Consider the following 72,089-nt stretch of genomic DNA (forward strand, 5'->3'; position numbering starts at 1 on the left):
TTGTAATTTTTAGATAATAATCCTTAAGGTTGCCAGTAATAATTGTAATTTTTAGACTACTAATTTATTTCTCTTAATAAATAAATTAAATTTAAATAAAATATAATTGGTTGATTTTTTAAATAAGTATAAAAACAAATATGTGAATTATTTATTAATAATAACTGTTTATTATAGCAGTTATAATTAAAGTATGCATTTAAAATTTATAATCTGTTTTACAAATCCGAGAAAAAAATTCATATACATATATTAATACATTATTGAAGAGGATATCATACAGCAATTATACAAGTATAATACTAATACAAATCAATAAATTAAAGAGCTGACTTAAAAATATTCTTATTATCAAATCAATAAAGTTTAATTTTTTATGAGCGTCTTATGAATATTCTTTAAAAATATATCAAATATTTCACACAGGCCATACTTATATAATATTATATGTTCATAATACATTCGAAAAAATGACAGCTTGTTATTATGTGTTGCAATTATTCAAGTAAAAATTATTATTTTAATTTTTTATTTGTATAATATATAAAAATTTATTTTTATTTTTGAAATTTGCATATAGCTAATTTGTATGTAATTTGTACGTATATAATTATAATTTAAGAAAATAATTGAGACAACTTGGTAATATTTAAGTTACATTGTATTTACAATTTACTGAATTAATATCGCATAACTGATTGAATGTTTCTGAAATCCAAATATTCATAGAACGTATTTATTTATAGAATTTTCACTTTTGTCATATACGTACATTGTGTCATATACATAATTCACTAGGTGGGAAAGACTCAGATAAAAGCAATAATATATGTTGCCTTGCATGTCACGAGTTAGTGACATTAACGCAAAATAACGCGTCGATACGTTCGTTTGTCAGCAAGTTGCCAAGTATATACGTACAATGGCATTCGAAAGTGTTGTGTTAATGACTTTTGCGTGGATTGCCATAATATATCTTATCTTTCATTTTCGCCGGTTAGTTTTTGTCAAAATGGTGAAAAACATACCCGGTCCAAAGGCATTGCCACTCGTCGGGAGCGTCTTCCATTTGTTAAATAGAAATGCTGACGGTAATGAGAGACAATGATACGTTAGATTTATTTTCAAAAAAACGACAAAGAAATTAATTAATGTTAATATTTAATTGTTATATTAATATTTATATTAATATAATATATATATATATTTATATATTATTACATATTTTATATATATATATTATTATATTATATGTATATTCCCAGCAAACACAGTATATAAATGTTATATACTCAAGCATGTTACATGTAACGTATATGTTAGTTGTAATTTCCCACTCATAGATGTAACATTTTTAATATTACATATATTACATTGTAGTTATATTGTCATTATATTTCAAGATAGCACTGACTTATCAATACATCAATGTGCTATTTGGTATATAATTACAATATAACTACAATGTAATATATGTTATATTAAAATGTTACATCTATAAGTGGGAAATTACAACTAACATGGATGTTACATATAACGTACACGTTATATTACTTGTTACATTCCGTTTTATTATAGCAATGTAACAATTATATATCGGTGTTTGCTGGGTTATTTTATAATATTATATTAATTGATTATACAATTATAATAAGGCATGCGCATGACTATATTTTTCTTAATCTTAAAAATAATTTTTTTTTAGAAATTTTTGGTTTTCTACTTAGTTTTGCGAGAGATTATTCGTCCCCGTTTCAAGTTTGGATGGGTAACAAATTATTTATTGGAATATATGAGCCAGATCAAATAAAGGTAGAAGAAAACTCTTTATATACAGGGTTTGTCCGGAAAGTAATGCGTCGCATTTTTTTGTGACGCGACTATACATCGCAGAGCGATGGGACCGGTTGGGGAGGAAGGGGGGTACCCTTAGCTTTCCAACGGTAGGTCGCTCAATTGTTTCCATGCGCTTGGAGGGTTAGGACGGCTTATTCTGTGAACCTCTGCTTAGTGGTCGCGTCGAACTTGTGATGGAGAGAACGATAGAGCAACGCTATGCGATAAAGTTTTGCGTGAAGCTGGACAAGACGCCGCTGGAAACTTTTGAAATGCTCAAGAAAGTTTTCGGGGACGATTGCCTTTCCAAATCGCAGTCAAACAGATGGCACAAGATGTTTAGAGAAGGTCGGAAGGAGGTCGCCGACGAGGCCCGCGCAGGACGCCCGTCAACATCGCGAACGGACGACAATGTGACTCGTGTGCGCCAATTATTGAATTCAGACCGTCGAATGAATGTTCGCTTAATGTCGGAATTATTGAACTTGCCGAAAACGATTGTTCACGAGATTGTATCGGAAGACTTGGCCATGCGGAAGATTTGCGCAAAACTTGTGCCCAGAGTGTTGACCGATGCGCAAAAGCAACACCGAGTGGAAGTTTGTGAAGAACTCAAGCAACTCTGTGCAGATAATCCCAATTTCCGGCGGACTTTTTTTTATTTCCTCGGCTGAAAAGGGAGCTCAAAGGACAACAGCTCGAGTCGGTTGACAACGTACAAGCTACTTCGACGGCCTCCCTGAACAGCATCCCAGTCAAGGAGTTCCAGAAATCTTATGACGCATGGAAATCGCGTTGGCAAAAATGTATTGACGCAGAAGGGTCATACTTCGAACAATTTTAAGTTGTTTTACCTATGCGATCAATAAATTCTTTTTTAAAAAAATGCGACGCATTACTTTCCGGACAAACCCTGTACGTGTTCAATGATTTATATGTATATAAAATATTTCTTTTATATATTATAATTTTTTTTAATAATTTTACAATTATATCGCGATTTTATATCTCCATTTTAACTAAAATAATTTTTCGAAATTTCTACATATATGTTAAAATAATATCCAAATAAATACGCAATAGAGATATTAATAAATTTGTATGCGACGTTATAGATCATATTACAAAGTGGCAATTGCTTAAATAAGGGTAAGCTGTATAAATTTATTGAACCAGCACTTGGTAAGGCATCATTGCTAACGTGTCCTGGTAAGATTATTATATATTCTTATAGTATATATATTATATTTTTATTATATTTTTAAAAATCAAACTTAAGTCGAATTATTTGTAATAATATAATTTACATAACAAAAGTAGTTATAAACAACTTATATATTTTTTTTTCTTTGACTCCAATATTTATTACAATCTGTCCATTCTGCATTGGACATTCAGTAAATTGTATGTTATTAGAGGCCTGAAGAATTTTGTCCACTGACAAAATTCAGTTTGTTCACGACGCTAGTCGCCGGTCAAAAGATCATGTGGTAATCTCTTCTTTAGTCTTTGTGAAGTGGAGTTGTTGAACATAAGTTGGTTTACTAGTTGATTTGGATGATTCATAATCCTGTTTCTGTATTGTTTAATCTTTGTTACTATTTCCTCTTTCACCAAGGGTATGTTTAAATCTCTATGCAGTACCTCATTAGGAACAAACCAAGGTGCATTTGTTATGATTCTTAATATTTTTGATTGAAACCTTTGCAGAATTTCAATATTAGAGTAAGATGCGGTGCCCCATAGTTAAATACCATAAGTTCATATAGGCTTTAAAATGACTTTGTATAATAGTAATTTGTTTTCAAGTCTTAACTGCAATCTATGTCCTATCATCCAATACATTTTTCGTAATTGGAGGCCAAGTTGCTTTCTTTTAGTGAAGATGTGATGTCTCTAAACTAGCCTTCTGTCTAGATGGATTCCAAGGTACCTGACATGTTCAGCTTGAAGAATTTCAGTATTATTGATTCTAATTGGAGGGCAGGTATTGTGTCTTGTAGTAAAGGTGACATGAATTGACTTGTTTTCGTTAACCTTGATCCTCCAATTCTTCATCCATGTGGATATTTTATTCAAGCTATTTTGCAGTATTGTAGAAGCTGTTTCTGGGTTTGAGTGGGAAGCTAATAATGCAGTATCATCTGCAAATGTTCCTGTCATAGTAGTTTTATCGGTAGGAAGATCAGCCGTGTAAAGTAAGTACAGTGGGCCTAAAACGCTGCCTTGTAGAACTCTAGCAAAAATTAGGTAGAGGCCAGTTACTGATTCTCCGTAATCAACTTGGAAATACCTGTTATTTAGGTATGACTTCAAAATTTGATGGAAGTTTGGAAGGTTGGTTTTGATTTTGTATAGGAGTCCATCATGCCATACCTTGTCAAAAGCCTGGGAGGCGTCCAGGAAAGCAGCAGAGCAGAAATCCTTGTTCTCTATTGATTTATGTATTTTGGAAACAAGTCTGTGCACTTGCTCAGTTGTACTGTGGGACTGTCTAAACCCGAATTAATGTTTTGGAATCACATTCTTTTCTTTTATAACAGGTAGAAGTCTCGTACTCAGAAGTGTTTCCAGTATTTTGGCAGGTATAAGTAACAGACTGATTGATCTGAACGACTTAGGGTCCTCAGGTGCTTTATCCGGTTTAAGTATCATTTTAACCTGGGTAAACTTCTATTGAGAGGGAAAAACATTGAGTCTTAGAACGGCGTTAAAAATTTGTGTTAGGTAAATAATACCAGATTCAGGTAGTTCTTTTAGAATTTTACCAGTAATAAGATCATATCCGGAAGCTTTTTTACAATCCAGTTTCTTGACAATGTTCCTAACCTCCGTTTTCGTGAAATTTTTTATTATTTCTTGGAAGTCATCTGGGGATTGCAGACAACGAGTAACATTTATTATGTGCCTTGAAGAACCTTAATAAGGGTGGGACGTAAATACCTTACTTAAATGTTCAGCAAATGTAGCAGCTTTTTCAGAATCATTTCGGGCCCATCTCCCATCCTCGCAACGCAGAGGAAAAGATATCTTTGTAGGCTGTTTTAGCTTTTTTGTGGCTTTCCATAGTAAGTAGTCACTGGCTTTCGTAGCGTCAAGTTGCTATAAATAGTTTTGCAGATCTATATTTCTTTTAGTTTCCAGACATTTTTTAATTTCTTTTATTAAGCGGTTTAGTTTATTTTTTCTATGAGAACATCGAGATAGTTGCCATTGTTTTCTTAAATGTCTCTTTGTCGCTACTTTCTCTAATATTGTTTTAGAATAGTTCAATCTACTATTGAAGGTTTTGCAGGACGGAGATGAGTCCCAAGCAGCTTTCTGCAGCGTTGAGTTGAAGTATTCCACTGCTTTCTCTATATTCTCTTCAGATTTAAGTAATATTTTTGTATAAGAGTTTTAACAAGGCTCTGTAATATAAATATAAATTTAACGTATAAGACGGGCAACAAGAGCCAAATCGCGGATGACAATGCGTTATCCTAACGAAACTAAATAATTTTTCGTTAGAATTAAATACCGGTTGAAATTAAATCTCAAAATATGAGATTATTTCATATTTAAAATCTTGGCCGTGTCCAAGTAAAAATTTGGTGCCTTGTGCACCGGTATTTAATTCTAACGAAAAATTATTTAGTTTCGTTAGGATAACGCATTGTCATCCGCGATTTGGCTCTTGTTGCCCGTCTTATACGTTAAATTTAATATTTTTGTGTTTAGAGAATTGGTAAGAAGATCACGGAAATAATTCCAATCAGTCTTTTTGTTGTGTAGAGTACATTTCCTAGATTTGATCAAAATTTTGCTGGTCAATGTTAATAGTACTGGTAAGTGGTCCGAGGATAACTCTAGACAATTGGAACTTTCAAAATAGTTTTTTGAGAGTCCTTTTACTACGAAAAAGCCAATCAAGTCACGACTTTTTTCCTATCCGTAGGCCAGTAAGTTGGATTGCCCATTGATATAACTCTCAGACCAGAAGTTTCTACTGCTTTAAGTAGCACACGTCCTCTAGAAAAAGTGAAGCGGGATCCCCAGTTAACATGCTTAGCGTTAAAGTCACCTCCAGTTATGAATTTATTTTCTAAGGTTTTTAAAAAATCGCTAAAATGTTCTGCTTTAGTCGTGTGTTTCGATGGATAGTAGATAGCCGCAATGGTGATAGGACTAGTCCAGTCCTCTACGACAATACTAGTAGCTTGAATCTTTTCCTTGCGGTAGGAAGAAGACTGAAAGTGTTTTATTTTATTTTTAATAACAATAGCCGTACCACCATGAGCTGTGCCGTCAGGGAAAGTCGTGTGGTAGAAACTGTAGTTTGGAAATTTGATGAAACATCTATGTATGAAGTGTCTCAGACAGCAGCATTACATCAATGTTGTGAGAATTGAGGAAGACTTTAAGTTCCTCAGCATGTTGTGACAACCCATTTGCATCCTGTGTGTGACCATACCTTTGACAAGTAGCACATTGAGGAATTTGTCTCTTTGGTCTGGGAGCTTTGAATACAACTCTGCAGTTTAAAAGGTACTTAATTTGATATATTTGTTTATTCTCTGGAACAGGTTTTAGGTCTATGAAAAAGATGGGCAAGGAATTTTTTGTTATCCTGCTCTTGATATCCCATATATTAGATATCTGATGCCCTTTTTCTTCAATAGCTAGTTTGAGGTCTTCTGGGCTTGTTGACGGGTGGACGTTTTTCAATATAACTCAAAAACTTCTGTCCTGTTTAAGTTTATAAGTATGAAACTCCGTTTCTTTTTTTTGCAGTTCCTTAATTATAATGGAATAATCTTGGGTGGTTTTAGGCTGGATCTTAATTTCCTCATCACGTAAGACTCTTATCATATAATTATTCTTGGCAATATCATTTAGCAAGTTTGTGAGGGAAGTAATATTTTTAACTTGACCTACGTAGATCGGTGGCGGCTTAGGCAAAATCTTTGCAGTTTCAGTGTTCGATAGATCATCATTTTCAAGAACATTAAATCTGTTTGATGTAAATGCAGAAGTCTTTAGCCAGTAGTTGTTTGACTTTGTCTGCTTTAGGATTCTTATCTGGCTTTCTGGGCTACTTCAAGTCCTATTTTTACCTGATACTTTTTTCCATTTTCTGGCATCTGATGTAAACGGTTGGTCTTTGGGCTTATAGTTTGAATCTCTATTGAACAAATTTTTTAGAGAGTCCTCGTTTCCACTTGTTAGGGACACATTGCCGACTGAGGAGGATCTCTGCCTATTTATGGGATGATCCAAATTTGTCCCTTCTAGTTTAGGATGGACTAGGATGTTGGTTGGTTGATTTGGCAACAATAAGTCTTTTCCAGTAATCTTTTCGTAAAGCAATGCTTGCCCCCCCTCCCCCCCAGAATCCATGGAACCTACCTCCCTGGAAGGTGGATTTTCCAGAACTGGGTCTGGGCTGCCACCTGGGGTAATAGTATTCTTACACGTTTTATTCATTGCTTATTTGCTAGTTTTGGTCCACCCCGGGTATTTTATTTCCTCGGTATCCTCCGAAATTCGGTGAACATTCCCCAATCCGCCACCGTAGGGAGGCGCCCGATGGGGGACTAGCAACCCCGCACGAGAACTTATATATAAGATTTAAAAATAATACACTATTAAAAAAAGGGGTAAATACTTGTCATACCCTAAAAACCATTTTCAAAAACATCTTTTTATCTTTCTTGTCCTGAAAAATTTAAGTTTAGTTTCAAAATTGTAACTCGGTCAAAAAATTGTTAGGGTATGAAAAGCGGTACTTATTTTCGGTCAAAAAATTGTTAGGGAATGAAAAGCGGTACTTATTTTTTTAAGTACCTATAATTAATTTACGTTAATCTTAATTATAACTATATATATTTTCGAAGAAAAGATCGAAAAATACAATCAAATAAAAATATATATAATTATAGATATAATGTATCTATTTATTTATTTTTTTCTTATACAATCTCTGTCCATATATATATATATATATAGGAAGATATATAAGAAGAGAAAATAATACAAATTTTTGCATCGTTTTTTAGAATAAATAAAATTTGAAGAATTAAGAAAAATTATATAATAATATATTTTCATAATAAAACACTTTTCTCGACCAAACTGGCAATATTCTTTTATTAAATAAGAATCACTACGTTTCGACCTTAGGTTTAGGTCAAGTGATTTGCGAGATGTTATAATTAGTCAGTAAAACAAGAAATCATTGTGTCAAATGACAACGCGTCGTGTACATTAAACGATGTAAGAAGGAATAATATATTTTGCATATAATTATAGGCAAGTTTTTCTTTTATTTCTTTAAATTGTGCTTCTCTATTAAAAAATGCAAAAATTATTCTTCTCTTCTCATTTTTCTAGTATTCATTTTATTTTTTTGTATACATATATACAAAAATTGTACAAAAAGAAGAAAACATATAAACATATTTAATATATATAATTATATATTGTTATATTTGATTAGCTATAAAATTTTTTCATGATTTATTTACATTCTGACAGCAGTACTGCAATTTTTTAAAAACAGAGAAAAAAAAAACACACTTACTAAGATGTTCTTTTTTTAATATAGTATGTTTTTTATTCTTTCTTTATATAATCCTTTTCAATATTTATTTTAGCATCTGTATGGATTAAGAATCGAAAAATATTAGTGTCAGGCTTTAATTCAAATATGTTACAAAGCTTTTTTGATATATTTGTCGAACAATCTGTAATATTTACGGATCAATTGGAAAAAATTGAATTAAATGGAAATGAGATTGTATTAGCTGAACCTATATTGCAGTGCACTGCAACTATTGCATGTGGTAAGGCCAAATATAATTAATGTGTATTGTGTGTTGTGTAATTTATGTTTTAATTATTACCACATATAATAAAAGACAAGATCTTAAAAAAATATTTATTATATAAATAAAAGAATCAAAAGTAAAAAAGAATCAAAAGTTTTACAAAAAATAAAGAAAGATGTAATATACATGTAAAAAATTAAATAAATACTAACTTAAAAAAGTAATTAAAATTTAATATTTTGAAGAAATATTATATAGAAATATGTAATAATTTATTAAAGTCATATTTATTAATTAAGAGTTTAACTAGGCTCTGTAATATATAAATATAAATTTAACATATATAAGATAGGCAATAAGAGCCAAATCGCGGATGACAGTGCGTTATTCTAAACGAAACTAAATTTTTTCGTTAGAATTAAATACCTGTGCACAAGGCACCAAATTTTTACTTGGACACGGCCAAGATATAAAATTGGAATAATCTCTACAAGAGATTTTTAATTCCATGTATCCCCTATTCCCCCTAAAGAAATAAAGTGCGAGAGAAAAATATAGATCCGAAAGTCGCAGAATCGGGAATCGAACCCGAGACCTTTCGCTTGCCGGGCGACTGCTCTTCCAACTGAGCTATTCAGATCCTTTCGATTCTATACTTTTCTCTGTTTATATATATTAATGTTGGTAAATAAACGCCTTTAAGCCAGCGTGTATAAATTAAGAGTTTAACTAGGCTCTGTAATATATAAATATAAATTTAACATATATAAGATAGGCAATAAGAGCCAAATCGCGGATGACAGTGCGTTATTCTAAACGAAACTAAATTTTTTCGTTAGAATTAAATACCTGTGCACAAGGCACCAAATTTTTACTTGGACACGGCCAAGATATAAAATTGGAATAATCTCTACAAGAGATTTTTAATTCCATGTATCCCCTATTCCCCCTAAAGAAATAAAGTGCGAGAGAAAAATATAAATCCGAAAGTCGCAGAATCGGGAATCGAACCCGAGACCTTTCGCTTGCCGGGCGACTGCTCTTCCAACTGAGAAAAGTATAGAATCGAAAGGATCTGAATAGCTCAGTTGGAAGAGCAGTCGCCCGGCAAGCGAAAGGTCTCGGGTTCGATTCCCGATTCTGCGACTTTCGGATATATATTTTTCTCTCGCACTTTATTTCTTTAGGGGGAATAGGGGATACATGGAATTAAAAATCTCTTGTAGAGATTATTCCAATTTTATATCTTGGCCGTGTCCAAGTAAAAATTTGGTGCCTTGTGCACAGGTATTTAATTCTAACGAAAAAATTTAATTTCGTTTAGAATAACGCACTGTCATCCGCGATTTGGCTCTTATTGCCTATCTTATATATGTTAAATTTATATTTATATATTACAGAGCCTAGTTAAACTCTTAATTTATACACGCTGGCTTAAAAGCGTTTATTTACCAATATTAATATATATAAACAGAGAAAAGTATAGAATCGAAAGGATCTGAATAGCTCAGTTGGAAGAGCAGTCGCCCGGCAAGCGAAAGGTCTCGGGTTCGATTCCCGATTCTGCGACTTTCGGATCTATATTTTTCTCTCGCACTTTATTTCTTTAGGGGGAATAGGGGATACATGGAATTAAAAATCTCTTGTAGAGATTATTCCAATTTTATATCTTGGCCGTGTCCAAGTAAAAATTTGGTGCCTTGTGCACAGGTATTTAATTCTAACGAAAAAATTTAGTTTCGTTTAGAATAACGCACTGTCATCCGCGATTTGGCTCTTATTGCCTATCTTATATATGTTAAATTTATATTTATATATTACAGAGCCTAGTTAAACTCTTAATTTATACACGCTGGCTTAAAGGCGTTTATTTACCAACATTAATATATATAAACAGAGAAAAGTATAGAATCGAAAGGATCTGAATAGCTCAGTTGGAAGAGCAGTCGCCCGGCAAGCGAAAGGTCTCGGGTTCGATTCCCGATTCTGCGACTTTCGGATCTATATTTTTCTCTCGCACTTTATTTCTTTAGGGGGAATAGGGGATACATGGAATTAAAAATCTCTTGTAGAGATTATTCCAATTTTATATCTTGGCCGTGTCCAAGTAAAAATTTGGTGCCTTGTGCACAGGTATTTAATTCTAACGAAAAAATTTAGTTTCGTTTAGAATAACGCACTGTCATCCGCGATTTGGCTCTTATTGCCTATCTTATATATGTTAAATTTATATTTACATATTTATTAATTTTATTCATTGTAATTGAAAATTTATACAAAGCTCAAATCTAATTTTAATATAGAAAACATTTGAAGTACTAGGAAAGTTCCATAATATATACAAAATATATATTAGATTACATATATACATTAAGATATGATGTTATACATAAAATTATAATGAGAATTTTATCATAAGTCGTGAATTTTATAGATATATAGATCATGGTTTTTTACAACATAAAAGTATATTTTTTATCGTCTTGGAAAATATTGTTTTTTGAAGTCCACTTTATACGGTCTATAATTCGCGATAAAACTCGAAGTAGAATTTTAGGTCACATATCTTAATACATATATGTATATTCAAATGTAAAGTAATATACTAGTTTAAATGTTTGTTATTTTATACGATAAAATCATAAATACAATAAAATTCTGTATCCAATTTTAAGTCGCAAACAGATCATCTAAATCTAATATTCAAAGTGTTTCAAGAATGTTAACTTAAAATTTAGAATCTTATATGTATTGAATAAATTTAAAAAATATTTCTACGTGATATAATATTAGTAAACGGTCTGATTTGTAATTTTAACAGGTACAATTACAGATATAATATAACTCTGAATTAATTAATTATAATCAAAAATTTAATTAAGTTTCTTCATTTTCTTTTATATTATTTATATTATTTTATTTTATATTATTTATATCATTTTTAGCTATAATTTTAGATGTTAATGCTTGAGAAAAAAGTTTATATTATAAATATTTACAGGGTGTTCGAGATCTACCGTATTACACGTTAATGGGAGATTCCTGAGGCGATTTGGAGACAATTTTTCCTCAGCGAAAAATGTCGAGAAAGGTCATCATTTTTTTAATTTTTAGAATCATGTATATCTTTGTAACTAAACTTTAAATTAATATTCTATTAAAGTAAACTTTACCTAAAATTAACTAAAAAATGTAGTTTTGTTAATAATTTATTTTTATAAGGCTTAGTTAACAAAAAAACTTTTATTTTTAATCCTTTATAAGTCGAAAATTATTGGTGCCTGGACATTTTCGCTGAGGAAAAATTGTTTCCAAATCGCCTCAGGAATTTCCCATTAATGTGTGATACGGTAAGTCTGGGACTCCCTGTATAAGAGATACCTATAAATGTATAATAGGTACCTATAAATTAACCATATACAGGTACACATAGTATGCACACAAGTATACAAAAATTATTACTCACAAGGGAACAGTTAGAAGTGTCTCTCACCGATTTTAATGAGTCTTGAATATGTTGTATAGCATTGAAAAATATTAGACCCGTATTTTTTGTAGCTGCATATCTCGTTTAGGGGGTAAACACTCTCTTGAGAAAAAAACGGTTTTTTAATTTTTGAGCTAATACCGTCGAAACCGTAAAAGATATTAAAAAATGTTTCAAGTAAAAGTTTTATGGTTTTCAATATGGTTCTTTAAAACAGTGTAAAAGAATTTTCCAAATATTTCAAATTTTCCGAAATTCCCCCCTCCCTCTATAATTTTTGAAAATTAAAAATTTTTTTTATAAAAATTCTGAAAGTTTATTTAATTCCAAATCCAACCATATATAAAAAAGTGTTATTCCGACAACGCATTTTTGAGAAATAAACTAGAAATACCACTATACACGCTCCATCTGCCTCGTATCTGTCAGACGCTCGCTACTCATGATAACCGTCTTTCCTTCGTAATTTCATAGAAAGAATGAAATATCGATACAAAATTTGTATATGGTATTGTATTTAATAATTAAATTTATAAAGATCTATATATTTAAAAATATAAAAATTTATAAAAAATAATTTAAATTTATATATATTAAAATTTTTTATATATTAATAAATCTATATAAAAAAAACTGTTAATCTCGGCTCGAATTATTGTGTTACAATAAAAATAAAATCTCGACGGCAATCGGAGCCTGTGCGGATGACATGCACAAAATTAATAAATTAAAATGAGATCTCAAATCAAACTCATTTATTAAATTCTAAACGTTTCGACCCACTTCGGGTCTTCTTCAGTAGCTGCAAAATACAAAGAAACAAAAATAAAAGATAATCGGTACAATCAGAAAATTATAAAACTCGTATACATACAATCCGCAAATAAATTAAATATCATTCTCCTCCCTATTCAAACCGTCCGGCCGTCGGAGTGTCTCCCTAACGGTGACCATCGTCAGGAAGGAAGCAGAGCAGTGACTCCCTTACCAACACTAATCAACATAGTATAAATTAAACGTAGAACAATCCACAAGAATTAAAAATTAAAAACCGGGAAGAACACTCACCCCGACAGTAAAAACAGAGAGAAGACGATGCTACACATGACACATCACTCTAACGACTGTGCGGTATTCTACCTCGACACAGTCGATACATATATACGCAAAAAACAAATATAAAAATAAAATATGAAAATAAAAATAAAAACAACTAAAACCTATCAGCACTCATGTCAGAGGTCTAACAAAAAAAAAATCCGGTTATGTATAATCAACAAAGCTAGATTTTGGTAAATTTTTCTATTAACAGATCAAAATTCTCGTTTAATTTATCGGTGTCGCTATGTAAATTTAAACTATTCCTCTGACGTTTTATGTGGATCATTTCGGATATCAAACGTTTACCTAAAAAAGGCTCCTCGTCCAAGACTTTTACATCCTCCCAATTAAATTCATGGTTCAATAATCTATGCTCCGATATGACTGAAAATTGTGACGCGTTTCTCTTTATGTTGCTGCGATGTTCTTTCATCCTAGTTTTCAACAATCTACCCGTCTGCCCTACATACGACGCATCACAATCCATACAATCAATTTTATAAACTACATTGTTATGGAGTTCCTTTGGTAACTCATCCTTGTGTACTTTGATGAATTTACGGAGACTGTTAATTGCTGTATAGGATGGAATGACATCCAAATCACGTGTAATGTCCTCGATTCTCTTCGATACATCATTAACATACGGAACATTAAAGTACGAAACTTTTTTCTGCGTTAGAATCTTGTCATTGCATATATTTGCACTATTGTTATGCAACTTATTATTGTAGCGGAAGAACAACTTTTTTAACCGCGTTTGTAATGTTTGAAATATCAAATTGAGAGGATAATTATTAGACAAAAGAACTCCAATCATAGACTCAAAGTTATCCTTATGGAATTTCGGATGAGTGACTCTATCTATGAGGCTGATAATGGTGCCCTTTTTATGGCAGAGAGGATGCTGCGACTCAAAATTTAAATATCTACCTGAATACGTCGGCTTATGAAACAAATCAAACTCAATGCTCCCATTATTTATAATAATAGTGACGTCTAAAAAATTCAATCGGTTGTCAACCCCCTCCTCCATGGTGAACTGCAATCTAGGATGGAAAGAATTGAAAGTGTTTAAAGCAATATTATTAAGCATGGAGGGTGGGGCCGCCAACGCGATATCGTCAACATATCTAAAATAAAATGGAAATGACATTGGAATCGCAGCAATCGCTCTACTCTCCAAATCTTGCAACGTGATATCCGCAATGATCGGTGAGAGGGGGGAACCCATAGGCGTGCCAAAAGTCTGTTGATAACATACATTATTAAACATAAAATAAGTCGAATTCATAATAAAACGAATTGCCAATAAAAATTCATCTCGTGGAATAATACACTCTTTTTCAATATACCCCCATCTGTTAATTAAACTATCAATAGCCATATCCAATGGTACGTTGGTGAACAATGATGTAACATCTAGTGAAACTAGCTTCACATCACTATCCACACATAAACCATTTAATTTGTTCATTAATTGGAAACTATCAGAAATAGCCGAATCAGGTTTCGGAATTGCCTTATATATTATCTTATGTAAAAATTTTGCCAAGTAATAAAGAGGTGTATTCCTAGAAGACACGATGACACGTAAAGGGCAATTCGGTTTATGCACCTTCGGCAGACCATACGCTCTCGGTAAAACCCCGTCCGTGCAGTTCAGGGATTTATATGTTGTTGAAGAAATGTAATTCTTCATTTTCCATCTCATTAAAATACCGTGTAATTGATTAATTAGGTTCCTAGTCGGATCTTTTTTAACAACAGTATAAGTATCCCGGTCAGCCAGCAAATCACACATTTTGTCCATGTATAATACATATCTCTGTTCATCGCAACCGTGATATTACCCTTATCCGCCTTCATAAATCTAAATCGTAAGAAGGCGTGAAGACTTAAACGCGGATGTTGCTATGGAAACAAATCGTGCAGAAGGCACATATTACTTTTGGTGTACTAACCAAGACTTTGAAAATTGAAATAATCTCTTACTTGAGATTTTATTTCAAAAACCCCTTGACCCCCCTATCGAAATAAATAATTAAATGCGAGCGAAAAATATAAATCCGAAAGTTATTGAATCGGGAATCGAACCCGAGACCTTTCGCTTGCCGAGCGACTGCTCTTCCAACAGCAAAAATACGAAGAATTTTAGTGGGATTTATGATCGTGTTCTTGGCGCTATTTAAATTATTTTTATTTTTACTTATTTATTTATTTATTTGACTTTGTTATGAGGTTTTAGATTGCGAAAGACACATTAGCTTTGTCTCGATTTTCTTAACGCGTAGTGACTAAGATTCTTGCTAACTGTTAACATCTATTTATTTATTGCTTACTTCTGTCAATTCTACATTGTTCATTAAAACAATGGTGAATATTGTCGGTGGTATGCAGTAAATTTGATTTACTGTATTAATTTATTATGCATTTACGTTCGGTATGTAACATATTTTTGTATATAAATTTATAATTATTTGTTGCGATAAAATGTATTAAAATTATAATTATTTTTATGTAACTTTTTATAGATTTACTTGAAAAGGGCTGCAATGACAGCCGAAACGTTCTATTTTAACTAATTATTTATAATAAATGATTGCCAGTTTGGTCGACTTTTACCATTGAAGAAAAATTTTTATTAATTATTACTTATATATATAGCGAACCTTAAGAATTATTATCTGATAAATTTATATATTTTTAAATATATGGATCTTTATAAATTTAATTATTAAATACAATACCATATACAAATTTTGTATATGGTATTGTATTTAATAATTAAATTTATAAAGATCCATATATTTAAAAATATATACACGCTACTCGTGATGACCGTCTTTCCTTCGTAATTTCATAGAAAGAATGAATATCGATTATATTTTTAAATATATGGATCTTTATAAATTTAATTATTAAATACAATACCATATACAAAGATCCATATATTTAAAAATATAATTGATATTCATTCTTTCTATGAAATTACGAAGGAAAGACGGTCATCACGAGTAGCGAGCGTCTAGCGAATACGAGGCAGATGGAGCGTGGTATTTCTAGTTTATTTCTCAAAAATGCGTTGTCGAAATAAAACTTTCTTATATATGGTTGGATTTGGAATTAAATAAGCTTTCAGAATTTTTATTAAAAAAATTTTTAATTTTCAAAAATTATGGAGGGAGGAAGAAATTCAGAAAATTTGAAATTTTTGGAAAATTCTTTTGCGCTGTTTTAAAGAACATTAAAACATTTTTTAATATCTTTTACGGTTTCGGCGATATTAGCTAAAAAATTTAAAAACTATTTCTTTTAAGAGGGTGTTTATCCCCTAAACGTCGAGATACGCAGCTACAAAAAATACGGGTGTAATATTTTACAATGCTATACAACATATTCAAGGCTCATTAATATCAGTGAAGGACACTTCCGACCGTTCCCTTGTCAGTAATTAAAAATTAAAATAACAAGTTTATTTTCTTATGCGGGATTGTGAAGACACTGTTCTTGGCGTCAAGTGGGATTTACGAGCAGACATAATCAGTCAAGTCTGTAAAGAAATTATAAGGTAAAAATATAGTTTCCTCCTAATTATAATTTTAGAATATAATCAATTGATGTACGTATGTATAAATAGATTTAGAATATAAGTATGCTGTCTTCTAAGCCGGGCAATAGAGCCAAGGAAACGAAAACGAAACGAAAAATTAATTAAACGGAACTGTATCTCAATTTGAGATCCCAAAGTTCCACATATAAATTAATTTCGTAACTTACATATGGAGAAATAAGCGAGAAAAATATAGGTCCGAAAAGTCGCTGAAGCGGGAATATATTTTTCTCGCTTATTTCTCCATATGTAAGTTACGAAATTAATTTATATGTGGAACTTTGGGATCTCAAATTGAGATACAGTTCCGTTTAATTAATTTTTCGTTTCGTTTTCGTTTCCTTGGCTCTATTGCCCGGCTTAGAAGACAGCATACTTATATTCTAAATAGATTTATTTCAAAATTTGATTTTCTTATATATACATTTTTTTAAACATAATTTTTAGGATAATTTTTACACATAATTTATATTATTTTATATAAAATTAAATTATATAAAAAATTATATAAAAAATATACATTATATATTGTATATTCATATACATATATACATATATTATATATATATATATATATATATATATATATAAAAATTAATTAATGAAAGGCTCGTATAATTTAACAAAATTAAACAAATCATATATAGCAGGCCAACTGAACGAGCAAATAAATAAGGTGTAAAAATTTTTTATTAATAGTTAAATAATTAAATTAACATTCCGTTACAGAATCGATATAAATTGTAAACGTTTCGACTGCACTACAGTCTTTATCAATACATAAAAGTTAAATATTAAAATACAAAGTTAAATGTTAAAAATACAAAGTTAGTTAAATATTAAAATATAAAATTGAAACGATTCTTCGCTGTTGACCAATAGATATGCAAGGCGATTGGTCTGAGATGCCAAGTTATGCGACATTTGAGCATGCTACGGATATAATACGCGAATTAAATCAATGTCAGAGAAAATTAAAAAATCTTTCAACTTACATTATCGTTTTAACAAGTCCTTTTCCCCGATATTTCAAGTGTGTGTTGCGAAGTCTGAATACCAAATGTCAAAATAGAGAGCGTGATGTATTTATTTATTACCAATGTTTTTTCTAAATTATGATTCAGCAAATTTTTTAAGTATGTCAAAATAACTACTGTCTAACAATTCGGTGTCTGTATTTAAATTAATTCCATTTTTCTGTTCTTTAATGTGGATCATTTCAGATATTAGTCTTTTATGGTAGTTCAGTTGGCCTGCTATATATGATTTGTTTAATTTTGTTAAATTATACGAGCCTTTCATTAATTAATTTTAATAAACGCTGGCCTTATAATGCGTGGGACTAATTACCCGTTTAAATACCATCGTTTTAATTCTAGTTTTATTTATAACTATTTTGGTCTAGAAACGTTAAAACATTTTAAATCTTGGCTAAATTTTAATTATGCGATAATTAAGGCAATGTCGAAGTTGAAATTTTTAAGGGAATGTAAGAGATATTGTTTGTTTCCCAACCATTTGCGTAATTTCTGTAACAATAAATTTGTTTTCCACCACTATAAATCAAAAAATAGGATGCGTGGTTTGTTGCATAATATCAGAACTGAAATTCTTAACATAGAGATATTTGATTTATATAGAACTTTAAACTCACTTAATAAAAAACGGTCAAGGCAATTCCAAATTCTCCAAAATCTTTTACCATCTTATATCTGGCAGGAGATTTTAAATCACCATTGCAACTCCTTTTCTTTGTTCAACCAAAAATTATATCTCATACACAATAAAAAATTCCTATGGCTACGTAAATCGCATGAAACAGAGTACATTAAAAATATTGATCCTATCGAATTGAAAACAATATCATCAACAAATATTGTTGATAACACTGTTTCTGCCAACAGTTTTCGTTGTGCTACACATAACCCTTTACAACAAACTAACCAGAAATGGTTTATTAATTTAACTGATAAAAAAATTCCCCCCAATGTAACCAATCTATTACAATTGGGAGGTGAATTTAGTCTCCCAGTTAACTTAAATAAAAAAGTAGCTATACACGAATTCATCAAAGATATAGAAAGCAATTCTAATGGGATCAGAAATCTTACTTCGATTCGTAATGCTGCCATTCCACAATTTTCATTATTTTTAAACAATAACGACAAAAAAACGGACATACAAGAAAAATTATTTCACATGCATAGAGACACAATTAAATTCTGCAATCAAAATCCTAATATTTTATTTACTAGAGCAGATAAAGGCAGCATTACAGTCGCACTAGAAAAAGAATTTTATATAAAAAAAGTTGAGAGTCTCCTAAAAGACGATTCTACGTATACCATAGTGAAAAACAATCCATCAACAAAAATAGAAAAAGAACTCAATATTTGTTTAAAAAAATGGTTGAAAAAAGATTTCATTAACAAAAAAGAATATTATTATTTATTTTCAAGCGACTCTCTTCTTCCTAAAGCCTATGGGCTCCCCAAGATCCACAAGGAAAATATTCCTTTTAGATTAATAGTTTCCTCAATAAATACTTCTCTATATAATATTGCTTCTTTCTTTCATAAAATTTTAAAAGATAGCCTTCCTAGAGCGGACAGTTTTGTAAATAACAGTTTTGATATATGCAACATTCTATCAGGGAAAACAATACAAGATACCGACATAATAGTTTCATTGGACGTTGTTTCATTATTTACTAATGTTTCCGTAGATCTTGCATTAAACGGTATCAATAATAGATGGCATTTTATAGAGTCACACACAAAGATTCCCAAAAATGAATTCATAGGTATGATAAAATTTATATTAACTTCTACATTTTTCACTTTTAATAACATAACTTACAAACAAATTTATGGGACTCCTATGGGTTCCCCACTTTCTCCGATCATTGCCGATATAGTCATGCAGGACTTGGAAACATTAGTGATTAGTAATTTAAATTGCGAAATGACTTTCTATTTCCGTTATGTAGACGACATTATTTTATGCACTTCCGCTGACAATATTACATATGTTTTGAACGAATTCAACAATTATAACGATAGACTACAATTTACATTGGAAAAAGAGGATAATCGTTGTATAAGCTTTTTAGACATAATGATCAAAGTAATAGATAATAAAATTTATTTAGATTGGTATCACAAAAAGACATTCTCAGGTAGATTACATTCATTTTTTTCAAATCATCCGACTTGTCATAAAATAGGAACAATTTATAACTTGGTAGATAGAGCTTTATTACTATCACATCCGCAATTTCACAAAAAAAATATAGAGAAAGCTATTAACATTTTGCTATCCAACGGTTATCCTCTTGACCTAATTTTCACAGAAATAAAACGCAGATTAAAAAATCTCTCAACTAAGAAATTTAACAAGCCTAATAATAACAATATAACAGATACCAATAATACTAATACTAACATTAAATATTTTGTCATACCATATATAGAATCAATATCTGAGAAAGTTGCTTCAGCAATAAGAAGACCTGACGTAGTGGTAGGATATCGTTGCATTAAAAAATTGAATGACTTCATAAAAGTTCAAAAGGACAAAAATAATTGCCCCACGAATTCTAATGTTATTTATAAACTGAATTGCAACGATTGTGACGCCACATATGTCGGACAGACAAAAAGACAGTTAGGAACGAGACTTAAAGAACATAAAAATAATAATTCAGAAACTATTATGTCGGTATCTTGTATTGTTTTCCCTGATAGAATGTTGCATATATCAAAACTGTTATTTACAAAACTGTCCGCTCTAGGAAGGCTATCTTTTAAAATTTTATGAAAGAAAGAAGCAATATTATATAGAGAAGTATTTATTGAGGAAACTATTAATCTAAAAGGAATATTTTCCTTGTGGATCTTGGGGAGCCCATAGGCTTTAGGAAGAAGAGAGTCGCTTGAAAATAAATAATAATATTCTTTTTTGTTAATGAAATCTTTTTTCAACCATTTTTTTAAACAAATATTGAGTTCTTTTTCTATTTTTGTTGATGGATTGTTTTTCACTATGGTATACGTAGAATCGTCTTTTAGGAGACTCTCAACTTTTTTTATATAAAATTCTTTTTCTAGTGCGACTGTAATGCTGCCTTTATCTGCTCTAGTAAATAAAATATTAGGATTTTGATTGCAGAATTTAATTGTGTCTTTATGCATGTGAAATAATTTTTCTTGTATGTCCGTTTTTTTGTCGTTATTGTTTAAAAGTAATGAAAATTGTGGAATGGCAGCATTACGAATCGAAGTAAGATTTCTGATCCCATTAGAATTGCTTTCTATATCTTTGATGAATTCGTGTATAGCTACTTTTTTATTTAAGTTAACTGGGAGACTAAATTCACCTCCCAATTGTAATAGATTGGTTACATTGGGGGGAATTTTTTTATCAGTTAAATTAATAAACCATTTCTGGTTAGTTTGTTGTAAAGGGTTATGTGTAGCACAACGAAAACTGTTGGCAGAAACAGTGTTATCAACAATATTTGTTGATGATATTGTTTTCAATTCGATAGGATCAATATTTTTAATGTACTCTGTTTCATGCGATTTACGTAGCCATAGGAATTTTTTCTTGTGTATAAGATATAATTTTTGGTTGAACAAAGAAAAGGAGTTGCAATGGTGATTTAAAATCTCCTGCCAGATATAAGATGGTAAAAGATTTTGGAGAATTTGGAATTGCCTTGACCGTTTTTTATTAAGTGAGTTTAAAGTTCTATATAAATCAAATATCTCTATGTTAAGAATTTCAGTTCTGATATTATGCAACAAACCACGCATCCTATTTTTTGATTTATAGTGGTGGAAAACAAATTTATTGTTACAGAAATTACGCAAATGGTTGGGAAACAAACAATATCTCTTACATTCCCTTAAAAATTTCAACTTCGACATTGCCTTAATTATCGCATAATTAAAATTTAGCCAAGATTTAAAATGTTTTAACGTTTCTAGACCAAAATAGTTATAAATAAAATTAGAATTAAAACGATGGTATTTAAACGGGTAATTAGTCCCACGCATTATAAGGCCAGCGTTTATTAAAATTAATTAATGAAAGGCTCGTATAATTTAACAAAATTAAACAAATCATATATAGCAGGCCAACTGAACTACCATAAAAGACTAATATCTGAAATGATCCACATTAAAGAACAGAAAAATGGAATTAATTTAAATACAGACACCGAATTGTTAGACAGTAGTTATTTTGACATACTTAAAAAATTTGCTGAATCATAATTTAGAAAAAACATTGGTAATAAATAAATACATCACGCTCTCTATTTTGACATTTGGTATTCAGACTTCGCAACACACACTTGAAATATCGGGGAAAAGGACTTGTTAAAACGATAATGTAAGTTGAAAGATTTTTTAATTTTCTCTGACATTGATTTAATTCGCGTATTATATCCGTAGCATGCTCAAATGTCGCATAACTTGGCATCTCAGACCAATCGCCTTGCATATCTATTGGTCAACAGCGAAGAATCGTTTCAATTTTATATTTTAATATTTAACTAACTTTGTATTTTTAACATTTAACTTTGTATTTTAATATTTAACTTTTATGTATTGATAAAGACTGTAGTGCAGTCGAAACGTTTACAATTTATATCGATTCTGTAACGGAATGTTAATTTAATTATTTAACTATTAATAAAAAAATTTTTACACCTTATTTATTTGCTCGTTCAGTTGGCCTGCTATATATGATTTGTTTAATTTATATATATATATATATTAAATTTATACATATATTTTTAATTATTAGTAAATTATTATACATTATTAAATTGTATATATAATATTTATAATTAATATAATTTTAAATATATGTATCGATCTTAATATCTATGTCAATCTTATACTTAATATTTTATATTAAATTTTTTACTATATAACTATTTCGGATTACCTAAAGAAAAGATCTTGAAAAGATTTTGATTTTGAATATATTCGAAAAATGTAATTATCGCAATTATAGTTAAGTACACATTTTTATATCTTACGATAAATTTCAAATTTTAAAAAAAGACATTTTCAGATGTAGAAAAGGTATAAGGCACAGATTACAGAATATATTCTTGCATCCTAATATTATATATAATCTCTCTGCTTCCGGACGTAAACAACAAAAGGGTTTAAATTTCATACGTTCCTTCGTGGATGAGGTATTCTGCGAATATATTTATTAATATATTTTAATTTACGTATACATAGATCCCCATGACATAAAAAAGATTTTCATTTTATAACTAATATTGTTATGCAGATGATACAGCAGCGACAATGTGCATTAAATAAATCGAAGACTGATGTGAAAGAAATAATTCGTAAGTTATTAATACATTTTTTTCGCATGTTTTGGTCTCTGTGTGATTATTACAATATGATTTATCAATACTTGTCACAGTAAAATAAATTTTATCTAAAGCCATAAAAGAGTCATAAAATGCGTTCTTAAAATAACTTTTATTTACTGATAATTCTTTTTCCTTTTATAAACTTAATTCGAATAAATTAAGATTTTTAATATTCAAAATAAAAAATAAAAATAAAAAAAATCAAAAACATAATTTTCTATTTTTTGCATCGTCTTCTAAGGAAGTAATTTGCCATACTATTTTATATTCTTTTCTATAAATATAGACCGAGCAATTTGCGACATGCTCTTGAAAAAATCTAACAAAGAATCATTCACGCACGACGATATTCACGATAACGTGCTGACAATGTTAGTGGCGGTATGTAAGATGTCTCTACAGGTATGATTATATTCAAATAAGTATAGAGGGAGTTCTCCTAACGCCGTTAGAACATAACTGAACGAGTGGTTATATCAGTGATAAGGTAAGGGGGATCCCTACCTGCCTGCTTTTCATCGATATAGCCACTCGATCGCGTTTTCACTTGCATAGATGTAATACATGTCCGAGATTAGGTGCTGTCCGACGTGAAGGGAAACTCTTATGCATAAAATTTGTATTTATTTTTATTAGGCCAGCGACACAATTGCCATTACAATCAATTTTGCAACCTTTATGTTGGCGAACTTTCCGGAGATACAGGTATATATACTATATATTATACATAAATGTGTGTGTGTTTGTGTGTACACATTAGATGAATTCATTCAAAAATTATTTATTTGCTTTATAAATCAAGTATTCGACAAACTAGCAGAGTTTTACAATATTAAAGATTTATTTTGTAATAATAAAAAAAAGAATTCGACATTCAAGTAAATAATTTGCTCAAATAAATCGCAAATAGAGCTTTTATGATATATATGTTTTGTTACTATTATATAATTTTCTATAGCGTCAATTTTTATTAATACTCTATATGTGTATATACGAGTATATTGTATGTATATAATTATTTACCTACGTATGTATACATATACATTTACATTCACACATACATATATTTTTTATATTTTTTATATTAAAATATGTAAAAATAATATAATTTTGTTATACTGATATCTCTATTAATATAAAGAGTACAATAATTATTTTTAATGTTTTAATAAAAAAATGTTATAAAAAACTTTTTTTAATTTTTCATTCAAAATAATTTCTTAAATATGACCAACATTTTTTACACAAAAAAATAATATGCTAAAACAATTTTTTTACATAATATGATAGCTCATTTATTAATTCTTCAAAAAATTATGTATAACATGTGTTTTTATCTCGATAAAAATGAAAACCCTGGCGGACTAACTAGACGAGGTTTCGACGTACTTGACAAATACTAGATGCATTCCGAACAAATACTTAATTAAATAGACATATTTTAGACATATACATGACGTTCAAATATATTCCAGAACCAACATAAAACATCCAGTTCTTGAATAGGCAGTCTAGATTTTATTCATCTAGATTTTGTCGAAAAACAATGTCTAGATTATGGCTAAATTTAGTCCATGTTATCCAACACTGGATAAAATTCGTCTAAACTTTGTCCAAGATTTGTTCAGAAAATTACTGTCCACACTTTGTACAAAACTGGTTCAGATTGTCCATTATTTATCCGCAGAAATTTGTCTAAATATCTAAAACTTGTTCAGAAAACTATTGTCCACACTCTGTACAAAACTGGTTCAGATTGTCCATCATTTTTTAGCAGGAATCTGTCTAGATTTTGTCTAAGACTTATCTAAAAAACATTGTCTACACTATTAAAAACTACACAAAACTATCCAACACTTCAAGACAGGAATCTGTCTAAATTTGTTCTAAAACTTGTTCAAAAAAACTATTATTCATATTCTATACAAAACTGTTATTATCTTGTAATAGTTCCTTCATTTGCCATTATGCGATGCAAAACGCACTATCTATCTCGTATTCAAGTTTAGTTACGAGAATTATATAAAGCGCAAAAAGCGGCTATTGCGATTATTATTATTTTAATCAGTTTAATATTTCTGATACGATCCCAACATAAGAAATTCAGATGTATATTTATATATTATTCATCTTTTTTACACATTTTAGTTTCTCACTGTCTTTCAGTGAGATCTTGACAGTTTTGAACGTCTTGACAAATCATATAAGTCTTTCAAGAAATATTGTAAATTAATTCTATTTTCTAATTTTTTTATTTTAGTACCAAAACAGTGCTAAATACATAATCGGTATTGAAATAAAAAATTAACATAAAATAGAGTTGATCAGTTTGATTTCTGAAAAGCTCATATCATTTATCAGAATGTTGTCCAAGTTGTCCAAACTGTGGGCAATATTTAGAAACCGATTAGACAGATTTTAGACAGATTATTTCAATATTTTGGCAACGTAGACAGTTTTTAGGCGGTATATAAACAAATATTAGATAAGGTAGTCTAAAAATGAGACTGGTGGACGTGTTCCAATGTCCAGAATGCATCTAAAACAAAGTATAAGATTATGTCTACTTTTTGTCTGTAGTCCATCTAGTTGGCCCGCCAGGGAATATATGTATAATTGCATGTCTTATATATATATATATATATATATAAAATTATTGAACCTTATAATTATATTGCATGCACTTATTAGCATTTATTTCCCTAAAAAGGAAAAAGCATATCAGGAATTGTTGGGAATTTACGGACTAGAAAGTCCCAAATTCGCATCAATTAAATATGAAGATTTACAGTATATGGACTATCTGGATCGCGTTATTAAAGAAACGATGCGATTATTCCCTGCGGTGCCTTTAATCGCACGACAACTAACCGAAGATTTAAGATTGGGTTTGTTCATAGATACACAAATTATGTATAATTTGCAATACATTATTTATTAAAAGTCATGCGATTTTCCCGTAATTAAACCAATATATTTGAACTAAAAAAAAACGGAAACAGAAAGAATATAATAAATGCATTTAATAAATAAAATTATATTTTTTTATCAATTTTTCTTAATCGTGAATTACAAACAAACTAAACAAATATAGATAATAAAATATATTAGTTTTAATTTTAAGTAGATATTTAACAGAATCTACATATATATTCGAGTATTATATAATAAAAAATATACTTAACATCAAAGCTTTTTTCAGAATTGTGCAAACTCAATTTGTTGCAAGCAAATGTTTCACACGAGGAAAATGTGCTATATAATTATACGATACTTTTTGCTTGTCTGACAAATAAAAGAGAACTCCTATTCCAACAAAATTGTCTGCTCTTTCTGCTTGTAGTCTTAAATTTCAATTCTTATAACTCGAAAAGTGCTTTATGAAAGAATATTTTATTATAGTGTTTTGAAAAGATCTCAACATCAACTAGAAGCATATGAAATAAAAAATAGAAGGTTTTGTTTAAAATATTCGTGTTAAGCTTGACCGGTCTTTTCAAGGTCATCTCAAAATCAAATAGATAACATCATAAAATAATTTTTTTGAGTCCTACTCTTTCTGTCTAAAACATTTTTTTAATTTTATTATTATAATTCTACAAAAATAAAGCCAAACTTATTCACCTCTTTATTTTTTTACATAATTTTTTTAAAGTGCGTGAAACTTATCGAATCACAACTGATTTTAAGATTAAAATAACATTTAATTATAAATTTAAAAATGTTTACCGTCCTCAAAACTGTTTAATTTGTCGAAATCCTGCCCCTTTAAAACAAAGTATCTGAAAAAACAAAAAGGGAAAATAATTTGGCCTGTACTGACTTAGTAAAATTAATAAAAAAAAAAAATTCTCGGAAATATTCATTTTTGGGCCCGATTGGTTTTATCAGAATTTGCGGGAAATTTATTGATGTAAAAAATTAGGGGGGTTTTTTAAAAAAAACCTAAAATCTTTTAAAAGTTTGAGAAATGTTAAGGCAAATTTTCTTGTTCGGAAAATAGGTTCCCCTTGAACCTTGCTTTATCTTTTTTTCCTTTTTTTAAAATCCCCTCATATATATAAAAATTTTTTATTTTTTTTTATTTCTGTGTCGAAGCTTCAGGTGAAGTGGCGAGTTTCAACTTTAAAGCAAACTAAAAAAAATAGTTAAATCTTCCCCCCAACAAATTTTGAATCTATATTTTTATCACAGGAGAAAAATTTCATTAGTAAACAAATATGTTTTTTCGTTTTTTTTTTAAAATTTCTGCACGTTAAAAATAACCCGTTTAGAAGAAAAAAATTGAATTTATAAAAGTAAAAAGAAATTAGAAGTTTTAAGAAAAAGAAAGATCACAATTACATACATATGTTAAAGATTAAATAATGTTTCTATTTGAAAAAAATAAAAATTAATTTTCGAAGAATATTTTCAAAAATAATTTATTGTCCCCGATTAGTTCGGATCCTTTTCCTTTAGATAACGCGCCAAAAAACCCAAAAAGAAACTTTTTTTAAGTTAAAAATAGAAGATTTTAAGAAATTTTAAAATTTTTCCCGAAATTGTCAAGCTAACAAAAATTTATAATCCAATTTTTATAATTTAAATAAAAAAATTTTTTTTGAATATAAAATTTGTACAGGGTTTTTTTTGTAAAATTAAAAAAACTACATTATTAATACAAATTTGTACCAGTAGGGGGTCATGATAGTCGGACTTTTTCAAGAAAGACACTAAAATCGAATCTAATTTTTTCTAATATTTACCATCTTATTACAAATATACACCCCCTAAGTTTTAAGTAGATTGTTAAAAAAAAAAAATTTGTTGAAAAAAAAACGGTTCAAAGCGGAAAGTTTTTTGTGTTTTTAGTAAAAGGAAAAGTGAATTTCCCTGTGTTAATAAAAATTTTTCTATTATATAATATAAATTACATTAAATTATCCTTTGAAAAAATTTGGGAATACAATTTTACTAAAAACGAGATTCAAAAGATTTTAAAAAAATTTAAGCGGGTTTCTTGGTTTTAGTTAAATCTTAAATAATGTAAAAGTGTATTATATTAAATATTAAATGCAAATCCTTGTCATCTCTAATTATTTTTAGTACTCTTTAAAAGAGCCCCTAAAGTAAAATTTTTTTTCCATAATTTTTAAAATTTTTTTTACAAAAAATTTTTTTATTTTTTTTGAAAAAAAGGTTTTTAAAATTTTAAAAAAAAAATTTTTTAATTTTCGTTTAGAAAATTAAGAACGGGTTTTTTCCCGAATTCTTTTAATTGCCTATTTTATAGGTGTAAAGGGTTAATATTTATAAATGATATTTTTTTAAAATTTCCCCCTGGTAAAAATTTTGTTTGGGGCCCGTTTGCAGGCAATGAAAAGGGCCTTTACGCCTTTTCAGGAGCGGGCATGGTCCCGTGGTAAGCCCCAGCCTCAAAATCGTAAATTTTTGCCCGCTGGGGCCCAAACAATTTTGGAAAAATTTTGGACCCGGGGCATGGCACAAAACAGGGTGCCTTTTAAGGTAAAATTTGTATAGACATGGAAATAGCAAGTTATTGAGGGGCATTTTGCATGAAAAAATTTTGAAAAAATTAAAAAAAATTTTAGTTTCGGGTTTTTTTTAAGGTGTAAATTTTTTCGAAAAAATATATTGAATATTTCGATTTTTGAAAAAAAAGTTTTTTTGTTTTCCCAATAATAGGTAATAGATTTACATCATTTTATTTTCTTTAAATATTATTATTTTATCACATTTTAAAATTTTTATTATAAAAGGGGTAAAATAAAAAAAAGTATAAATTTTTTTATATATATATTTAAAATTTATTTTTCAGAAAAAAAAATATTATAAAAACTCGTTTATTTTTTTCATTTTGAATTTTAAACCCAAAAATTTAAAATTGTACAGAAAAAGGGATTTGTACCCCGGAGCTTTGGCCATTTTTTTTAATTTTCTTTGATGGTTTAAAAGGGCGAATTATGCGAAAAATCGCACGGGGGTTGATTTGCAAATCATCGTTTTGCCCCTCAATAAAAATAAAAAACATGGCCTTATTTAAAATCGCTTACAAAGTATTACTACGAAGATTTTTTTGGGAAATTCATTTTTGGGTACATTGAGACTTGGGGAGACTTGCCCGGTTTACTTTTTGTCTATAAATAAATAATATTTAACCAAAAACTTTTCAAAATTTTTTTTTTTTTGAAAAAAAAGAAATTTTAAAAAAGCCCCAATTGTTTAGTGCTAAGCTGGATCCAACAGAATTCATCATCTTTTGGTTTGAAATTAATCTAAAAAGCCCCTTAATGATTTAAAAAAATTTAAAAAAAAAAATATTAATATTTACTTTTTAAAATATAATAAATTTTGTGACTACAAGTTTTTTTTGTAAAAATAGGGGTTCTACTAAAATTTCTTTAATTTTCCCAAAAATTTTTTTAAATCTTTTTTTGAAAAATTTGTTTGTCCCTTTTCTTAATTTTTATTTTCGTTTTTTCCCCGAATCCTGTGAAAAAAAGGGGGTCCCCCTTTTGATCAAGAAGCATTTAACGATAAAAAGCATTGAATAGTTTAAAAATAAAAATTATTGTTTTTTTAAAAATTTATCATAATTAATTTCGAATAAAAAAGCTTACTTTTTTAATCAATCGTAAAAAAAAAATTTTTAACTGCATAAGGGGCCTTCCAAAATCAGATAAAATTTTCCAAAAATTTGAGAACGTTTGTTGGAAAAGCTAGGGGGGGAGCTTTTTAAATTTTCAATTTGGATTTTTTAAATTTCTTTTTTTAAAAAAATTTTAAAAAAATTGTATATAAACAAAATTGCTTGACCAACAATGTCAACACGAACGGGTGGCCATAATTTGGTGCTTCCACTTTTTTTTTAAAAACCCCCGGGGGAAAAGATTTTTACCCCTTTTGTTGTATATGGGGGGGGGAAAAAAAAGGAACAAAAATTTTGTTAGTGTTTTATCCCAAAAAAAAAAGAAAAAGGGGAAACGATTCAATTTTTTTTGGGGGAACCCCTTTCGGGTTTTTTTAAAAACCTCACAATTTGAATCAATGAACTTTTTTTAAAAAAATATCGCGGTCAGAATCTGTAAATTTTTTATATTTTGGGACTTTAGGGGGTTTTGGGGAAAAAAGTAACGGTTATTTGTAACAAAGTTAAAAAAAAAAAAAAAATTTTTTTTTTTTTTGGGAACCTATTTTTTAAAATTTTTATTTTTCCCATCGAAAATGTAACTGTTTTTTTTTTTTAATTTTTTTAAAAAAATGTAACTTTTTTAATAGTTTTTTTTTTTTAAAATTTTTTGGAAACTTTGCAAAAAAAGTATTGTTTAAAAGGGGGGAACCCGTTTATTATTAAATTAAATTTTAAAAACCAGTGGGCTTATTTTTTTCATATGTTTTAATTTTTAACCAATTTTTTTCCCTTTTGGGGGGTACATAAAAAATATAAACATTTTAAAGACGCCCAATCACAGTAAATATTAAAAAAAAATTTTTTAAAAAAGGTTTAAATAATTGATCGATTTGTTGCTTTTTTGGGATTCCATTTTTTAAAATTACTATTACATTTTTACTGTTGTATAAAAGACCCCCCCCCCTTTAAAAATTTTGAGGTTAATTGCAAAAGTCGAAGAAAATCAAAAAAATTTAAATTAAAAAATTTTTTTTTAAAATTGACTGAATTGTGCATAAAATGTCCCCCCCTTTTATATTTAAAAAAAATTTTAAAAATTTTTTTTTAAAAAGTAACAAAAAAGTAACGACTTTTTTTTTTTGAGTAACTGTAAGGGGTTTTTTTTTTTAAAAGGGGGAAACCCCTTTTTAAAAAAAATTTTTTTAAAATTTTTAAAGGGAAAAAACCCCTGAAAACTGTAACTAGTTATTTTAAAAAAAAAAAATTTCCCCCCAAATTTTTTTTTTATGAAAGAGGCGAATTAAGTATTTTTTATTTCAGGATTTTATTTTATTCAATTTTGAGATTAAAAAAATGGGGGTTTTAAAAAATTTTTTATTTAAAAAAAAGAAAAAAAAAATTTAAAAAGTCCCCCCAAAAACACCCCAAAAAAAACACAAACTTTTTAAATTTCTTTTTAAAAAAATTTTTAATTTTAGCATTGTCGTTAAAAACTTACAATTAAAAAAAAAGGAATAGCCCTGAATATTATTAATAGTAATTATATATTGGGGGGTTTTTTTTTTTGGGTGCGGGGTATGCGCGCGTGCGTTTTTAATTAAAATTTAAAAACATAATTAAATTTAAAATTTAAAAATTTTTTATCCCGAATGGGGGTAATATTGACAAAAAAAAATGCAAGTTTAAAAAAGGGGAAAATTTTTCCCGGGAAACCCCCAAAAAAAAAACAAAGGTTTTTGGGTTTTCCCCCTTGTAGTCGGTACACGTGGTCGGTCAAAAAAAATATCCAAAATAAATTCAGTGAAAGCACAAAAAAAATTTTTCCCAAAAACTTTTTTTTTTTTAAAAATTTTTACGGACCAACAACAGACTTTAGGATGCTAAAAATTTCCATCCATGATTATTTTCCCCAAAAATTTTTAATTTTAATTTTTTTGATATTTTTAAAAGTACCCCACGTGCAGTAATATAAACCCCCGGGGGGCCCAAAAACCCCTTTTCTAAAGCCCCAAAACTGTGGGCAGATGGCCCCTTTTTCCCTTCAGTTATGAGCGATTTTTGTAGAAACGTGACGTTTTTTCTATAGAAAAATGCGCCCATATGGAAAAAAGGGAAAGCACCTTATATTTTTCAGGACCCGCTTGGTGCGAGGGTGGTACCCCCTAAGGGGGCCCGGGGTTTTTCAATAACAGTTTAAGTTTTTAAAAATTAAGAAATTAATTTCCCCAAAAATTTAAAAATTTTAGAAAGAAAAAAATTTGTTTGGGGGCCCAATTTCTTAATTTTAAGTTTTAAAAAAATCATTGTAGCCCCGGGGGGAACAGTACTGTTCATGCTGAAAAGGGGGGTGGGGGCGGGAAAAACCCCGGGGGCCACAGCAAAAAATTATTGTAAAAAGAAATTTTAGTGAGGGTTTATAGTTTTTAATAAAAACCCCGGAAAAAACGACAACAAAATCCGTAATTTTTTTTTTTTCAAGGGGAATTTTCTCTTAAAATTTACTTTAAAATTTTTTAAATCGGGGGTTTCAATTTTTTTTTAAAAAAATTTTTTAAAATTTTTTTGTTTTTTAAAAATTTTTCCCCTCAAAATAATTTTCTATTAGGGGAAAATATAAAATGTTGAAAAAAAATTTTTCTTTTTTGCGCGAAAGTGTTAGCACTAACCTTTTTCCCCCCGTCGGCCCGGGGAAATTTGGGGGTTTCCCCAGATTTAGGGGCCCGAGGGGGGTTTTCCTTTCTTTTTAAAATTTTTAAAAATTTTGTCAGGATTTTGTTTTTGGGGAAAATATATTTATTTTATTTTTCCAGTATAATGTATTTTTTTCCCCATCCGATTTTTGGTTTTTATATAAAATTTTTTATACTGTGGAGTCGCCCCCAGCCCCCGGGGAAAAGGTTTTAAAAACCCCCGCCAGAATAAGTACTTTCTCAGATTTATAAATGTGTAAAAAACTGTTTTTAAAAAAACTTTTTGGGTAAAAAACTGTGTAAACGTATCGCTCGCTCAAATATCCCACCTTTTTTAACCGTTTGTTTAAAATATTCCCACCCCAAAGTACCGGACCAATCGGGACAATTTTACATAAAATGTTGGGGGCTGCGAAAACAATAATTCTTAGGGAAAAAGGGGGGAGATTGGGTTTTAGGGGTTTTTTGCACAAATAAATAAAAATAAAACCCCCAAAAAATTAAAAAAAAAAACCCTCAAAGGGGGCAAGTAAAACGAAAATATAAAAAAAAATAAAAATTTAAAATCCTCTCGCTTTCCTTTCCTTAAAAAAAGGCAATAAAGTTAAAAAATAAAAAAAATTTTTTTAAAAATAATTTTTACTGTATACTTAAATTTTTCCCCAAATGGAGGGTTTAAAAATTTAATTTTAAAAAAAAATTTTTATTTTATTGTGATAGATATTTTTTTTTTTTCTAAATATTAATCGAAATTCTCAAAAAAAATTTTTTCCCCTTCCATATTTGCCCCCCGGGTTTTCTTGTTTTTTTGGGGAAAATTAAAAAAGGGAAAAATTTTTTTTTTTTTTTCCCTTTTTTTAAAAATTTTTTTTTAATTTGCTTTTAAAATTTTAAAAATTTTAAAATAAAAAAAAATTTTTTGTACTTTTAAAACCCCAAAAAAAAAAATTTTAAAAATTTTTTCTCTTTTTTTATTTTTTGGGGAAAAAAAATTTAAAATTTTTCATCATCTAAAAAAAGCTTTAAAATTTTGGGGCTTTTTTGATACAAATTTTGGAAAACCCAAAAAATTTTTCTGCTAAAAAAAAAAAAGGTAAGTAATTTTTCTAAAAATTTGTATATTAAAAATGCATTTTCCATCGATAACATTGACAAGCTACATGAAGTAAAAAAAAATGTTAAAAAAAGAAAAAGGGGTTTAAAAAATGGCTTTTTTAAAAAAAGATGGTGCTCCAAAACCCCCAAAAATTTTTTTGGGGGAATTTTTTTGGGCTTTTTGAAATTTTTTTTTTTTCCATTTTGGCCCTTTATAATTTTTTTTCTTCGACGTACTAAGATGTGTATTAAAATCAGATAACAAAAAAAAAATTCCCAAAATTTAAAAAATTTTTTTTACTCCCCCTAACAAAAATGCATCAAGTCGGGGGGAAAAAAATCATGACCATGTTTACTGATGGCTGTATGTATATTAAGGTTAGCTGTGTATGAGGGGTTCCCCCCAAAAAAGAAAAATTCGAAAACTTTCATCGGTTTTTTTTGGAAGAAAATTAAAAACTAAAAATGTGGCCCAAAATTTTTTATGATGAGTTTTTGTTTTTCCAGACATTTTTCCGCAACCCCCCTTTTTTTCGTTGGGACCCTTTAAAAAATTGGGGTTTCCCCCCTTTTGGCCCGGGGGTTTTTTCCAGTTTTAAAACCCCTTTTTAAATTTTACTATAAAAATTTTTTATTAATAAAAATTTTTTTTATTTTTCCCGGTATTGACCCCCCCAATGAAAACCTTCAAAAATAAATTGACCCGATTTTGGTTTGCTATTTTTCCCCCCTAAACCCGCAGCTAAAAGAAAAAGGGGGTTTTAAAAATTCCCTTTTTAAGTGTATTTTAATTTTGAATAGGGGGCCCAAAAAATTTTATACTCGATTTAAATAATTTTTCTATTTAAATTTTAACTTTGGGGGGTTTTTTAAATACTTTCCCAGAAAACCCCCCAAAATATAAAAATTTTTTCATGCTTAATAAAAAAGGAAAAAATTAAAAAAGGGATAGAATTTTCCCCCTTTACGGTCAAGGGGAATTTTTTATTAAATCTTCTGATGAATGTTGTTTTAAACATTTTAAAAATTTTTACTAAATAAAAAAAATCTAAAATTTTTTTTATAATTGCCAAGTTTAAAATTTCAAAACCCCCCTCCTCAAACCAAAAAAAATTTTTTTAAATTTATAGAAGTTTCCCAAAAAAACAGATCCGGGGGTCTTTTTTTTTGTTTTTAGTTGGAAGGGGGAAAAAAAAACGTCCAAAAAAGTCACAACTCTCAGATATCAAATGGGGGATAGTAACTCGGGGGTTTTACTTTTTATTTTTGGTTTTTTTTTTAAACCCCCCTTTAAAATTTGGCCCCCGGGCTCATAATGTTAGTTTTTTAATAGGGGGAAAATTCAGTATCCTTTTGTAGATTTTTTCCCTGGGATTGTCTTTTTTTTATAAACTTTTTTCCCCCATTTTGTTTTTGTTAAATACGGTTTTTTTCCCCCCAATTTTTTTTTTTTTCCCCGTCAAAAAAAAAAGGGGGGAACTTATTCTATGATCAGTAACAAAATGATTATTTTTAAAAAAAATTTTTTTTTGAAAAATTTTTATGTTATTATCCTAGTATTCAATTTTTTGCTAGCTGACCCAATTTAAAAGGGCCCCCCACAATTTTTTTTGTTTTTTTTTTTAATAAATTAGTATTTGCTCCCCTTTTTTTATTTTATTTTAGGGTTTTTATTTTAAAAAAAATTTTAATTTTTTTATACTTACAAAGAGAGTCTAGGGGTTTTTCTTTTTTTGTGATAAAACCCCCCAATTGTTCCGAATTCCGGGGGAAATAAGGGGGAGTAAAAAACCCCAAAAAAAAGGGGTTTTTTGGGAAGACCCAAACTGTTGTTTGGAATATTACTTCTAGTATAAAAATTTTTGTTTTACTATATTTAATTGTGGCAAATATGAAAATTTTTTTTAATAAATTTTTTTTGATTTTTGGATGTTAAAATCATTTCTAATTTTTTTGATTGAAATAAAAAAGGGGGTTTTATAAAAAATTACTCTATTTAATCAGACCCGGGGGAAAATTTGGGGCCCCCCTTTTTTTTTTTAAAAAAAGGGGGGGTTGCCAAAAAAATTCAAATCCCTTTTCCCCCAAAAAGGAGGGTTTTAAAAAAAAAACGCAAAAATTTTTATTTTTTTGATTTAAAATTTTTTTTTTTAAAAACTTTAAAAAAAAAAGGTTTTTTTTTTTTTTTTAAAGTGAATTGTATACGTGGGGGGGAAAAAAAAATTTAAAAAATTTAACGTATGGTCAATTAATTTTTGGGGCCCCCTTTAATTTAAATTTTGGGGTTTTTAAAAATCGATAGATATAAATTTTTTTAAATTTTAAACTTTTGCCCCCTTTTTATGCAACTTTTAAAATACATAGAAATCTATTATTTTTCCCCAAATTTTGGGGGTTTTTAAATTTTTATTTTGCGAATTTTTCAAATAGGAAAAACACCTTTTATAATAAAAAATAGCACTAAGAAAATTTAAAAAATTGAATTAGGCCATTTTAAAAACCTTTTGGAAAAAAAAATACAAGATTGGAGATTTTAAAAAAAAGGGGGTTAAAAAAATTTTTAATTAAAAAATTTTTTTTTTTAGTAAATCTTTTTGAGTAAATAAAAAAAGTTTTTTAAACGTATCTTCTATTGCAAAAAAGAAAAAAAATAAGTCGAACTTCCCCCAAAAATCAAATTTTAAAAAATTGGATTTGTAAAATTTTTAAGTATAAAAAAAGTGGAAAAAATCGGGGGCTTCTTTTTTATCTTTTAGAAAAAAAACCCCCCCCTTTTTCCCCCTCTTAAATACCCTTTAAAAATTTCATGCGTTTTTTCTCCCTTGCTACGAAAAAAATTTAAAACAAAATATTGTGAAAAATTTTATTTAATGAAAAAATATCATGATTTTTTTAAAAATTACAGTCATTTTAAAAAGGAAAAAAAGGGGAAAAAAAAAAATTTAAAATTTTTTATTATTTTTTTTGTGGTAATCATCTTTTTGGGCCCCAATTTTAATTTTTTTCATTCTTTTGAAAGAAAAGGGCCAAAAATTCCCCAAAAAAAAATACGTTTTCCCTTTTTTTATCCCTTTTTTTCCTAAAAATGTTGCTTTTGGGGATTAAAAAACCCCTTTATTTTTGTTGTAACTAGCTTTTTTCCCACTTTAATTAGTTAGAAATCTAAAAAATTTTTTTTAAAGAAAGGGGGAATTTTTTAAAATCAAAAAAAAAAAAAAAATTTAAAAAAACACATTGTAGTTTTTCCAAAAAAATTTGAAACCCCTTTTTGGTATTTTAATTCGGGGAAAATCGGATTTTTAATTAAAATTTAAAAAAGGGGAAATTAAAAAAAGTTCAAAAATCTATAGATCTATTATTACAAAAATGCAAAAATTATTATATACAGGGTGTTTGGCAACAGGGGGGCCCCAAAATTTTTAAAAAATGATTTACATGATAAAAAAAACCAAAATCAAAAAAAGACAAAATTTCGTTCGAGACTTCGTTTATTAATTTTTAAAAAAATTTTTTTTCCCTTTTTCCCAAAAGGGGGGGCCCCCCGCACGGCAAAATTTTATATTTGGGCGTGCAAAAGGTAAATCGGTGGAGGGCGCCGTCAAAATTTTTCGTGACGCCATTTTAAAAACCCCCGATACTTTTTTCGAAAATTGATGTTAAATTGTATAATATTTAGCGCGGAACAACATCTTTTACAACATACAAAAAATTTTCCGGGGAAAAAAAACCTGTTATATTTTAAAAATTTTAAACCCCAAAAAATTTAAAAATATCCTCCTTCTGTTTAGACAGAGCTCAATTTTTTTTGGGAAAAATTTTTTTTTCGCTTTGAAAAAAAGCCCTCATTGGGGTTTGGGGGTTTCCGTTTTTATGGAAATTTTTTCCTAGTTCAATTTTCAGGGTTTTTAAAAAAGGGGTGGAATATACTAAAGTTTTTTTTAAAAAACCCCAAAAAAAAAACCCCCGGGGGGGGCAAATCTGGGAAAAGCGGGCCCCAAAGGGGGGGGGTCCTCTGACCCAAAAAAATTTTTTCAAAAAATTGTGTAAAAAATTTTGCACATTTGCAGAATAATGGGGGTTTCCCCCTCATTTCCTAAAAACCCCCAAAAACTTGCGCACTTGTATGAAAAATTTTTTTTAAAAAAAAATGCAAAACCCCCAATTTTTTAAAAAAACCCTGAGCTTGTCCTGTCAACCGATGGGCAAAAAAAAAAGTACCAAATTTTTTGGGCGCCCCAAAAAATTTCCCCCCCAAAATTTTTTTGAAAAAAATTTTTGCGGGGTATTTATTACTTTCAGCGCTCGTGGATTTTTATCAGGGGCCCCAAAGGGGTCATTTTTAAAAAATTAAAATTTTTCCGATTATTTAAACTTGCCCCAGGGGGAATTTTAAAAATTTTTTTGTAAAAACTGGATCCTGTAATTTAGACGAAAAATCCCAAAAAAAAAAATTTTTTTTAAAAAAAACCGCTTCCAAAATTTTTTTTTCCCGTTTATGTGAATGGATGTAGTTTTTTGCCCCCCTTTTTTTAAATTTTGGGCCCTTTTTGTAGCTTTTTTTTTTTTCTATTGCTGGCCCCCTTTTTTTTTGTTTGAAACCAAAAGGTTTTCTTCAAGTACTGTAACCCCTCTTTCTTCTAATCCCCATCACGAGGGTGATGTTTAAAGGATCTTTTAGCTTTTAACATTCCGGTATCTCGCAATCTTTTATTTTAAGCCTTGTGAATGTTCCCCTTTTTGGGGGGTTTTATTGGGGTATTTTTTTTATAAATTTCGTCTGGGGGTTCGGTGGAAATTTTTTTTGCTTTTTCCCAACAAAAAAAAAAATCCCCCAAAAACAAAAAAAAATTAATCCCTTTTTAAAAAATTTTTAAAAAAAACAAAAATCAGATAAAAATTTTTTTTTAGCAAAACTTTTACAAACTAAAAAAGGCTACCGCCCCCCGTCGTCAAAAAAACGTATTTCTCGTTTTTTTTTTAATAACAATTCTTTTGTCCCTTGCGAACAATGCGACAGCAAGTATTTTAGTTTTTGAAAGTGTGCTTTTAATAAAATTTTTTTTTTAAAATTTTCATTTTTGACCTTCTTTTATCTTTTTAAAATTATATTTTCCTGAACTTAAAATATGCAAAAATTTAAACCAAAAAGGGGTTTTTATTTTTAAAAAAAAAATTAAAAGTATTTTAAAGGGCAAGGGGGCCCAAAAAAAGGGGGAAACGCGTTTTCCTGGGGAAAAAATAATTTCGGAAAAAAATAGGTGCCAAAGGAACCCAAAAAATTTTTAAATTTTTTAAAAAAAAAAGAAAATTTTAAATTTTTGGGGAAAAAAATTTTTTTTTTTTGGGGGAAATTGGGGGGTTAAAAAACCCCCCTTTTAAACCCCCCTTTTTTAAAATTTTAAAAAAATTTTAATTGGAAAAAGGGGGAAAAAAAAAAATTTTTTTTTCCGGGGAAAAAAAAATGGGATTTAAAAAAAAGGAAAAAAAAAAACCCCAAGGGGGTTTCGCTGCCGGGCGAAGTTTTAGCTGTAAAAATTTTTTGGGGCCCCTTTTTCAAACCGGGGGGTTTTAAAATTTTTTAAATAAAAAAAAAATTTAAATTCGGGGTTTTTATAACGCCCCCTTTTAAAAACCCCATTGGGGCCTTTTGGGTTGGGGCCCCCCCCAACGTTAAAATTTTAAAAATTTTAAAAAAAATTGGGGGTTTTTTTTTTTTTGGGTTTTTTAAAAATTTTAAAAATTTTTCTTTAAAACCGGGGGGAAAAAATTTTTTTTGAAAAAAAAATATTGGAATTTTAAAAATTTTAAATTTTTAAAAATTTTTTTAAACTAATTAAAGATCGGTAAACCCAAAAAAAAAAAAACCCCCTTTTTCCCTTTAAAAATTTTTTTGGGACTGGAATTTTAAAACCCCAAAAATTTTCCCCCAATTTAAAACCCAAACAGAATTTTTAAAAGGGGGAGCATATTTAAAAAAAAAAATTTAAAAAAAAAAAACTTTTTCACAATTTTTTTTTTAAAAAATTTTGGGCCCAAAAAGGGAAAACCCCCCGATTTTAAAAATTTTTTGCCCGTTTTTTTTAAGTTTTTTTCTTTTTTTAAAAAAAATTAAAAAACTATTCCTTTTTGCATTTTTTAAAGGAAAATCTTTTGGGAAAAAAAAAAAATTTAATTTTTCCTTTTTTTAAAATTTTTGAAATTTTTTTAAAAAAAGTTAAAAACGGTAGACTTTTTACAGAAAAAACGTTTTTTTTTGGGTTTTTAAAAAAAAAAACATTAAAATTTTTTTAAGTTAAATTTTCTTTAAAATTTTTTGGGAAAAAAATTTTAAAGGGGGGGAAAAATTATTTTTAAAAAAAATTGGGTTTCCCCAATTTTAAAAAAAGGGGGAAAATCCTTTTTTTTTACCCGGGGGGGGTTTTTGGGGCGGGGGGTTTTGGTTTTTAAAGGATTTTGAGGGAAAAAAATTTGTTTAATTGCAAAGATTTTAAAAAAAAAACCGGCCTCAAACCCGCTCTTTTTGGCCTTTTTTTAAAAATTAATTTGAAAAAAAGGGGGGGGGGCGCCCAAATTTGGGGTTTTTTTGGGGGTTCCGGGGGGTTTTTTTCCCGGGGAAAAAAACCTCCTTACCTTTTGGCCCCCCCGTTGGGCCCCCCAAAAAAACCTGAAACCCCTAAATTCATTTGAAATAATCCCCTTTTTTTAAAAAAAAATTTTTAAAAAATTTAAAATTAAAAATTAACCCCCAAAACCCCTTTTTAAAAAGGGAAAAAAAAGAGAATCCCTGAAAAATTTTAAAAAATTTTTTAAATTTTAAAAAACCCTTTAAAACAAAGTGAATTGATTTAAAAATTTCCCCAAAATTAAATTTTTTTCCCCCCTTTTTTTTTGGGTTTAAAAAATTTATAAAAGTAAATGCAAAAAAATTTTTAAAAAAAATTGGGCCAAAAATAAAACTTTACCCCCGTTAAAACAAAATTAAAAAATGGAAAAAAACGTAAAAAGTACATAAAAAAATTTTAAAAAAAAAAAAGATTTAAAAAAATAAACCCCCCTACAAAAAAAAAATTTTTTTTAAAAAAAACCCTTTTTAAAATTTTCCCAAACCAAAAATTTTCCCATTTTAAAAATTTTTTTAAAAGTCAATTTTTTTTAAAATTTTCCAAAATTTAAAGGGATTTTCCCAAAAAATTTTTTTTCTTTTTAAAACAAAAATTGGGAAAAAATTTTTTAAAAAAATTTTTTAATTTCCCCCCCAGAAATTTTTTTGTTTTATAGAAAGGGGTTTTTAAAAATTTTTAAAAAATTTTTTTTTCCTTGGGCCCCAATTTTTTTTAAAAATTTTAAAAAAAGAATGGAATCGTAAAAAAACTTTGCTGGGTTGGGGGGGAAATTTTAAAAAAGGGGGAAAAATTTTTTTAAAAAATTTAATTTGCAATGGTTTTAATTTTTGGGCCCCCTTAGTTTAAATAATAGTTTTTTTAAATTTTAAAATTTTCAATTAAAATTTTAAATTTTTTTTTAAAAATTTTTTCCCTTTTTAAAAAAAAGGTTTTAAAAAAAGGGGGGTTTCAAAAATTTTTTGGGGGGAAAAACAAGGGGCAAAAAAAAAGTAAGGCCGCCCCCTTTGCCTTTTTTCCCCCTTTTTTTGGGGGGTTTTGGGGTTTTTACAAGAATTTTCCCCCTTAAAAAAAAAAAAAGTTTTTTAAATTTTGCAAAAGAATTTTTAAAAAAATCAAAACACGAACTCTCTCTTTAGCTTTTTCCAATTAAGTGTGTCACATTTGTATCGGTGCTCGGTCGGCTGCCGAATTTGTTGCTGGTGGGGATGAGCTTCCTGGTGGGAGCAAATTCCGAAATTCCGATGGTGTAAAGACGATGTCAGCATCTCACAAATAAACGTCAGATTTTCTTGCATCCAGCATAATTCTACAGTTTTTGATAGGTTTTAATAATAGTTCCATCGAATTAACTATTAATATATAGTAATTAAAGAGTAACAAATGGGCAAAGAGCACGTACACGATCTTAGTGTAAAATTGTAATAAAGTAATAACAGCAATCAATTGTCGAACGTTTCGGTTATTATTTAACCATCTTCAGTGACAAACTTATTTAGAATAGAAGTGATATCAGTCAAAAAACAACGATCTATCTCGACATATCAAACGGAATCAATCCGTTCATTCCGTTTGATATGTCGAGACAAACAGTGACAAACTTTAGAATAGCAGTGATATCAGTCAAAAAACAACGATCTATCTCGACATATCAAACGGAATGAACGGATTGATTCCGTTTGATATGTCGAGATAGATCGTTGTTTTTTGACTGATATCACTGCTATTCTAAAGTTTGTCACTGAAGATGGTTAAATAATAACCGAAACGTTTGACAATTATATTGATTGCTGTTATTACTTTATTACAACTTTACACTAAGATCGTGTACGTGCTCTTTGCCCATTTGTTACTCTTTAATTATTATTTACTGAGCCAAAACTAGTAAAAAGCGTATTAATATACATATAGATTTGAACAAATGAGATGCCAACTTCCAAAAACACCTGATAGCATCTCATCATATTTCAAATATTTGATCACAAAGCAGTAATATTCTGTAGAGTTTTATTGCTTACACATATTCCGTCAATAGTTCTGTCGATTAAACTCGATAGAAAATAATTTGTCATTATATAAAATGAATTTAGGACTTCCGTTTTCGGTGCAGAAGTAGTGTACGTGGAGTGTGAGTGCGAAGAGTTGAGGGTGTAGAGTACAGAGAGAGTGGAGAGAATAGTTTGAGGAGGAAGAGGGAGAAAAGTGAGAGGGTGAGAGTAGAGTGTGAAAGATAATAGTTCGACGGAGAACGTAGGAAGAAGAGAAATAGGAAGTTGGATGACAGCTGATTGTGGGCAGAGAGTATAGAACATATAGAAAAAAAGCGGAGTGCAGAAAAATAGAGAACAGGCACTAGGGAAGCTTCCCGATTCAGCGACTTTCGGATCTATATTTTTCTCTCGCATTTATTTCCTTATGGGGGGAACAGGGGATGTATGGAATTAAATCTCTTGTAGAGATTATTCCAATTTTAAATCTTGGCCGTGACCAAGTAAAATTTGGTGCCTTGTGCACAGGTATTTAATTCTAACGAAACAATTTAATTTTGTTGAGATAACGCACTGTCATCCGCGATGATCCGAGATGGAAAGATCGAGAGAAGAGAAGAAAGAATTAAAAGAGAACATGGAAGATATGAAGAGGAGAGGGACTGGAGAGGAAGATGGAGGAAAGGGAGGAGGGAGAGAGAGAAAAGAGGAAGCCCACAGGGAATGGACTACAAAAAAGAGTAGGAGAAATGGAAAGGAAATGGGAGATACTAGAAAAGGAGGAAAAAAGGAGGAATATAGTAATAAAAGGCCTAGTAGTCAAGGATGGGAAAAGAAGAGAGGGAGTGGAGAAATTGCTAGAAAAGATAGAGGCGAGGATGAAGATAATGAAAATAAGGAAGATAGGGGAGGATAGAGAGATGGGGAGGGAAATGGTAGTGGTAGAATTGGAGAAGGAAAAACAAAAATGAAAAGTGATGGAGAAGAAAAAGAAATTGAAAGGTAGAAAAGAAAGGATAGACACGGATTTAACGTGGAAAGAAAGGGAGATAAGACGGAAGTTGGGAGAAATAGCAAGGAGAGAAGAGAAAAGAGGAGAAAGGACGTGGATTAGTAATGGCAAGATAAGAATAGAAAAAAAATGGTGGAGATGGGATGAGGAGAAAGAAGTTTTGAAAGATAAGAAGGGAAGTGTAAAGAAAGTGGTAATGGGGGAAAAGGAGAGGAGAAAGGAAGATGGTCTGAAATAGAGATAGATAGGAAGAGGAAAAGGATGGAAGGTGGTTTTTTTGGAACGTAGCGGGAGTAGGGAACAGTAGGTATACTAGGAAAGTTCTAACCCGGGAGCAATGAGGGGAGGTGGACATGTCGGTATTCACGTGATCGTTGTACACGTGCTTCAAATTGGTGGCATCCTGTTTAAACAGGATTAGCAGGTTCGCATTGTCTCGTATAAGATGTTTCGGTATTCGCGCGTATGTCTGACAGAGATAGAAGCAGTCAATGTTCGAGTGGCGGTCCATTGAGAAGTACTCTCTTATCGTATCTTGTTTGTCGCATGCCACGTCATCAAAGACAAAAATTGAATTTGGACATGCCTCTCTCGGTGGAATGACGTCACTGTTATTGGAGAATGTAAAGTAACCGATTTCGTCAATCGGTGTCAATAAATCTTCCAAATAGCGATATTTCGGCTGTTGCAACGATTTAAAGTACACGTACACGTTCTCGAAACGCACGCCGTGCAGACTTTCCAGCAGGCTTATCAACACGTTGGTTTTACCGCAGTTTGAGGGGCCGCAAACGATCGCGCGTATAGTTGTCGGTAGCATCGTACCGTGTTTGCGCACACCTTCGTTTACGTTGCAGCGTACTCTGTCGTCGTAATTCATCACTCGTATCGTCAGAGGTTGTCGCACGAATTTCATTTTCTCACTCCCGATTTGACCTCCAACGTCCGCCTATTTATAGTTGCGCGGACTCGCGCTTTGCTCAGTATTGTCTAGAGATTGCGGCGAATGTCAACGAAAATAGGCACAGGTGTATTAAATCGTGCGATAAACGCACTTCCGGTCGAGCTTCATATTCCCGGCTATCAATTTTGCGGCCCGGGAACTCGTTTGGAAAAGCGATTAGCTAGAAGTGATCAAGGCGTCAACCCATTGGACGCGGCGTGTCGTGAACACGATATAACGTACTCTTGGAGCAGCAAACTCGCCGAGAGACACGCGGCGGATAAGGTACTCGCCGAGAAAGCGAAAACTCGCATCGTCGTGAAAGACTCGGTGAGAGAGTCGCGACCGCGGTTGTCTGGATAGTGATGAAAGCCAAAACGAAGCTCGGCATGGGCTTGAAGAAGAGGACGAAGAAGAGGAGGATACTTTCGGCAGCGAAACGAGGTGGATTTTTACCGATTTTACCAATGCTGGGCGCGCTCGGATCCCTGGTCGGCGGAGCGGCTGGCGTAGCAAAAGCGGTGAACGACAATAAAGCCGCGCAACGTCAGTTGTAAGAGATACTACGTCACAATCGCGCCATGGAAGGCCGCGGACTGTATCTCGCCTCTTACAAATATGGACGAGGAGCGAGGAAAAAAAAAAAAACGTTAAAAATGCCGCAAGGTGTAACTACAAATGTGCAATTGCTACAACTTGCAAAACGTATGCACATTCCATATTTTAAAGGTGTATTTATGCTCAATAATTTACCGATAAATGGCACGCGAGAAAATGAGAGCGGTATCGTCAATCTGGACAGCACAGACGGTCCTGGCACTCATTGGGTGGCGTATGCAAAAAGGGGAAATCGCGCAATCTATTTCGACAGTTTTGGCAATCTTCGACCACCCGAGGAATTGGTGCGATATTTAAATGTGCCGAAATTGGAATACAATTACACCTTTTATCAAACGTATGATCAGAGTATCTGTGGACAATTGTGCTTGCAGTTTCTCCGAGAATTCTCACCGCGAATTTAACTCAGTTTTGTCAACATGTCGCTAACACTAACATTGACTGGGAAGAGTAGCGTCCTCGCAGCGACCTACTTTCCGCCCATAGATTTGAGTGATGCGGACTAATAATAAATTTTACTACGGCGCAGACGACGCGGAAATTACGATTCCCGAGGGATCGTACGAGCTGCAAGCGATACATAAATTTTTGAAACGTGCACTTTCTTGAAAACATAATGCTGTTAGTGATAAAGGTGTCGACGATGAAGATTACCCAATCGTGCTCCGCGCTAATTACAATACGATGAGAAGCGAGATCAAGTGTGCATACAGAGTAAACTTTAGCATGCCCAACAACATTGGATCGTTGCTGGGATTCTCGAATCGTATACTGCAACCGTGAAAATGGTACAAATCGGACATGGCGATTAATATTATCAACGTGAACATTATCCGCATAGAGTGTAACGTGACCGCGGGTGCATACAGCAACAATAAACTCGTTCACACGATACACGAATTTTCACCGAGGTTACCACCAGGATATAAGATATCAGAAATACCGGCGCAGATTATTTACCTGCCGGTTTTCGTACGGAGCATTACTGATTTAGTGTTACGCGTTGCTGACCAGGAGGAACGATTGCTCGATTTTCGAGGTGAAGAGATAACAGTTAGATTGCACGTACGACGGCGGGCTACCCTCGTGCGACGCAATGCTCGTGTTGAATAAAGACGAAGAATACAATCAGGCTAGCAGCAACATCATTTGCTAATATCAAATCAACCACAAAGAAGAGACTCACCTTGTCAAACGTTGCATTTTTACAATCTTTGGGATTTGCGGTACGTGCCATCTGAACAATGACTGAGATTCTCAACATCGAGGAAGAGCCAGTCTTTGACGATCGCATCGTCAAGATTGAGACTCACACATACAACCCGTTTGCCAACACAACATTTGGACACAGCGACGAGATAAGAATACCCATACAACAACAGGATTTATATACGTTGCCGTATGAGAGTTTCCTCTACATCGAGGGAGAACTGCGGATAAATCATCCAGTTGAGGGATCCAATGTGATGTTGGGAAATAATTGCGTCGCATTTATGTTTGACGAAATTCGCTATGAACTCGATGGTGTGGAGATTGATCGCAACAGGAATGTGGGAATAACAAGTCTGCTGAAAAACTATGTAACAATGTCATCCGATAGAAGCGTGATTATGCGAAATGCAGGCTGGGATAGCCCGACTACTGTGAATAGATACTTTAATTTTTGTGTGCCGCTGCACATGTTGCTGGGATTTTGCGAGGATTACAAACGCGTGGTTATTAATGCACGTCATGAGTTGATCCTAATACGAGCGCGCAACGACAATAATTGTTTGTATGGAGATTCTGCACTGGAGTCTGCGATCAACATATTTAAGATACAATGGCGAATGCCACACGTATTGTTGAGCGAAATTAAGAAGCTGTCGATGCTGCGCGCTCTGGAAAGCGGACGTTACCTCAGCATGGGTTTCCGCTCGTGGGATCTATACGAATTTCCGCTATTGCAGTACGACCAAGCATTCGTGGGCCATTAAGACCGCGACTCAACTGGAGAAGCCGCAATATGTAATTTTTGCTCTGCAAACAGGGCGGAAAAACGTCATGTTCGAGGATACGAGTCGATTCGACAATTGTAAATTAACCAACGTAAAACTCTATCTGAATGTTATCCGTACGACGATATGAATCTGGATTTCGATAGAAACAGATGGTCGATTCTGTATGACACGTAAGTGCGTTTTTGCAAAAATTATTATGGATACGAGTATCTCGAGCCGAATCTCACCGTCTCGTTATTTCTACATTCCGGTCCGTTTGTGATTATCGATTGTTCTCGACAAAATGAATTGATCAAGAGCGCAACGGTGGATGTGAGATTAGAGTTTGAGTGTAAGGAGAATATACCTAATAATACCACAGCATATTGTCTCATCATGCACGATCGCGTGATCCAGTACAACCCGTTGACCAACGTTGTGCGCAAAATCATCTAAAAATGTTTACATAACTACGCGTGTGAGAGAGGGGAGGCGGATACATAATCATGATGATGCGAGATGTCTGAAGAGTATCGTAATACCTCTCGACTGACTCACATCGAAGAGATCATGTCCGCACCAACGTTTGTCGACCTGCAAGGATTTATCCTAAATAAACGATTTATCGTGAAGGAAGCGGCAATCCTGAGAAAAGGATATATCCTGTCGCACTATTTCTTCGCATACCCTGTGCCATGGAGCGTGCTTATAAAGTCGGAAAGGCGCCAGGCCTCATGGATAACTCAGCATCATCACAGCTTGCAATGGGAGGATGGAAATGTTCCATACTGCATGGCTCAGCGGTTGATCACGGCAGCTATCATTGGCATAAATGAACAAGACGAGGAGGAAGAAGAGTCCTTTCTCGTGTATGTAAAAGGACTCGAAAAACGAGAATGGCTGGCCGAAATAGTGGACGATGCGAGCAGCGGTTTCATCATTGAGACCTTGGATGCCATATATAAAGATTGCATTAAATAAATTAGATCCCACATATACTCTACGGTGTAATAAACATGTAAAAAATTGCGCGTTACAAAATGTATTTAAATTATTTAATTGGTGGTCGGCCAATCGCGTCGATCATCCGTTTTTTTGAATAAACATATTGTTTACATACTATTCTCTTTGTTATTTCCATCACCAGATATTTCTAAGAAATCCTTTTACCCCCACTACTCTTAAAAATTTCTCACGCAATCGTATTTCTAAGAATTTCTTTTACCCCCACTACTTTTAAATATTTCTCTTTCCCTCCAGATATATTTCTAAGAATTCGATTTACCCCTTCTCCTAATATTTTAAAAATATTTCTCACGCAATCATATTTCTAAGAATTCGATTTACCCCTACTCCTAATATTTAAAAAATGATTGTTACTCGATTATTAGTACTTTTTTATACGATCAGTCTCTCGTCGACCATTCTAACTGACGATTCACTTTTTTTAATACCCTCGGTTCAAAGAAGCAGCATGAATTACTACATGCCGAGACGTGATGAAACGTGCGAGAAGAAATGCGACGAGTAAGTATAACTTTTTTATATATTTATCTTTTTATATATTTTTTTTACGAGTTATAATTTTTATCTCATTTTTACAGCGTTTCGCTGGAGCCTTAGATATCGCTCAAAGACGCCGCTTATCTTATCTTGTTTATAAAAACTTAGCTTATCTTATCTTGTAACAGATATCCGCTTATCTTGTTTATAAACATATCAGGTAACATAATCCCCTTATCAGGTAACCTGAGCTGATAAGATAAGCTTATCTGCTGATAAGACCCCCTCTCCCGCGTGACGTCACCCCCCTCGCCCCCGATTTCCCCCCGCCCCGCACCTCCCCTCATTGCTCCCGGGTTAGAACTCCCCTAGTATAGCTACTGGGAACAAGGATACAGAGTTTTGGAAAAGATTAGAGGAATAGGATGTGATAGTGTTATCAGAAACATGGATGGAAGAAAAAGGATGGAAGAAGATGAGAAAATATCTACCGAAAGGATACGTATGGGGAGTACAAGGAGCAAGTAGAAAGAATAAGAGAGGAAGAGCGATAGGAGACATGATCATGGGAATAAAAAAGGAGATTGCAGAGAAAGGAAGAAAGATGGAGTTGAACAAGAAGGGCTTTGTGGTAGGAAGAGTAAAGATAGGGGAGGAAAATGGAGGGTGGTAGGAGTATACGTAGGAGAAGGAAAAGGCGTGCAGGGAGATAAAGAGGTGGACACAGGAGAAGGAGGAAGAAGTTTACACGATAATAGGAGATTTTAATGCGAGGACGGGAAAGGAGGGGAAAAGAGTTAGGGGTGAGGAGAATGCAGGAGAGGAGAGGATATAGGAAAATAAAAGAAAGTCGAAGGACAACTTAATCAATGCAGAAGGAAGAAAATTGCTGGAATTTTTGGGAGAAAGAGGATGGAGCATAATGAACGGTAACTCAAAGGGAGATGAAGAGGGGGAATGATCATTTGCAGGAGAAGAGGGAACACGGTAATAGATTATGTAATAGGAAATGAGGATAGCGGAGAGAAGGTGAGAAGGTTAAGGATAAGAGACAAGGTGGACTCGGATCATCACCCAATAGAAGTGGAGATAGAAGAAAGGCAGATAAGAGAGAGAAGAAAGACGCGAGGTGGAATGAAGAAGGTCGGAGGATATTTGAGGGAAAATTGGGGGAAATAGAAGGAAGAGAGGAAGAAATAGATGGAGAATGGGAAAGAATAGAGAAGAGAATGAAGGAAGCATTGAGAGTAACAGAAGAGGATTGGAGGAAAGGGAAGAAGGAGAAGAGAGGATGGTGGAATGGGGAGTGTAGAGAGGAGAAAAGAAAGGTAAGGAAGGACCTGAAGAAATGGAGGAGGGAAGGAGGAGAGGGGGAGGAATATAGGAAGAGAAGAGGAGATTATAAGAGATTGTGTGAGAGGAAGAAAAAGGAAGAGAACGAGAAATGGGAAAGGGAGGCAGTGGAGGTAAAAAGAGAATCGGAGGTATGGGAAATAGTAGACAGGGAGAGAAGAAGATGGAAAGAAATAATGAAGAAATTGAGATGAGAGAGTGGAGAGAATATTTTGTAACGAAGCACCTTTCCCGACGCCACGGATCGGCTCGTCGGTGCCAGGATTCGGGAAGAGGGGAGACTCAGATTTACAATGACACACGGTTGCTCTGGTAAAAGTAGAGTTTATTCGGGGCCACCTTCCTGTGGTTCTCCCGTGATTCAAACCATTATACACAGCACAGTATAATCGGACGAAACGCGACCAGATGATACAGACGCGTACACGACTTATTGCTAGGATTGACAGATAGAAATATTACGGACGAGACGCGACCAGATTATACGGACGCGGACACGACTTATTGCTAGGATTGATGGATAGAAATATTACGGACGAGACGCGACCAGATTATACGGACGCGGACACGACTTATTGCTAGAGTTTCCAACGCGGACACGCGTACGGGCGCCCTGAGAAGGGCGAGCTCCGTCGGGCGCCGGTGACTTTCAGGTAGGACCCGGTGACCGAGGACGCTCGGCCTGCACGACGAGAACGCTCGTCGGCCGGGGTGATTTACGGACAGGACCCGGTGACCGAGGACGCTCGGCCTGCACGACGAGAACGCTCGTCGGCCGGGGTGATTTACGGACAGGACCCGGTGACCGAGGACGCTCGGCCTGCACGACGAGAACGCTCGTCGGCCGGGGTGATTTACGGACAGGACCCGGTGACCGAGGACGCTCGGCCTGCACGACGAGAACGCTCGTCGGCCGGGGTGAGTTACGGACAGGACCCGGTGACCGAGTACGCTCGGCCTGCACGACGAGAACGCTCGTCGGCCGGGGTGAGTTACGGACGGGACCCGGTGACCGAGAACGCTCGGCCTGCACAACGAGAACGCTCGTCGGCCGGGGTGATTTACGGACAGGACCCGGTGACCGAGGACGCTCGGCCTGCACGACGAGAACGCTCGTCGGCCGGGGTGAGTTACGGACAGGACCCGGTGACCGAGAACGCTCGGCCTGCACGACGAGAACGCTCGTCGGCCGGGGTGATTTGGAGTGTGGGAGTTGAGGAGTGATCCCTGAGTACGCTCGAGGGACCAGGACGGGACTGGTGTCGAAGTCTCGGCTGCGCCGCTCTTTATACCCGTCGGCCACCCCACTCTAAGACTAGCTTGGAGGGGGTCGAGTGACGGGTGGGGGCGAAAAGGCGGATTCCCAACGTATTCGTGTGGTGGCCCCGAAAGGGGCCGTTTACACGAGCGCGGGCGACTAGTGACGGCTAATCGGGTCGTCACATCACCCTCCTTTTCTAGGGGGGGGGTGGCTATTCGACGGATCGTTCGCGGTCTTCCTCGTCGGTCGAATCTGATGATCCACCGGCCCGTCGGGGTGCGTACCTTATACCGCCGTGAGATGGTGGCGGCGTGGTACGGTATGTCGACGGTTTGGCCATCCCCCAGAGTGACCTGGATGGGTCGTGGCGGTCCCGGGCGTGGTGCTGGCACTGGTGGGGCCTGGCCGGTTGGAGGTCGGCGTGGTGCCGGTTGGGGTGGCTCCCTGGCTGGTGGCGCGACAAGGGATCGCACCTGTTGGCCTGTGTTGGCGCGATGCGCTGGCTGGTCCGCTTCGGCAGGCGTCGCTGACTGGCGCGTGGTGGCTGGCGGTGCGACAGCGGATGGCGTGTGTCGGCGGGTGCCGGTTGAGGGAACCGATCGGTTCGCGGATGGTCGAGCGGGCTGGCGTGCGCTGGCCGGTGTCGTCGTGGGCCTGGTGACGCCGGCGACGGTGGAGGCCGGGGAGTCGGAGAGGACCGGTGGTCGTCGATGCCGGGTGTTCACCGGGATAGGTCGGCGTCTGCCCGGGGGAGGCGGAGGTGCCTCCAAGAGCACCAAGTTCCGACGTCGCTGCTCGGCGTCGGACCGCTGGATGCGGGTCCCTATTCCCGGTACTGGCCGGGTGGTTCGCCCGGAAACGGGCAGATTTCGTCCGGAAACGGACGGATTTTTTTTTGAGCGCTGGTTTGCTTCTTCGTTTGGTGTTTCCATCGTGACGGGATGAGTTCCGACCCAAGGGTGCCCGTTCTTTATACCCCTCGGTGATCTGGACGCGGACCATGAAGAGTGCAGCTCCCGGTGCGGGACCGGGTGGCAAAGCGCGGACCATGAAGAGTGCCGCTCTCGGTTCGGGACCGGGTGGCAAAGCGCGGACCATGAAGAATGTCGTTCCCGGTATTCGGCCAAAGATTTTCGACAAGACGCGGACCATGAAGAGTGCCGCTCCACGTATTTTGATTCGAAACCGCGAACATGCCTAACGGTTGACCGGCGGCGTTAATCGGCGCGCGTTGCTCGGGTATCGGACTAGGGTTCGGTCGCAGGACGCGGTTCGGAGGCGGATTTCAAGTCCCTCACGTGGACGTGCCGATGCCATCGACCTCGGTCGTCCTTCAGGTCCACGATGACGGGGGAGATGATGCGTCTGATCGTCAACGGGCCACCAAATCTTGGTGCTAGTTTGGCATTAAAGCCGCGCTCTTTGTTCGATAACGGGTGCTCCTTTTTCCATACTCGGTCTCCAACTTGTGGACGCCAGTCGCGTCGACGTAAATCGTAGTTTCGCTGTTGATGTTGGAAGGCGCGGGCCAGGTTGATTCTGACAATTTCGTAAGCGTCTTCGAGTCGACGTCGAACTGTTTCAGGAGCGTTGCTGGTCGTTGCCGGGCGGCGGTCGTCGGGATGCGGTGATTGTAACTCCCGGCCGTACATCAGAAAGGCCGGGGTGTATCCCGTGGATTCTTGTCGTGCGGTATTGAAAGCGAACTGGAGCTGGGGAATGTGTTCATCCCAACGGCGATGTCGGCCTTCCACATATTGCGCCACCATGGTCTTTATGGTGCGGTTGGCTCGCTCGACCGGGTTGCTCTGCGGTGCGTAGGCGGGGGCGGTTCTATGCTTGATCCCGAAGGATCGTAGTAATCCCTCGAGCTGGTGCGATCTCAACTGAGTCCCGTTATCAGAGACGATGGTGTCCGGGCAGCCGTGACGATATATAATACGTCCAGCTACTTCTCGTGTGACGTTGGCGGCGGTGGCTTGGCGGAGCGGCGTCATCTCTATCCATTTAGAGAATCGATCCTGCATGGTCAGCAGCCAGGTATGGCCACTGGTCGATCGTGGCAATGGTCCGACCAGATCAATGGAGACCTGTTGCCACGGGTGCGTGACGTTGGTGGCTCGAAGTTTCCCGGCCGGCAAGGTTTGTGCGGCCTTGTGGGTGGCGCAGTTTCGGCAGTCACGGACGTATCGAGTGACGTCGCGGAACATTCCTGGCCAATAATATAAGCGCGCTACTCGTGCGATGGTCTTCGCAATGCCAAAGTGTCCGGCGGTCGGGTCGTCATGCAGTCGGTGCAGTATTTCCGCGCGCTGGGGTTTCGGGACGCACTGTTTCCATTGCTCCTCGCTTGGCGAGTCGTGGAAGTTGAGATCATGCAGGATGTGTCGATGCAACTGTCGGTTCTGGATGCGGTAGTCCGCATGTTCGGCCGGGTGTTGTTGTACCTGGTGATAAAGGCGGCGGTACCATTGACAGTCTGGAGCGGCTTGTATGACACAGGCCTCGGGTTGACGAGAGAGAGCGTCGGCCACGATGTTCAGTTTTCCTTTACGATACCGGATGTCATAGTCGTACTGCTGAAGCTCGAATACCCATCTCCCTAGGCGACCGGTGGGAGTTTCCAGTCTCTGCAGCCATCGAAGCGACTGGTGATCGGTGACAACCGTGAAGTGATAACCCTCCAGATAGTCGCGCATTCGACGGATTCCCCACACTACCGCCAGACATTCTAGCTCTGTAGCGCTGTAGTTCCTTTCTGCGCTATTTAGTGTACGGCTGGCGTAGGCAATGACGCGTTCGCCTTCGGATAGTTCTTGGGTGAGCACGGCACCTAGCCCACACGTGCTGGCGTCGGTCTGGAGGGTGAATGGTCGGCTGAAATCGGGACAAGCAAGAACTGGTGCGGTGGTGAGCGCCCGCTTCAGCTCGTCGAAAGCCTTTTCTTCTTCTGGTCCCCACGCAAAACGTGCTCTTTTTTGGGTCAAGCGTGTCAACGGTGCGGCGGTGGTGGAGAAGTCTGGTACAAAACGGCGGTACCAGGAGGCGACGCCGAGGAATTGGCGCACTTGACGTACGGTTGTCGGGGTCGTCCACGCGGCTACCGCGCTGACCTTGTCTGGGTCAGTTCGAATGCCGTCTTTGTCCACTATATGCCCCAAATATTTGAGACGGCTGCAACAGAAGTGGCACTTCTGTGGGTTAAGGCGGAGGCGCGCTTGTCTCAACCGTCTGAAGACTTCGGCCAAATGTTCCATATGGGTCTCCAGTGACGAGCTGACTACGATGATGTCGTCGAGGTAGACCAATACGTGTGGCTCGAGTTCCGGGCCGAGGACACTATCCAGCAACCGCTGGAACGTGGCCGGTGCCGAATGTAACCCAAAAGGCATGACTTTAAATTGGTAGAGTCCTCGCCCAGGAATTGTAAAGGCGGTGGCTGGACGGCTGACCGGATCTAGTGGCACCTGCCAATATCCGTCCTTTAAGTCTAGTGTTGAAAGGTACTGGGCCCCTCGGAGCTTATCGAGGGTAGCGAGGATGTGCGGCAGTGGGTAGGCATCTTTGTCGGAGGCTTGATTCAACTTGCGGAAATCGATACAAAATCGGTGTCCCACATCCTTCTTCTTGACGAGGACTACGGGGGAACTCCAGGCGCTGTTGGACGGTTCGATCACTCCGGCTTCCAACATTTTATTCACCTCGCTATCAATGACGGCCTGCATGGCCGGATTACGGGGTCGGTATCTCTGCTTTATTGGGGCTCCAGGCCGCAATCTGATCTGGTGTTTGGTGCGATCGGTGGGCCCCTGCACGGACTCAAATAACCGGAGTTCGGTATCCAAGAACTGCCGGAAACGCTGGTCTTCCTCTGGTGAGCGTGGGGAGATTCCGGCGGACAGTTTGCCGTAGACAGACGCCACCTGGGCCGGAGCCGTCCTCCCTGGTCGGTTGGATGGGGGAGGCGGCAGCGTAATGCGTAACCGAGCCCATAGGTCGACTCCGATTAGTACCTCGCTGCTGAGGTTATCCAGGACCTGGAAGCGGTGGCGGACAGAGCGAGGGCCGACTCGGATGGCGAAGCGGATCGAACCGGAGGTGGGTGCCTTGGAGCCGTCGGCTAAGTTGACCGGTTCTTCGGACGGCTGGATCTGGAGGCCGCGATCAGACAAGCGTTTGGCCATGGCGGCGTTCACAAACGACACTTCGGATCCGGAATCGAGAAGTGCCCAGGTGTTGAATCGGTGAATCTGGACTGGTAAATGCGGCCGCGGTGTGTACTCTATCTGGACGCGGGTCGGACGATGGCCGCCTCGTTTCCGACCCGCCGGTCGTTTTCCGTCGGAGGGTGGCAGTCTCGCGTTAGGACGCCATCCTTCCCGCACTGCGAGCAGAACTTCCGTGCTGGGCGGCGACAGTCGAGTCGTGTGTGCCCTCGCTGTTTGCATCGCCAACAGCAACTCGCACGGTCATAGGTAGTGGCGGCAAGATTCGCCTCGGTGGACCGTAATGTTTCGCGGCGTTGTTCTTGGCGACGCCGGTGGATTTCCTCCCACTCGGCGGCACGACTGCATAGCGCGGAAACGGAGTGCAGTTCGTCCAATCGAACGTATAGCTGGAGTTCCGGGTCGGCGTTTTCGTATAATTTCTCGAGCCGTTCCTGGCTAGTGTAGCCGCCAGCCCGACGCATCATTGTTTGTACGGCGGTAGCGTATCGCGTAAACGCCTCTCCTGGCTTCTGTCGCCGGCCTTGTATTTCCCGTCGTAATTGTCGTTTGTACCCGGGTGATAGATACTGGGCCAAGAAATCCTTTCGAAACCCGGCCCATGTGGACCACTGTTCTCTGGTGTTTCGCCACCACAGAATGGCGTCGCCCTTTAACAGCTCGGACAGACCGGTGAGAAGATTGTGGTCTTCCAGACCATAGGCCACACTGAGTTCCTCCAGATGCTCGAGGAAAGCGAGGGGGTCCTTACCATCAAAATGGCATCCCCATTTGCGTATCTGGTTGAGGGCCTTAGCCGGGTCGGCTTCTGGTGGTTCGGGGGTTCCGCGTGCACTCCGGTAACGTTCTTCGCGGCTAAGCGGTGGAGCGTTTCGGCCGCTCCGGTGTTTGGCTGATTGGCCATTACGTGGTCTCTTATGCGGCGGCGGAGGTCGATTAATCTCCCTTCTGGGTCTAGATCGCGGGTGGCGAGGTATCGGACGGCTTCCTCTTTATCTAGGCGGTAGATCCACCCAAGCATGTGGATTGCAAACCGGAGTCTCAGACGGTCGAGTCAGGTCCCTGTTCGGGCGCCATGTAACGAAGCACCTTTCCCGACGCCACGGATCGACTCGTCGGTGCCAGGATTCGGGAAGAGGGGAGACTCAGATTTACAATGACACACGGTTGCTCTGGTAAAAGTAGAGTTTATTCGGGGCCACCTTCCTGTGGTTCTCCCGTGATTCAAACCATTATACACAGCACAGTATAATCGGACGAAACGCGACCAGATGATACAGACGCGTACACGACTTATTGCTAGGATTGACAGATAGAAATATTACGGACGAGACGCGACCAGATTATACGGACGCGGACACGACTTATTGCTAGGATTGACGGATAGAAATATTACGGACGAGACGCGACCAGATTATACGGACGCGGACACGACTTATTGCTAGAGTTTCCAACGCGGACACGCGTACGGGCGCCCTGAGAAGGGCGAGCTCCGTCGGGCGCCGGTGACTTTCAGGTAGGACCCGGTGACCGAGGACGCTCGGCCTGCACGACGAGAACGCTCGTCGGCCGGGGTGATTTACGGACAGGACCCGGTGACCGAGGACGCTCGGCCTGCACGACGAGAACGCTCGTCGGCCGGGGTGATTTACGGACAGGACCCGGTGACCGAGGACGCTCGGCCTGCACGACGAGAACGCTCGTCGGCCGGGGTGATTTACGGACAGGACCCGGTGACCGAGAACGCTCGGCCTGCACGACGAGAACGCTCGTCGGCCGGGGTGATTTACGGACAGGACCCGGTGACCGAGGACGCTCGGCCTGCACGACGAGAACGCTCGTCGGCCGGGGTGAGTTACGGACAGGACCCGGTGACCGAGAACGCTCGGCCTGCACGACGAAAACGCTCGTCGGCCGGGGTGAGTTACGGACGGGACCCGGTGACCGAGAACGCTCGGCCTGCACAACGAGAACGCTCGTCGGCCGGGGTGATTTACGGACAGGACCCGGTGACCGAGGACGCTCGGCCTGCACGACGAGAACGCTCGTCGGCCGGGGTGAGTTACGGACAGGACCCGGTGACCGAGAACGCTCGGCCTGCACGACGAGAACGCTCGTCGGCCGGGGTGATTTGGAGTGTGGGAGTTGAGGAGTGATCCCTGAGTACGCTCGAGGGACCAGGACGGGACTGGTGTCGAAGTCTCGGCTGCGCCGCTCTTTATACCCGTCGGCCACCCCACTCTAAGACTAGCTTGGAGGGGGTCGAGTGACGGGTGGGGGCGAAAAGGCGGATTTCCAACGTATTCGTGTGGTGGCCCCGAAAGGGGCCGTTTACACGAGCGCGGGCGACTAGTGACGGCTAATCGGGTCGTCACAATTTTATGAAACTACTAGGAGGAACGGAGGAGAGAAGAGTAAGAAAGGAGAGAAAGGAGGAGGGAAACAAGATAGAGGAGGAGGAGGAGGAAGAGGAAATAAGTAAAGAGAAAATGGTAGAGGCAATAAAGAAGTTGAAAGTAGAAAAAGCGACAGGGATAGATGAGATCCCGAATGAGGTATGGAAGTATGGACGAGGGAACGTGAAGGAAGGGATACTGGAATTTTGCAACAGGATTTGGAGAGGAGAAGGCTGGCCGAAAAGATGGAAGGAGGGAGTGATAGTACCGATAATAAAGAAAGGGGATTAAAAAGAGGTGGAAGATTACAGGGGAGTAATTTTGATGCCATCATTGTATAAGATATATACGATGATACTAACGGAAAGATTGAGGAAGGAGGTGGAGGAAAAAGGGATAGTGCCGGAAAATCAGATGGGGTTTAGGAGAGAAATGGATACGATAGACAACATCTACGTTATAAATTACTTAATTAATAGGCAATTGGAAAGAAAAGATGGAAGGTTGACAGCAATGTTTGTAGACTTGAGGGCAGCATTTGATTCAGTGGACAGGGAGAAGTTAATGGAGGCAATGGAAGAGAGAGGAATAAGGAAAGGATTAAGAAAAAGGGTAGAGGAGGTGATGAGGGAGACAACTTGCAGGATAAAGATAGGGGAGGAAGTTGGAGAGAAATTTTGGATAGAGAAAGGCGTAAGGCAGGGTTGTCCATTGAGTCCAATGCTATTTAACATTCTAATAGCGGATTTAGAGGAAAAAATGGGGAAGGCGAGAAGGGGAGGAGTGAGAATAGGAGAGAAAAGGATATATACATTGGCGTACGCGGATGATATGGTGTTGTTGGTAGAGGAGGAAGAAGAACTGAGGAGTATGATAGAAAGATTAGAAAAGTATTTGGATAAAAAGAGATTGGAATTGAACGCAAAGAAGACGAAGATAATGAGGTTTAGGAGAAAGGGCGGAAGATGGAAGAAAAGAGAGTGAAGATGGAAAGAAGAGAAAATGGAGGAAGTGAAGGAATTTACATATCTGGAATACAGACTACAGAGGAATGGAGGACAAGAGGGGCAGGTGAAAGAAAGGATGAGGAGAGCGGCAGCTATTATGGGGCAAGTATGGGGAATAGGGAAAAGAAGGTTTGGAAAAGATTGGGGGAGAAAATTATAGTTGTTTGACAAATTATTGTGGACAGTGATGAGCTACGGGGTGGAAATATAGGGGTGGAAGGAGAGAGAGGGAATGGAACGAATGGAGGAAAGGTACTTGAGAAAGGGAATAAAAGGGAAAAATATTTTAGGAAAAGAGGTAGGAGGATAGAAGAGGTGGAGGAGAAAAGAGGAGAGGAAGAGGGATGATTTGGGGAGCTAATAAGGAGAGATTTGGAAGAGCAGAGGAGGGAGAGGGAGGAGATAATAGAAAGGTCAGACTTTAACAAAGGGTACAAGGAGGTTAGAGGAGAAGGAGTTCCAGAATATTTAAGAAAGGATTAGGGAGAAAGTAGATGAAGGAGAGTAGCAAGATTTAGATTAGGAAGTGAGATATTAGAAAGCAGGTATTGGGAGGAGGTGGAGAAGAGGAAATGCAGGATATGTGGAGAAGAGAAAGAGTCATGGGAGCATATATGGGAGAGGTGTGGATTGAAGGGAGAGAGGAAAGAGAGTTGGCAGGAAGTTGTGAGGGAGATATTAGGAGATGGATTAATTACGAATTCTTTTCCGCATAGTCGGAAACCAATAAATTCCATGTATTCCCTAAAAAGTTTGTTCTACTCTGTGTGCCATATCATCATGGTAGATTCAAATAATATTATTAACCATCGATTCTGGTACCGCGAAACGGCTTCGATCTTCACCCTTTCTATGTACTAAATCATCTATTAATTCAAATTTGTCGTGATCGTTGTATCCCAGTTTGGTTGCGATTTCTTTTAAACGATGATCCTGAAGTTGACGGAATTCGAGATCTCTTTCCACGGGCAATGATTCTAAATAACAAACTTGGCGTGAGAGCGCATCTATACATGCGCCACGCGCTTTTCCGGGCCGAAAAAAACGGACCTCTTCTTGTAAAGCGAGAGTCCAGCGTGCGATTCTCGGGTTTAGATTCGCTTTATTGATAGCATATACCAGCGCATTGCAATTTGTAATGACTGTGAAAATTACACCATATAAATAGCGATGTGAAATCGTTCGACGACTCTTACGATCACGAGCATTTCTAGTTCGAAACTATGATATCGAGATTCTGCCGCATTCGTGTTCTGACTGTAATACGCGATAGGAGCCCATTTCGCATTGGCCTGTTTTTGTAAAAGTATCGCACCGAGGCCTTGAGCACTCGTGTCCGTATGTAACTCGGTAGACGCGGAGGGATTATACAGGTGAAGTACCGGGTACGCGGTCAATTTTTTCTTGAGCGTTTCGAATGACGAAATGCAATCTGAATCGAAAATAAAATCGACGTTTTTTCGCAGCAAGTTATATAAAGGTCACGCCTTGTGTGCATAATTGTGGATGAATTTTCGAAAATAGTTAGACAGGCCTAGGAAACGCTGCAGCTGGTGAATATTTTTTGGCATAGGGAAATTTTTCACTGCCTCGCAGTGTGACTGCTCATTATGTAATCTGATTGTATGAAAGAATATAGCCAAGATATTCGATTTGTTTGCGCAAGAAATTACATTTTCCCAGATTGAGCTCAAAATCATATTTTCTAAGTGTCAATATGACATCTTTCAATACATTCAAATTTTTATTTACTGAACGAGATGCTATTATAATATGTCGTTAATATAAACCAAAATTTTATCCTCTCTTATAAAAGGTTGTAGATAGTGCAAATTCTACAACCTTTTATAAGGGAGGATAAAATTTTGGTTTATATTATATATATATATATATATATATATATATTATAATTATATATAATATATATTATATTATATATATATTATATTATATATATATATTATATTATATAAATATAATATATATATTATATATATTATATAAATATATATAAAATATATATATATATATATATATAAATCGTTAATTGCGCGTATTGTGGATTTTGACTCTAAGTTGTACTGAAAATAATAGAATGTATATGGCATGTTCGAGGCTTCTTATTGTAGCTTGCACGCGTGCGCTTGTGTGTGTGTGTGTGTATGTGCACGATTTGTGAGCACTGTTTCGATGTGCCATATCTTGGGATCTTCTAATCTTATCAAGTTTGATAACCAGAGTTTTGAAAATGCTATAATCTCATCTAGAAGAATTTGTGATATAAATAGTAGTTTCCATTTAAAAAATTCTTTATGGCATTCCTGTGACCTTCGAATGACCTTAAATGTAAAATCTGGTATAGCTATTTTATTTACCCCTCCGAGCCCTACAACTTTTGTCTGAAACTTTTTCAATTCTACGTGTCTTTCTCCATTTATTTTAATGCGTCAATTAAATAAAACACAAATATATATATATATATATTTGTGTTTTATCTTAATTGACGCATTAAAATAAATAGAGAAAAACACGTGGAATTGAAAAAAGTTATATATATGTATAAGTACATATATAACTTATATTTTATATATATTATAGTATATATGTATGTATAAATATATATATATATATATATATATATATATATATATATTATGTATCAAGTGCGGAAAGTTGACAATTGGTCACGAGTGGCGCACTCGTGACCAATTGTCAATCCGTACTTGATACACATACTATTTTGTATTGCAAGTGCAGGCAAAGTGGCTGTTTTGGCGCGTTTTCTGTGCGCGAGGCGGCCAATCGCACGCCGTCATCTTGCCGCGGCACGGTGGGGAAATAGCCGGTTTTAATACATTTCCTACGGCTTGAGCCGTATACAATGACTTTTAACGCGGCTCAGCCGTAGATAATGGCTTTGAAACTGGCTTATTCACTCACCGCGTCGCCGCTAGATGGCGGCGAGGGAAATCGGCCGCTTTCGGCACAGAAATCATGCACCGAAAGTGCCACATTGCCTGCACATGTAATACAAAAATAATTATTATCTTTATTATGTGGCAGCAATCTGTCACAGGTATTTATATATATATATATATATAGAGCAAGAGCGCTGTCATATGGATTATTATATATTATATATATGCGCATTACTATTAACATAGTATCTGTTTGTAAAAGATAAAGATTTGCAGCAGATAACACCAATACGGTTTGCTTCCAATAGAAACTCAGTAATATAATTATATTAGACAGCAATTATATTAAATAATTAAATAAAATTAAGGAGCTGACTTAATAGTATTCTCATTATTGTTTCGTCGCGTCTGGACCTAATTAGGACGCTTTTAAAAAAAGGGAGGGTGGGGGGTATAAACATTGAGAAAGGTATTGATTCGTAAGTGTCTGAATAGCTCAGCTGAAAGAGCAGTCGCCCGGCAAGCGGAAGGTCTCGGGTTCGATTCCCGATTCAGCCGACTTTCGGACCAATATTTTTCTCGCCTATTTCTTTACAGGGGATGTTAGAAAAGGGGAATTTCTGAGATCCCAACCAGAGGATTCACATTCCTTAATTTCCAAATTTTCTTTCTTTCTTAATTGTCGCAGTGACATCGCGTTTGGCTCTATTGGTTAAGAAGAATGAAGTGTAGATTGTGGTTTCTAAAAATTAAGGAGCTGACTTAATAGTATTCTCATTATTATATTAAATAAGTTTCTAATAATAAGATAATGTATATTTTCATACATTATCATAGTTAAGTGAAAAATTGAGCTTTTTGGTCAAATATATTTATTTTGTATATTGTACTAGTTAGACATATTAAAATATTATATTATCAATTATTTTGCAAGTACATTTTACGTCTCTATGACAGAATGCTGTAATAATTACATTATTGCAGCATTTTGTCATAAAGACGTAAAATATATAATACTTTAATATTTTTTATTTTTAACTAGTAAAACTATAGAACAAATCTTTAGAATTAAGCTACTTTATTGCATAAAATCAATAATATATATATATAGATTTTAAATCATTAATTTTTATTTCAATTAGAACAGCTTTTAATAAATTATTTTTTAATATTTTTAAAAAAACATTTTACAATTGTTTATTATTGATATGTGTTGATAATAAGTTGATTTATTATTCTTCTTTTATATAGATGAGATTGTACAGAAAGAAATCTATTTACTTAAATATAATAAATGAAGATTTATATAAATTCAGAATTCTTATTAATTTCATATTCATAATGAATTTAAAGTTTATTATATTTTATCTTTATTTTATCTATCTAATTATATAGAATTTATTACATCATATAAAATTAACAAAAAATAGATTTTTGTAAATTTGTTTCTTTTTTTAATTTATTAAAACTGTTATTTAACTGAAAATTAAAATCTAATTTATCTTTTTTTTATTTTCAATTTTTGAGGGTTGGTTTCTTTCTACAGATTCGTATCTATATATTACTACTTTTTTCTAATAAAGTTTTTTGATACTGAGAATAACGAATAATGAGGTTCGGGAGATAATCGTGGAAAGATTATATATGTATAATGAATATGTGCATAAAAATATTTTATATATATATGTATAAATGTGTATGTATGTATATACACACACACATATAAATATATATATACATATATATATATATATATATATATATATATATATATTCTTTCAGCATTTATATAAGAAAAACTTGTACATCATGCCTAAAGAATTACGATATTTATCTAAAAGACGATATAATCAATTGATTAAAAATGAATTAAATACTGCTTGTACCGATTTTTTCCACTGCAATCAACAGTGTCAAATCCATCTACTATAGAAAAAACGACAATTACTTTGGAAATATTAAATGCATTTTCTGATAAAAGCGAAAGAGATGCAACTCAAGTACAAATGCAAGAAATTACAAATTTTATATCAGATTCTGGTTCAGATTCTGGTTCAGATTCTGGTTCAGATTCTGAAACAAAATTTGATACATCTGAAACAGAAAACGACAAAAACCAGCATATTTTTCAATTACAAGAAAATGCCGTTGAATTGATGGATATCGATAATACTCATTACATGCATCTTGTATGTTTAGGTGTAATGAAACGATTGATACAATTTTGGGTTAGAGGTAGCAAAAATGTAAGATTATTACCAGAAAATGTCAACACAATTTCTCAACGCTTAATTGAAATCAAGCCTTGCATACCATCGGAATTTGCAAGAAAACCTAGAAGTTTACATGATGTCGACAGATGGAAAGCTACAAAATTTCGCCAATTTTTACTTTATAGTGGCATGGTCGTTTTAAAATCTGTAATAGCACTTATGTTTTATGATCATTTTCTTTCTCTGAGTATTGCAATTAGAATATTAACTGATCCACAATTATGCATAACATTTAATAATTATGCAAATTCTTTGCTATTATGGTTTGTGTCTATAACTATGGAGATATTTATGGTGATGAATATCTGTCGTACAATGTTCACAATCTCATTCATCTCGCTAATGATGTAAAAACATTTGGTTGTTTGGAAAATTTCAGCTGTTTTAAATTTGAAAATCACATGCAAAAAATTAAAAAAACATTACATAAGTCCGGAAAACCTTTACAGGAATTGTCTAATCGCGTTTCCGAAGAATTACAAATTTCAATTAAACCATGCCGTATAGAACAAAATCCGATTGTAATTCACAAACCACGATCAACAATTAATGATATTTCTTATCTGCAATTTAAAAACTTTAAAATTTCTATTAACAAAATTGACAAATGTGTTTTGCTTTAAGATAGATCTGCAGCTTTTATTTTAGATATATTTGAAAATGACAACATGTTAGTTATTAGTGCACGATGTTTTTTAAATCCGGAATCTCTGTTTACAATTCCATGCTCTTCGGAAAGACTTTGCATTTTTGTAATATCAAACAATACCACTTCAGAAATTATTCAAGTTCCAATAACACAAATTAAAAAAAAGTGTTTGAAAATCAAGAATGCTGTCAATGGCATTGATTCGTATATAGTAATACCGCTACTTACAAGTAACAATTAGATGACATATACATAATAATTTTATATTTTCGATTATTAACATTATACATAATAATTTTATATTTCCGATTATTAACATTATATTTATGCTCTTAATGACATTATATTGTTTTAATGATAAATTTTGTATTTATTAGATTTATAAGGACAACAATTTTTAAAAGGTGAGAAAAATGTAATTTTCTGTTATTACTTTTTTTTAAGTTACGTTTTTTATGTTTCTTATTTATTTTTCTAATTTGAATATTTTTTTTTATTGCAACTATATGAATTTAAACTATTTAAATTTAATTATAATACATACTTTTTTATACATATATTCCATTATTATTATAATAATCTGATAAATATGATGAAAAAACAATTTTATTTAACCAATATTTATTACACACTATATATAAAAATTGACATACTTTTACATTAAAAGTTGAAACAATTTAATTTATTTATATTTTTTAGGAATTTAACAAGGCTCTATAATATAAATATAAATAAATTGAGAGTGTCAAACAGGCAATAAGTAATAAGTGGTTCTTATTGCCTGTTTGACACTCTCAATTTATTTATATATTTTTTAGATTTGTCGTGCAAAAAAGAAAAAATGTCTTGTTCAGAAACGGACAGTAGTTACGCGGTGATTCAATTTTTATCTGATTCCACATTCTCAGAAGTGCCAACAAATTGGCTTACAAAAAATGGTGATACTTTGTATTGTTGGTGGCCACCACGATCATCAAATACTGCAACATTAATTGCGAAGCGCACAAGTCCAAACTATATATTGTGAAACAATTTTGAGGTGGACTTAATAAAATATTGTAGTAAGTTGTACTATCTATATTTTGTTAATACAATATATTTGCTTAAAAATTTTTTTTTGAAGTATAAGTTAGATTTATTAAAATACTCATTTTCATAATTTATTTTAAAACATCATTGAAGTCTATTTAACTATTTTTATTTTATTGTTGTTTTTAAAACTACTTTTTTAATTATTTTTCGTGAGAGCGATTAAGTAAATAGGGCAGGTACAATATAATTAAAAACCGTGGAAAAAATTATCTTTTTTATAATGCTTTGTTACAATTCTAAAAATTTATTCTTCATGTTTATTACAGCGTCACTTGAATCGGCACGAAAAAGTGCAGCGGATTCAAATTACAGTACGACAGATGAGGAACGACTTGGTAGAGGAAAAAGACCTCGTATTCTTTACAGGCCTTTCAATTCTGATGATGAACTCGAAATAATACATGTGGAAGAAAGAGTACGTACATATATAACTCATATTTATAGTTCGATCTTATTTTATCTTAATGTCTTAAGATGCCATTATCAATTTGTGATTAGTTTACAATATTAAGACTATGCTTAAAACGGTCTTCAGTATAATATCGGACTATTGGTGCTTTCCAGCAAAACACTGTGTAACACAGTGTCCACTGGTGAGAGTGAAACACACTGATATGTTCTCTCTCACACTAGTGGATATTGTGTTACACAGTGCCTATGAGTATGTGTTCTTTATTTTTTATAACTATTATATGTATATAATGTTAAGAATCCAATTATAATTTTTAATTAGTTCTCTTTTATTGATTATATTTAATTCAGCAAATTATTATAATCTTATAGAGTATAATTTATGCACTTTTTATACAGAAAACCGATTCCAACCAAATATTTTTGAATCCATGCCATCATGTCCTGAAAACTTTGAATTTTACAATTATGTACAACACTTTCAAGACGCAGGATTTAGCGGAAACAGAGACGAAGCTGCAACTTCACAATCTGGTATGTAATTAATATTTTACCCATATACATATACAGTCATATGATCAAAATTATTAAATACTCTCAAATTTTTCTTATTTAATAGTACAAAAAATTAAGGATGTTTAATAATTTTGACCGTAACTATATATAATAATGATGATATAAATTAATGTTGCTTTTTCAGAAACAAATTCAAAAAACGGCGGTATTTCTCCACGTGCGCAAGAGTTATCTGTATCGTTGCAAGGTGTACCTGTATTAATACAAGGTATGTACCCAGCAAACACCAATATATAATTGTTACATTGCTATAATAAAACGGAATATAACAGGTAATATAACATGTACGTTACATGTAACATCCATGTTAGTTGTAATTTCTCACTCATAGATGTAACATTTTAATATAACATATATTACATTGTAGTTATATTGTAATTATATACCAAATAGCACATTGATGTATTAATAAGTCAATGCTATCTTGGGGTATAATGACAATATAGTAGTAGTAGTAGTAGATTGGTAGTGAGTGGTTCCATAACTTAGCCCCCGACGGCACCTAGATCCAGCGAGATCCATTGTGTCTCCTCACTCTTGTCTTTAAACTGAGTGATGTGTACTCAGCCCAGAGTTCTCCACTAGGCTTATGAGTTCCACCACCCTTGTTTTGTCTAATTCTTGGGATTTAAGAAAACTTTGTCCCCAGATCCTGAATCTCTTTCTAGCCAGAGCCGGACATTGGCACAGAATATGTATGCTGTCCTCTTTTTCCTCCCCGCATAGTCGACACTCCTTCCTGTCTGCGAGTCTGATATTGAATAGGTGGGCTTTGAGTATTGGTGAATGTCCTGTCAACAGTCCTATCCCCATCCTCAATTTCTGCCTATTCAATGTGAGCAGTTCCTTGGTTCTGTTACCATTTATGTCTTTTATCAGGAATTTGGCCTGTCGGCAGGATTTCAGATTATTTCACCTGGCCTTATGTTGTTTGTCTATACTTTCCCTGATGAAGTTCTTACCCATCGTAAAGGGCACTCCCATCTCCCGACTATCTGGTGCTTTGCTAGCCCCTTCTCTAGCCAGTGAGTCTGCTATTTCGTTACCCGGTATGCCCTGATGCCCGGGCACCCAGACTAACGTTACTTTATTTGTTCCACACAGCTCCTCCAGCGCCAGCATGCAGTCCCATACCAAGCAAGACTCGGTGGTCGCACCCGCCAACGCCAGAAGGGCCGCCCTACTGTCTGTGCAGATATATATTTTCCTGCAATTTGTTCCTTTGGTTAGGTTCAGTTCGGCACATCTGAGGATGGCGAGCATCTCTGCCATAAAGACCGTGCAGTCGCCTCCCATTGGAATACTCTCCCTATGGTTTTCCCCAGGTCCATATACTCCTGCTCCAAAGCAGTTGTTTATGCCTGATCCGTCCGTGAACCACATGTCCACCTTTGTGTCCATGATTCCGCCCGGTTTCAGCCACTCGTTTCTATCAGGTATCCATATCTTAAAGTGTTTTACCAGTTGATACTTTCTTGTAGTTCTGTCTTGTATTCCCTCAATAGGGTACTTTTGGAGAAGACCAAGCCTGGTGTGTCCCAGTCCTGTGTTTCTCCATTCACCCTGACATTTCAGACGGTATGCCGTGGTATTGGCTGATTTTATCACGGCCAAGCCTATTGGCGTAACACTGAGTGCTATTTCAAGCGCCTCTGTGGGTGTGGTTCTCATGGCCCCTACTGCAGCCCTTAGGTAGTTACCTTGCAGGCTTTTAAGTAGTTTCTCTGCCTCCCCTTTATTTATTCTCGTCCACCAGACAACTGACGCGTATAGCAGCCGCGGTAGCAGGACCGCCCTGTACAGCCACAAAGCTGCACCAGCGCTGATGCCCCACGACTTGCTCATTGCCCTTCTGCACATCCACATGGATGCATAGAACTTTTTCCTTTGCTCTATGAGATGTTTTCCCCAGCTAAGCTTAGGATCTAGAAACAGTCCCAAGTATTTCACCGAGTCTGTAAACGGTATTTCCTCTCCCCAGAGTTTTAACGTCTCTATGGGTTTAGGTTTATATTTTCTGGTGAAGACCATAATATTTGTCTTGGTCGGATTAACCGTTAGACATCTGTTCTCACACCAGTTTTGCACAATCCTTAAGATATCCTTTGCTTGGTCCCTTAGTGTGTTGAGAAATGGTCCTCTAACCACTATGGCCACGTCATCAGCATAGCGAAAGGTCGAGAAACCTTTCCTCTGTAGCTCCTTTAGCAGGTCGTCTATCACTAGACACCACAACAGAGGAGATAAAACTCCCCCCTGTGGGCAGCCTCTCGTTGGTTTTCCTCTGATGAAGATGTCTTGGCACTCCACCGTCAAGCGTCTGTCCACTAGCATATTTCCTATCCAGTCCACCAGTGGTTCTTGAATTCCATGTTTGATCAGTGCCTCCCCTACCATTTCGTGTGAAGTGCTATCGAAAGCGCCCTCGATGTCCAGGAAGATTCCGATCGCATAGCCCTTTGCCTCCAGCTGACTCTCAACTTTGCCTATCAGGTGATGTAGAGCGGTTTCGGTAGACCTGCCCTCCCTGTAGGCATACTGAGAGTCGGCTAGAGGTTGTTGTATTAGAGAGTTGGACTTGAGAAATCTGTCCACCAGTCTCTCTAAGGTCTTCAATACAAAGGACATAAGGCTAATTGGTCTATAGTCCTTTGCCCTGACGTGACCGTTCTTGCCAGGTTTAGGTATGAAAACCACCTTGGTTTCTCTCCACTTCTGGGGGACATGTCTAAGGGCAATACTTGCCCTGTAGATTTTTGTCATTGGGCCTAGCAAGATGCTCAGCCCTTTCTGCAGCAGGATCGGGTATATTCCATCAGGTCCTGGAGCCTTTAAAGGCTCGAAGAAACCGACCGCCCATTCCACTGCTTGCGGATAGGCTACTTTAGCTGCCAGTACCCATGCCCTTGATTTGTGCACGGTCATGGGTCTCTGCCTGTTGTTGTTGTCTGCTGAGTCCTCCCTAAAGCCTGGGAAATGAATTTCCATAAGGTGCCGTAGGGTCTCCTCCGCAGTTTCTGTGTACCCTCCATTGGGACGCTTAAAGCAGCCCCATTGTGTTTGGTTTTCCTTGCAGAGTATTCTACTCAGTCTAGATGCTTCAGGAGCACTCTCTATACTTGAGCAAAAACTTCTCCATCCTTTTCTTTTAGCTTTTACTATGGCCTTTTTGTAAATTCTCTGAGATTTCCTGTACTCCTCCCTCGGTGTATCTACATTTCTAGCCTTATTAAAAAGTCTTCTCCCCTCAGCCCTTAGCTTAGCTAGCTCTTTATTCCACCATGGTGCTTTGGCTGAAAGGTTCTTTGACTCTAATGGGCAGTTCATCTCGTATGAGTATTTAATGGCATCATTCAAGTAGTCTCCCGCTGTTTCCAAATTTTCTTTGGTGTGGAATCCAGTGGGTGCTTCCTTGAGTCGACTCCTAAGGTCTTCCTCGTACCCTCTCCAATTTGTTTTCCTAGGATTTCTCTTCCATAACCCTTGGCTCTGTACTTGCTCCATGGTGAAACGGACCTGCCTGTGGTCTGATCCTGAGGGCTCATCAGAGACCCTCCATCCCCTCAACAGGTCCAGTATTCCGCCTGAGCATATGGTTATATCTATCACTTCCTGTCTTCTAGAGTCCAGGAAGGTAGGTTCTGTTCCTCTATTCAGGATGTGTAGCTCCATACCTACCACAAAGTTGAATAGGCTCTCACCCCTGGGATTTATGTCGGTGCTCCTCCACACCAGGTGGTGCGAGTTGGCATCGCATCCCAGGAGTATTTCTAGCCCTTTCTGCCTTGCATAAGTCGTGAGTTTCATCATGTTTTCGTGTGGGGGCAGGTTTTCCAAATCGTAGGGCATGTACACTGACCCTATAATTAGATCCCTGGCTATTCCACCGGTCGTCTTTATCTTCAGTCTGATGGCAACAAAGTCACCATCGCTAAATTGTGGCAGTAGACAGGCGTCTATTCCTTTCGCTATAATGCACGCTCTCGGTCGGTCCGTGTTTCCGGCCCAGAATAGTTTTCCACAGCTGCCAAGTCCTCTTATGTGTCCCTTGATGATCCATGGTTCCTGTATTAAAAATATATATTTACTTGTGTGCATCACAGCTGCGCACCTGGCTAGTACAGCCGAGGCGCTTTTGCTGTGATGCAAGTTAATCTGCGTAAAGTGAATCCGGTCCGCCATATTTATGCTGACGGGTCCGGTGATTTCTCCTTTGCGCCTTCCTTACTGCTTTCTCCAGCAGGCAACCTGATCGTTGCCTGCCCAAGTCCACAGTAGGGTTTAAAATTGAGAGCTCTTAGCGCCCTCAAAGCCCCATCCCCAACAAGGGCAGCGAAGTGGGTGCTCGTGGCGTCCCTGCTTTCGCTACCCTTCGCGATCACCCAGTCCGGTGACTGGATGCCTACGTTCTGCCTGTCAAGTAGCTCCAACGCTTCCTTGACAGGTATTGTGGGATCCTCAACATGCACTACAATTCGATGTCTCTTAGGGAGCTCATCGACTCGCAGTGCACGCAGTTCGATCCCATTGATCTTGATTTCTGAGGTTAGGCTTCTAAGCCACTCCTCAGTTTCCCTGTTCGTGCAGTTAAAAACAACTGCCCCGTCCCTATCCGAGGTGCCTCTGAAAGTAGGCGCTTTGGTACCCCTTGCTAAGCAAAGGATACGCCTTCTGACCGTTTCTTTCAGAAGCGATGCCTCGTCTTTTTCCAGTCTTTTGTCAGGGTAAGCCAAGGGAACCAGGGCAACCCTCACAAGACCGGAGGTCAATTGGGCAAAAGTCCTTTGATCAGTTATGACTTTCGGCTTTTTGCCCAACTGAGTGTTACTGGCAGGACTGGGTGTGCTATGCTCCGATCTGAGTCGCTTTACCGCCCCAGAAGAAGTTCGCTCCCCCGTCCTGGGAGTAACTGTCGAAACAGATGTCAGTTCCGAGGTGGGCTTTTCAGCTTCCCCCTTCGCCTCCATCTGCTTCTGTTTTTTATAGCGTCGCCTTGCCGCTCCGCTATAACGAACCCTAGCGATTGGTGGCTGGGCCTTATTTGGCTCCGCCCCCGAATTGCTCGGGCTTTCTCCTCCAGGTCGTTCGTCACCTAAGGTGGCCACGCCCTGTAGGACTTCCGAAAAGTTTTCATTTTGATTTTGGCTTGTACTCATATTTGATCCCACGAGTACCGCAGCCGCGCGGTATCACCTGGGCAGAGCCGCGAATGCCCAGGGCTTGGCTCGATACTCTCGAAGGTCGCCCGGTATCCGAGAGGCACCGTTTGTAACGTAACTCCCCTTACGCCATGCAGCCCTCAGCACGGTTGCACACACTTTAGCTTGGGGAGGTTCCTCTTTGTCCGGCGCACACGGTTGCCATCTCCTGAGCGAGCGGCCCCCGCGCGCCCTCTCAAGCCCCTCCACCCGCCCCAGCAGCCGGACGAGCCAAGGGGGCCCAGGCCAGTCGGTCACACCCTTGAACGGGTGATATCCTTCCGCCCCGGACCCCCCCCCACCCCATCAGCCGCGGGACTTCGTCAAGGTGGGAACCCATCGGGGGGATGAAATTATAAAACATAATGAAGAAATTTGAACATAATCTCGCAAAC

The 72,089-nt window shown here is 35.5% G+C and overlaps 1 protein-coding gene and 1 long non-coding RNA gene across 3 annotated transcripts; one reads left to right on the top strand and one right to left on the bottom strand.

The window, feature by feature from the left end:
* The first annotated feature begins 830 nt into the window (after positions 1 to 830).
* LOC114935529 (cytochrome P450 4C1-like) lies at positions 831 to 26,808 on the top strand. 2 transcript variants are annotated; one of them, XM_085480705.1, is made up of 10 exons: positions 831 to 1,091; positions 1,706 to 1,812; positions 2,952 to 3,045; positions 8,472 to 8,660; positions 16,735 to 16,804; positions 22,934 to 23,060; positions 23,162 to 23,222; positions 23,539 to 23,654; positions 23,889 to 23,957; positions 25,963 to 26,808. In XM_085480705.1, the coding sequence occupies exons 1-10, from the start codon at positions 923 to 925 to the stop codon at positions 26,191 to 26,193; spliced, it is 1,233 nt and encodes a 410-aa protein (XP_085336831.1). In that variant the 5' UTR covers positions 831 to 922; the 3' UTR covers positions 26,194 to 26,808. The 2 variants fall into 2 exon arrangements, with proteins under 2 accessions (XP_085336831.1, XP_085336832.1); XM_085480706.1 differs by having other exon boundaries at positions 23,539 to 23,633.
* LOC146723956 (uncharacterized) lies at positions 17,519 to 17,937 on the bottom strand. The gene is made up of 2 exons (XR_014924270.1): positions 17,842 to 17,937; positions 17,519 to 17,779 (listed from the first exon to the last, which is right to left on the bottom strand). It is a non-coding gene; the product is annotated as an uncharacterized LOC146723956 (long non-coding RNA).
* Positions 26,809 to 72,089: the final 45,281 nt, after the last annotated feature.

This window comes from Nylanderia fulva, unplaced genomic scaffold (genome assembly GCF_048542155.1).
Source record: "Nylanderia fulva isolate GAGA-0341 unplaced genomic scaffold, ASM4854215v1 Scaffold159, whole genome shotgun sequence".
Taxonomy (NCBI): domain Eukaryota; kingdom Metazoa; phylum Arthropoda; class Insecta; order Hymenoptera; family Formicidae; genus Nylanderia; species Nylanderia fulva.

Coding starts and splice junctions, on each gene's coding strand:
- LOC114935529 (XM_085480705.1), top strand. CDS start 923: ATGGCATTCGAAAGTGTTGTGTTAATGACTTTTGCGTGGATTGCCATA. Junction 1,813..2,951: donor ATGAGCCAGATCAAATAAAG/GTAGAAGAAAAC, acceptor GCGACGTTATAG/ATCATATTACAAAGTGGCAA. Junction 8,661..16,734: donor CACTGCAACTATTGCATGTG/GTAAGGCCAAAT, acceptor GGGATTGTGAAG/ACACTGTTCTTGGCGTCAAG.